Below are 72089 nucleotides of genomic sequence, written 5' to 3'. Positions count from 1 at the left end.
AATTTTCACGAAAAACTGCTCCAAACCTTTTTTTTTGTAAATTAGATCGCATTTCTCACACTTTCAATGGGAAATGTGATCTGGTGGAATGTTCTAATATAAATATGTAAAAAAATACCACAAGGAGCCATGTGATAGCAACGCCATCCTGAAACAGGGCACTCTGGTTCCTGGCTCCATCCTTAATTCTGGCAGTTAGAGCAGAATTTGGGCACCTGTGGTCAGAAATGTGTGTCCAATAAGACCACAGGCTGCTCACCATTGAATTTTTTCCCACTCTTTTTACAGGAGTATGGGTCATAGGGTCGACACAATTAAAGTCGGCAGTCAATAGATTGACCACTATTGGTCGACAGTCAAATGTCGCACACATGAAAAAGGTCAGCATGCCATAGGTCAAAATGGTCAAAAGGTCAACATAAGCAGAGGCTCGACATGAAAAAGGTCAACATGCGGTTTTCAATTTTTTTGGGTGTCTATGTCAACATTGGTCGACATGGACAGTGTATAAGTGTATTGTGTACCCTCGCATTAGTCCCTACGCTTGCCATGCTTTGGGCACGGCGCCTCATTGCGCTCGGCACACTATTATATTCCCCCTCCATGTCCAATGGGATGGTAAAGTATGAAGAAGTCCTTTAAAAAAAAAAAGTGAAAAACTTTTTCGACCTTTTTCATATTTATCTTTTGGTTATGCTGGCCTTTTACTTATGTCTACCTAATGCAATAGCGGTCAACCTTTTGACTGCTGACCTAGAAATCGTCGACCTATTGACTGCATCTGTATTTACAGTAGACATGAAATGATGGGGTCACAGACCTGGAAGCCGGTTAACCAATCACCGGTTAACACTTTGTGGCCATTTTGGCGACATCAGACTGACAAGTACCATCTAGTGGTGAAACTAGGGTACTGCAGCCACGAGGAAAATTATTTTCTTTTAAATCATGATGGCAATGTGACTTGTAAAGGGTTAAGTGCAAGGGAAAGGGGTGTGACTGGTGGCTGGGTACTTGGGGTATTTTTAGGGAAGAAGATATTTATAGGACAGAGCTTTCTTGCACGCTCCCACCCTGAATGTGATAATGGATGCATTCCTGCAATGTATTCAACTATTGCATTGTAGTTTATTTCGTTTTTCATCCCATCTGCATCTGAGATCCGGTTTGTGACAAATCAGCACTAAAGTGAGATGAGATTCAACACAAGCTACAATAACCAGCGGCGTAACTATAGCACCGCAGCCCCCGCCACCGTGGGGGGGCGCTGTGCATGTGGGGGCGCCGGGGGCTGCGGTGCTATAGTTACACACCCCCCCCAATCCCCCGCAGACTTACCTATCTCGCTGGTCCCGGCGGCTCCGTTCTTCTGCTGAGGACCACCACAAAATGGCCACCCCCATATAGCACACCGTTCTCTGAAACTGTCTGCTGTATGGGGGCGGCCATTTTGTGGTGGTCCTCAGCAGAAAAAGAACGGAGCCGCCGGGACCAGCGCTATAGGTAAGGCTGCAGGGGATTGGGGGGGGGGGGGTTTGCATGGGCGGCGGGGGATTTGGGGGGGGGGGTTGCATGGGCGGCGGGGCGGCGGGGGATTGGAGTTTCTTGGCGGGGCAACGGCGGGGGGGCGCCCAAAACTTAGTTACGCCACTGACAATAACCCCTCTGCACCCATGTAAAAATGGTTAACAAAATAAATGTTCTGAACCAACAGAGGCCATCAAAAAATAATAATAACACAGGTTGAGTATCCCTCATCCAAATATCTGTAACTGGTACCACTGGGGACATCTGTAACTGGCACTACTGGGGACATCTGTAACTGGCACTACTGGGAACATCTGTAACTGGCACTACTGGGGACATGATATGTAACTGGCACTACTGAGGACATCTGTAACTGGCACTACTGTTGACATCTGTAACTGGCACTACTGTTGACATCTGTAACTGGCACTACTGGGGACATCTGTAACTGGCACTACTGGGGACATCTGTAACTGGCACTACTGTTGACATCTGTAACTGGCACTACTGGGGACATCTGTAACTGGCACTACTGGGGACATCTGTAACTGGCACTACTGGAGACATGATATGTAACTGGCACTACTGGGGACATCTGTAACTGGCACTACTGGGGACATCTGTAACTTGCACTACTGGGGACATCTGTAACTGGCACTACTGGGGACATCTGTAACTGGCACTTCTGTTGACATCTGTAACTGGCACTACTGGGGACATCTGTAACTGGCACTACTGGGGACATGATATGTAACTGGCACTACTGGGGACATCTGTAACTGGCACTACTGGGGACATCTGTAACTGGCACTACTGGGGACATCTGTAACTGGCACTACTGGGGACATCTGTAACTGGCACTACTGGGGACATCTGTAACTGGCACTACTGGGGACATAGGGCCTTATTTTGGTTCATTCTTTCTGACAAAATCCTTCTTAGATGGGCAAAACCATGTGCACTGCAGGTGGAGCAGATGTAACATGTGCAGAGAGAATTAGATTTGGGTGGGGTTTTACTTCAAAGTGAGATCTATATTGCAGTGTAAAAATAAAGCAGTCAGTATTTTCCCTGCACAGAAACAAAATTACTCACCCAAATCTAATTCTCTCTGCACATGTTACATCTGCCCCCCTGCAGTGCACATGGTTTTGTCCATCTAAGAAGGATTTTGTCAGAAAGAATGAACCAAAATAAGGCCCATAATATGTAACTGCCACCAGTAGCGCACGCAGGGGGGGTTTCTGAGTACCCAGAAACCCCCCTATGAGCCTAAGGGCCCTCATCTGAAAGCTGAGGGGCCCCTCTTTCCATGGGTACAAGAATTGTAAAAATCGGCCCTTGGGAACCGGAGATATCTGACTTCAAAGCCGTGGTCCCCATCCAAGCCTGTTAATTGTTATTCCCAGTCAGATATTTCAGGTTCTGTCTGACTTAGAGTGACTGAGGTTATATCCCAAAAGCTGGGACTCTTCCCCTTTGAGGAACACTAGTAGCTTGTCTCTACTGTTCCCAAAATCAGAGATATCAGCCTTCCAGCAGCTGGTTACTGCTCCAGGTCCACACACCTGGTATGTAGTATTATATACTTGTGGGCAGATTGCTCTGCTTCCTGAACTCTGATCCCCTAGTCCCCAATTGGTAGGTGAGATTCTCTAGTTTTTAATTCCATTAAAATCTAAGAAATCTATTTCCGGGAACTGGAGATATCTGCAGTCAAGCAAGCTGTCCTCCCACCAGAAAATTATGAATAATGAGCCCACTCCACTATACACCCCTCCTCTGCATATTAAACATCCTCTACCACCCTGGAAGTTATGTATCAGGGCCTCTTCATTCAGCCCAATGCCCCCTTCTCCCACTCCATCTCCCACCATCTGTGCAGTAAAGGGGTAATTAGTGGAAATTACTGTTCCAGGCCCTACATGCAGAGCGGTTGATATAATACCCCCTACCACCCGCAGGACATCAAAGCTTCCCCCACCCCTACCGCTGGAGGATCGGTAGGGGCCCCAATACATTGCTATGCCCAGGGGTCTTACACTGCTGTTGACGCCCCTGTATGTATGTATATGTATGTATATACAGTATATATACAGTATATATATATATATATATATCATTTTTTTTTTTTTTTTTTTATTTTATTATTATTATTATTATTAATATACATTTGGTCTATCTATAATACTTTAACTGACCCGGCATATACTGGGTCACCTAAGTGTCCATCTCCGTGCATTGCTCCACCCCTCTGGAAACCCCCTTCTGAAAATCCTGCGTTTGCCACTGACTGCCACTAAATATGTGCAAGGAAATGATTGCTTAGCATTTAGATTCAGTACCTGAGATACTAAACAAACTGTGTTTCATCTTTTGAAACCTTGTTTCATGCACAAATAAAAGATATTTGTGAGTATTTCATGTGTTTGAGGTGTTTGTACAACATAAATGCAAAATATATCAAGATACAGATCATTGAAATATAGAAAATATTCCGAAATACGGAATAATCCATTATCCAAAATGCTTCTGGTTCCGAGCATTTTGGATAAGGGACACACAACCTATAATAATAATAATAATAATAATAATAATACACATAAAAAAAAATAAGCTTTAAAAAAAAAAAATAAGATACTTGTGTATTATAACGGCACCCGGCTAAGCTACGTTATCAGCGTTGCCCAACGGCTGCCTAGCGTAGTCAGTGCAGTGACTCCGCGGAAACCCTGCGTAGTCAGCGTAGTATCCCCGTCAGGCAGCGTAGTTACCGTACTGTCCCCGGGGGCTGCGGCTCTATCCCCGGCGTCCCTGGCAAGCCTAGTGAGCGCCTCTCACACAGCGCCGGCACCCGCATGATCCCCTCTCAGCTGGCTGACGCCCGCGTAGAGGGGATCGTGCGGGCGCCGGGGGAGAGGCGCTCCAGCTGTCTGAGACGCCGGAGCGTCTCAGTAAGTATTGCAGCAGGGTGCAGCAACCCCGCCACCAGGGTTAGGGGTTCGGTAACACGTGCGTCTCCTGCACAATAAAGGATGCATTTGCCAGTGCTCCATGTTACATACTGGCAAATGAATCCATTTCAAACCCACACTATCCACGCCAGACCTGAAGCTGTCCCCTTGACCTTTTCATATCCCCACTATCCATATTGCCGTGGAGTTGATTTTATAAAGTGTGACGAGCGCAGTGAGCCACCGTGCCCGAAGCGTGGCGAGCGCATCGAGCCCCGCGAGGGGACGCGGAGTACATGTAAAGTAATCCGTGTCCCCTCGCAGGGCTCGCTACACTCGCCACGCTTTGGGCACGGTGGCTCGCTGCGCACGTCACACTTTATAAAATCAACTCCACGCGTAACGTCCTTCGGGCTGGCGTGGATAGTGGGGGTGTTTCAGGAACACATTCACACCTGTCATGTCAGCCATGTTAAAATGGTCAATGGTTCCCACACAATGTAATAAGCGCTGACTGACTACGCTAACTGCGTAACGCTGACTGACTACGCTAACTGCGTAACGCTGACTGACTACGCTAACTGCGTATCGCTGACTGACGACGCTAACTGTGTAAGCTACGGCTAGCCGGGAACACTACGCTGATACTGACAGGGACGCTGACACTGCTACCTACGCTGGCCGCGGGAACACTACGCCTATTCTGACAGGGACGCTACGCGAACTGCATAACGGGCGCCGTGATAATACACAAGTACCAAGAATAATAATAAAAAGAAAGTACCGAGTAACCTCTATTGCACGTATACTGGTTGTGGTTGTATGAGCTCTGAGCTAGAAGAATATAGCAGCGATTTCATCTAAGTGTTATTGTACATGTGCAGTATTTAGAATTCTAAGACATCTTCGTCTCATCATCTATAATACATTGTGCATCTCCCTGAACTTTACTCCTCCAAACGATGACTTTTATTTTACAGAAACAAGTTCTCTTACAGTGACACCTCAAGTAGCGCAGCATAATAATGACTTTATCACACCGACGCAGCATAATAATGACTTTATCACACCGACGTGCTCCTCACACTCTGCATATCGCTCATCTTCATTATCATGCTCTGTGACACTCTTCTGCGATGCTTCCACCGCTGCCATCACTGCCTGTTAGTGAGGGGAACTTTGTATATTTATAGGAAGGCTAATAGTTATGTTCCTGCTGTTATATATGGTGAGACCCGTCCTTCCTCTGGGATACACAGACCACAGGTCCTTACAGTGGCTTAACTACTGTAAGGCAGCCCCAGCTGCCGCTTGTGGGAGCAAGCGGCAACTGGGTCTGTGTGGGCGCCGGCACCTGCTCAATGCACTGACATGCTGCTGCCTGCCCTTGCCCACTGACTGAGAACCAGAGGTGAGTAAGCCGCAGCGCGGGTGCGGCCATGGCAGAGACGACAAATCCCCCCACTGATTCAATTGACTGTACACAGAGCCGGCTATTGGCTACTGTGTACAGGATGGGCGTGCTGGGGCGGCATGGGATGTGTCGGAGCCAAGTGTCTGCTGGATTCTCTTCCTCTATTCTGCTTCAGCTTCTCCGTTATGCATGTGATGTCATCACGTCACATGCTGGGAAAACACTCTGGAGACGAGCGCGGGGAGGGCACAAACTTTATGGCGGGGGGGAGCAAAATGTATAGTTACGCCACTGGGTCCTTAATGCATATAGGGGGTGATTCATGATTCATATTTATATATGCTGTGAGGGGATATGCACACTTTCACATCCGCTCGCATGTGCCCGCACAGAGGAGAAAACCACTGTTCGCAGGTTGGCCGGAATTTATTTTTTTGGAAGCATGTTTTTCTCCGAATTGTGGGCGGGCGCTAACATCATGTGATGTCACCTGCCCGCTCCGAGCAGGCAGGGGAACACCTGCGTTGCCTGGCGCCGCATTTCTATGGGCATGGCCATTGTTTTTGTGAGCACGCCCATGAAACTCCGGGTGTCCACCCCGTAATGCCTATTGCTTGTCAATCAGGCAATGCGCGCCCCGGCGAATGAAAATATTGCCGAAGGTGCTCGCTGCGGGGGTATGCACATGGGCATTAGCAGACCCCAACCATTGACAGAGGGGTTGAATTCACTTCTCTATGAGCAGGTGTGCATAGGCCCCATAGAGCAGCCCCACTGCTAAGTGTATATGGGCCATAGTCCTCATCGGGAGCCATACAGCCGCTGACAGGTATCCTGCTCGTCGCAAGCTGCATACTAAATGGCTTATCAGGCCCACGATGATGAATGGGCCGTTACATAAACCATGGTAAAATTTGGTGTGTACAGGATGATCACCAGACAGACACCAGTTGGCAACATGGTCAGTCATCAGGCCGAGGTAAGGCAGGCGGCAGCGTAACAATAGCCCCCGCAGACCCCCGGCGCCCACACTTACTCAGCGCCTCCCCACCACCACGGGGTCTGCGGTGCTATTGTTATGCCACTGTCCAGGCAGAATGAGGCCCTTAATCCGGCCATGCTCCTATGAATTGAGGGTGTGAGATCCTGAGCAGCTGTTACATTGTTGCTAATTGTTGTGAAAGATGAGCTGGAACCAGGGGCTCTCTGCCCTTCACAGCAGCGTGGAGGGACAGTTTGATTACATTTTGGGGGTGTGGTCTAGTGGAAAGGGAGAATTGTCTATACTTGTGCCACTGCCGTGAGGCCACGCCCCATTTTGCCACTGTGGGGGCATGCCCGTGAGCTGCTGGCCATGCCCCCAGCCCCTCTTGCTGCAGGAATAGATGCTGTATGCATGGATGACAGGGGGTGATGACTCTCAACTGAACCCCCCCGCACAGCAGCCTCAAATTCATGTTGTGCCACATTACGTTAGCCTCCAGTTCATATTGTGCCACATTACAGTGCTCCAGTTCACCCCCATAATGGAGAATAGCCCCTGTCAGTCGGGATCCCGACTGTCGGGCATTTAACAGTCGGGATTATGGTATCAGACTAATGGCCTTCGAAATTACCACTGTTGGAGTGTCATCCGGCACTCGTTCATATTGTGCCAAATTACAGTGGCCTCCAGTTCATATTGTGCCACATAACAGTAACGTCCAGTTCATATTGTGCCAAATTACAGTGGCCTCCAGTTCATATTGTGCCACAGTACAGTAGCCTCCAGTTCATATTGTGCCACATAACAGTAATCGCTTACCATTAAATAATCCACTACACATTCCTCTCACTGTAAATGTAATGTCACACAATTGGGAAACAGGTATGTAGTTTTATAACCTGGGTACAGCCCCCAATGCCTCTGGCCTTCATAGCAATGGCGTCTCTTGTACCCACTACGGTTATGTCTAAATGTGGTTCTCTTATTAGGGAGCTGAATACATGCACATTTCAAGCTTCTACAACTTTGTAGAGCAGTATGGCCATTCTTCAAAGCCAGGCACAGAGCCGGAGCGCCCCAGGTGGGGGTGTGTGTGATGGGGTGGTGCTCCGATTCGCTCGCTGTACAGGGGGGTTGCCGGTAATTGCGGTGGCAGGCCGCCGCGGTTTACGGGGGGTTGGCAGGGGGCGTAGTTTGATGCGCCGTGTGATGCATTTCCTAGGAGGGGGGGCAGGTGATGCGGCGACCGCCGCTAAGTATCTTCAGGGGTAGGGAGGGGGATTGGGTGATGCGGCAGTGGCCAGTCAATTCAAGGGGGGGGGGAGTTGCGGCCGCCGTCGGTGCCACTCACCTCCATGGGGGGGGGGAGACCTGCTGCAAACTGGCGCCCTACAGTGGCCGGCCCAGGCCAGGCCAAGGTGCGGTGTGAACCACCAAACCTTATAACCCGGGTCAACCAACCCGGCAATTCGACCCAGGTTCAACCTGGCATTGCGATATGAAAGAGGTAATAGTGTGAAAAGCTTTCATTCAGTTACATGATTTTCTTTCTTTTATCATTGGCCGACACAATTTGATTCTTCCGGTGTTTCGACATAATAAATAACTATTTCAATGACTCATTAGTGACTGACCTTGCAGGGATGGTTATACTTTTAACCTTGATGACATTACACCCACGATTTTATGCCCTGCCATAAAAATGAAATTTGCATCTCAACTCTCAGTATGTATTACCAAATTTGTCTAGCGTTTGAAGTTACCTAATTGTGGCGTATTTTCCTGAGAGTGTAAATGTACGCAGCTTTGTTTTATATTGTATCACCAGAGGGGATTGATCTGAAAGCACTTAGAATGCAGGTACAGTATTAATTTCTCTTAATGTATCATGCGGGATATAAAACCAGTTGAACTCAAGCACTTCGCTGGATGTGGATTTCCATTAGCAAATACAGAAAAAGCAATCAAACATTTACAGGCTCGTGGTCTCAATAATTATAAGGTTAGATGAACGTAGAATTAACCAACGGATACCTCATATTGTTTAATATACAGGAAATCTGGATCCATTTGAAAAGAAATACTCTTCCCTTTGAAGAAGTGAATAATTGTTTAAAGGGTCCTAATGGGGAATTTGAACTATTAAATTCCAGCAGTGTAAATCAATAACTTTCAAGCATCGCAGCTAATGTATATTTTATAACCTGAGTAACAAATATGACTTTTCGGCGAGGAGCTTAGAGGTACAAAATCAAATTTATAAACCGCAGACCGAGACATATGGAATAATCAAACGAGACGTACAATATTTACGCTGGTATAAAGTTTATGTTTGAGATTAGAGGTTGTTTCTTAAAAATTGGGTGGAAGGTGCAGTTGTATGTTGCATTGCATTGATATGAAGGGCAGGAAGTTGCATCACTGGCTTCCACTTGTTATGCAGGAAGTAGCTCTGCGGCTATTATGCGGCATGATGCAGCGAGTAAAGACAAACTTGTGCAGTTCTCCAGAGTCCTGCAGTGATTTGCAGAAATACAGATTTACAAGATTTTAGGGTTTTTCGTGTTTTTTTTCGGTACTTGTGTAGTTTCACGGTGCCGGAAGTGCAGAGGCTCGCGTGCCGCTCTAGCTATGAAACTTGGCAGCCTGCCAGAGGCTCTGATTAACCGTGCGCGTGCCGCTCTAGCTCAGACAGAGTGTGCTCGCGCCGCTCTAGCTGTATTGACAGCTACGTAAACAGCGTATAGCTGTATTGACAGCGTGGCGCCGGGCAGCAGCAGCGCGCTGCCCAGGCGCTGAGAGGTCACTGTCACTGTGGCACTTGTAGTTCCACAGTGAAATAGGCAGCGCCTGGGCATCACTGACAACGGGGGTATGTTAAAGTGGACACCCCGGCACAGCGATGCCGGGGCTTCTAAACTGTACGCGAGATTCAGACGCAACTGCGTCTGAATCTCGAGTCGCATAGATAGCCGCTAAGAAGCCGGAAAGCCTGGATTCAGACGCTAAAGCGTTAGAATACAGGCGCCTTGCAAGCCGCAAAGGTGTTGGGGCTTGTAAACCCAGACGCAAATGCGTCTGGATTTACTTAGGTGAAGGGGTACATCTAAATTTAGACGCAAAAGCATCTAAATTTAGGTGGCCCTAGGGGAACACTATTGAAACCCACCCTCAGTGCCACTAGTGGACGCCACAGCTGTGGACCGTGTAAATCCCACTATCCACGCCCACCCGAAGCTTGGCGAGTGCAGCGAGCCCTGCGAGGGGCGGCGGTACGCGTACTACGACCTTTTCATACCCCCACTATCTACGTTGGCGTGGAGTTGAGAATAGATTAGTGTGGCGAGCGCAGCGAGCCACCGTGCCCGAAGCGCGGCGAGCGGACGCGGATACCTTCACAGCTATCCGCGTCCCCTCGCGGGCTTCACAGGTGTCAGCGTCCGCTCGCCACGCACCGAGCCCGAAGCGTGGCGAGCGCATGCTGACGCTCGCCACACTAATCTATTCTCAACTCCACGCCGACGTGGATAGTGGGGGTATGAAAAGGTCGTAGGATGCGTACCGCCGCCCCTCGCGGGGCTCGCTGCGCTCGCCACGCTTCGGGTGGGCGTGGATAGTGGGGCTGATTCAGGAACACATTCACCTCAGTGTCTCATACAGGGCTACTGCTGACTGACTGACTACGCAAACTGCATAGCTCCCTGATTGACTACGTAACGCTGTCCGCGCGCGTCTAAGCTGAAGTGCCGGGAGTGTGAATTGAGACGCTAAATAAGTTAGCGTCTACATTGGGAACACCAGCGGTGTGCCGGGGTGTGCGATGTGCCCGGTTGTGCGATTTATAAGCCCCGTTTGTCTGTTTTTTACACGATACACTTCATTACATTTGGCGCGCGCAGCGCTACGCTACCTGGCAGGCTGCCAAGTTTCATAGCTAGAGCGGCACGTGAGCCTCTGCACTTCCGGCGCCGTGAAACTACACAAGTACCTTTTTTTCTTAGATACTGCAAATGTTACTGCATTGTTACCATTTTAATTTCAACCTCATGTCTCTTCTATGACAGTTGCATGGTTAAATCAGATGTTATTTATTACTCTTCCTATAGTATTGAGTGAACGATCACTCAAATTTACTGGGGTAAGTTTTGGCATTGAAGCTAAATCTCTTTGCATAGAACTCCACTGGGCATATGAAAAATGGTTTGATGTCAATGTTCTACAATTATTACCATAGATGGGGAACCTCCGAAGTACACATCGATGGTCGAGTTCCGATGAAGTACACCCCCTTTGTGGTGCGATGTTTGCGATGTGAGTTAATGTTTCCTTCCAAAGTGCTAACATGGAAAGAACGCCCTAGTTACTTCATGTATATTATGCAGCTAAGTAATAAATAGCCTTAAGTGTCTACTAGTGACTGGGATATGGGGTGGGATGTTCTAACACCTCCCTCCCTTACCCAGCGCTGCTGCTGCGCCGGGCTCTCCTCCTCCCTGCACCCGGAAGAGGATCATAGTGCAGGGAGGAGGAGGTCACAGGTCCGGGGAGCACTGCACTGTGCTGCCCGGACACAGGTGAAGGGGGTCGATGCGGGGCGGCGGGGGTTGGTGCGGGGCGGCGGTGGGTCGTGTTAGAAGCCCATAGGCTTCTATGGGGCATCGCCAGATATTTCTGGTGATGCCCCCCGTCGCAGTAACCCAGCGGGGGATGCTTAGACCATCCCAAAATGCGGTAAAAACCAGATAACTGGGTTTTTACCACATTTTTAGTTTACGGAATCTCCCCCAAGGTCTGTAACCTCTCAACATTTGCTTATCTCAGTTTTATTGCTTACTTTTTCTAGTGGGAGGGGGGCACTAGGTGGGGTCTCAATCAATGAACTTACAAACAGCTTTTAGAGTCCTACTTATTAGAGTATAGGAAGCTGACCAAAGAAATCTAATTGTAGAAATGTAGTCAGAATCCAAAGTAGGAAGATTACAATTGCATACCTTCAGCCTGGACAGAAACGGAAGGAAACTTAGAACCAACAAAGGTGCAACTCCTTCAAACTACAACCACAGCCGGTATTCCTCCCATGTATGTTCACTTCTATCATGCCACATTACTTCTATTATGCCACATTCCACAATTTGTCTTCAATCATTTTACATCCTATTTGTGATTTACTTAAAACAAACCATGTGTAATTATTCCATTATTTCCTGTCACTGTAAATGCTTGGCTGTGTAATGTCTTCAGTGAAGCCTACTAATTGTAGGTAGACTGAGTTATTGTTACATTAACACACTGCAACTTCGTAACCTCTAATGCTTCTGCCTCACTAGTAACCTGTGTAAATTAGCCAAGCCATACGTTGGATGCTTTCATATCCAGTGTGATCACCTGGTACCACTCTCTCCTACATTTCAACAATCATATTGCTCTGTCTCTCATTCAGCCGCCACTTCTTTTTCCAATTGTTCTTATTTTTTACTTTTTATTTTCACCCTGTTCATTCCACCTACACTATGCAGAAGCTATCAACACCCCCCCCCCAACACTCCTTGTTTACCTAATCCCTTATTCTGCCCCATGTTACCACCTCTGTCCATTTCTCCTAGTCTCCTACATCTTCTTCTCCTCTCGCCTTTCCTGTCTTCCACCCTCTCCTCTACTTCCCTTCCCGCTCTCTCCTGTTACCTCACTGCCTCTCACTGATGCCCCACCACAGGCCTTGCACACCGCTTCCGGTAGAGAAGAACAGGCTGCACACTAGCCTCCTTCTCTACAGACGCCCCTGAATATAGGGTTGAGGATATGTCATAATAAGAAATACCAGTAGGACTAAAGTACTATACTAAATAGATAATGCATAATACTGCACCAGATCACAGGAAACCAGTATAAAAACCGGGCAGTGGTACTAAGCCTACGCACCTTGAAAAGGGGATTTTTTATAGCACGAAACGCGTCGGTGGGAAGAGGCAACACCTGGAAGCTTGTGAACTTTGAGCTGCTAGTCATCTTCAGCTCTTTGGGGGACCCTTCCATCCGGATAGGGAGGTAACCTGAACCACCGCAAACATCAGGTGTCTTTCCCTTTGGACTTTTTAACTTGTTCTTGTTGAATATTGGACTTTGTTTTGGAAAATAAAGCATTTTTATATGGCTAACTGGTGTGGATGACTACTTGCACCGTATGTTGGGGAGCGATCCAGTGAAAGAAACCTTTCAAGGAACATAGGCCTTTGACCCTTGGTGAGTGTTCATTTTAACGGTCACCCGCTGCGGGACCGAGGTTGCTCTATATTTCCGTCTCCTCTCCAGCGTGTTTCCCCAGCGTGAGGTGATGACATCACACACATAACGGAGAAGCTGAAGCACGATAGAGGAAGAGAAACCATCAGACACTGCTGATTCCCTTGGCTCCGACGCATCCCAGGCCACCCCAGCACGCCCATCCTGTACACAGTAGCCAATATCCTGCTCTGTGTACAGTCAATTGAATCAGTGGGGGGGATTTGCCGTCTCTGCCATGGCCGCACCCGCGCTGCGGCTGACTCGCCTCTGGTGCTCAGCCAGTGGGCAGTGGCAGGCAGCAGCATGTCAGTGAGTCCAGCGGGTGCTGGCGCCCACATAGACGCTGCTGTGGCTTGCTCCCCCAAGCGGCAGCTGGGGCTGCCTTACAGTAGTTACGCCACTGGTCGTGGAGTCCGGTTTAAGTGTTGCTAATCTGACCAAGGACTGGTTCCATATAGTGGGGATACAGCGCCTATGATCACCCATTTTTTTATTGCTTTGCTAATTACAGTCTTTTCAATAACACAAGAATACTACATTTCTAGTATAATATATGTCACTATTTTACTCTCCGGGTATAAGGCTGATGTCCCAATAGGTCAGTGGTTCCCAACCTTTTTTCTCTCCCGTACCCCTTGATTAGGCTTTTCATTTATAAGTACCCCTCCTCTCAATTTGAAATTTCCACAGTACTTATGAGTGGAAATGAGCGGTATGCGTGTCCTAATATTAAGGAGTAGCCGTGGACTAGTATATGGTCAGGAATCAGGTCCCTCTTTGTCTGGCCGCTGGCTGTGTATTGTCTCCAGAGTTCCCGCTAACGCCTGTAGGATTAATGCTTCTTCCACCCATGTCAGTGCGGGGCAGATGTTCACAGGTAGCTCTCAGTGGATTGCTGGTTGGGCAAAAGCACGAGGAGATGCCGATTACGCTGCAGATGGAACTGACACAACGTGGCTTGTTTCCATGGCAATGGTAGACTTCTTTTGCCATTGGGAGACTTTTTCTTCCGTCATTACCAATATTATTTCCAAGTACCCCCAACTGGTCTGCAGATTACCCCCAGGGGTACTAGTACCCCAGGTTGGGAACCACTGCAATAGGTAGTTTTACAGGAGAAATCTCAGCTCGGTGCAATTCTCTAACCTTGTACAAATAAGAGCATTTATCACTCGCTTATGTATAAGAACAGGAAACTGACCTACAAAGGAAAAGCGTAGCCAGCTAAAGTGTGCTTACAAGCACAACGCAGAGTAAATATAATATACAGTAATAGCAATCATCACCCACAATATAGCAGATAACCAGAAGATGAGCAATCCTACCACGGCTGCACAACATAAATACCTTAGACGCAACACTTCCAAATAGTGTTTATTAGGCATAAATTAATAATTAGTTAGGATAAAGGTTGTTTCGCTATTCCATCCCCAAATCATTAATCACTTTCCTGTAGGTGTATATCTTATCCAGGGAACAGACTGGGATCATATTCCAACCATTAAAGGGGCAGTCGTCTCTGCCCACATCTGGAAAGTTGGTTGTGGGGAGGTAACCCCATTAGCAACTGCACCGTCTGGAACCACTAGAAGTAGATTCATTAGATTGTAGGGTTCCATGCTCAATTGGAAGATAGCTACAGTTATATTATGGCAACTATAGGTAATGACAGAGAGTTTGCTGGGCTCGAATATGGTGTGACTCGAGATGCCTAACAAGCTACAGATGGACAGGGTTCAAGGGGATGTATTCAGCATCCCGGAAGTCAGGATGTCGACCATACCAACACCAGCATTGCATCTACTGCTGTGGTGCCGGTATTCTTACCATCAGAATCCTGACTGCCAGGATGCCAAGGGTAATTATACCATGGCGGGTTAGTGACAGACTGTGGACGGGTTATGTTTAAGCACTAGGGGAAGGAGAGAGTTAGGCTGTGTGGAGGGGAGAGTTGAGGTTAGGTTGCAGGGAGGGAGGCACTTAGAAGGAGGGTCATGGTTAGGCTGTGATGCAGGGGGATTAGGGAATGCGGGTTAGGCAATGGAGCGTGGAGTATATGCTTAGACTGCAGGAAGGGAAAGTTAGGGTGAGGCTGTAGGGAGGCTTAGTGTTAGAGGGACCAGGGGCTGGGTAAGAATACTTACAGTATCTGACCCCTGTGCGGATTCCCAGTGGTGTGAAATGCAGGGAGCCGGGCATGGGGTGAGATGGCAGGCTTCAGTATCTCCATTTGTGACTGAATGGTTGCAGTTAAAGGTAGGACATTTACTATCCAAATAGATACCTCCCAGCAACCCTTGTGGCCGCTGAAACATTCCACGCATGCGCAGATGGTTTCCAGGGTTATAAACCTAGAACTCCAATGCCCGGCCCTGATCACAAAGGGCAGCTCTTATTGGGAGAGCTGCCCTTTGTGCTACTAACCGCATATGTTTGTACAAACGCAATTACTATCAGTGTGATGTGTGGTGGGATGTACTGCAAGAGGCAAGAGGTCGTTACGTCCCACTCCTGGTATTTGAGAACATGAAGGATCCTCTAAAGAAACTTCTACAGCCACCAAGTATTGGTTTTCACAAAGCTTGCTGCTAATGGGCCAGATGTACTAAGCTTGAAAAGTGATAAAATGTAGAGTGATAAACCACCAGCCAATCAGGTCCTATGTACCATGTCACAGTTGTGTTTACAAAGTGACAGGTAGGCGCTGATTGGTTGGTGGTTTATCACTCTCCATTTTATCACTTTTCAAGGCTTAGTACATCTCTCCCTGAGTGTTTAAACCATTTTGTTAAATGTTACTATGGGGTAGATGTATGAAGCAGTGCTAAGGGAGAAGTGAGCCAGAGGAGAAGTGGCCCATGGCAACCAATCAGCACTCAAATAACATCTATAATTTGAAAAATATCAAATTATACAGAGCAGCTGATTGGTTGCCATGGGCTACTTCTCCTCTGGCTCCTTCCTTATCACTGCTTCATACATCTACCCCTATGGTACAGTATACTGAAGTAGAATTACAGCAAGGGCCAGATTCTCTAAACTTCAAAAGTGATAAAATGGGGAGTGATAAACAGCCAGCCAATCAGCTTCTGCCTGACATTTTTCAAACGCGGTCTGTGACATGGCAGGTAGGAGCTGATTGGCTGGTGGTTTCTCACTCTCCATTTTATCACTTTTGAAGCTTAGAGAATCTGGGCCAAAGGCTTTTATTGACAATTACTGTACATTAAGTTTATGCAAAAGTGTCAATATTTGCAGTGTTGACCCTTTTCTTTCAAGACCTATGCAATTCATACTAGCATGCTGTCAATCAACTTCTGAGCCACATTCTGACTAATCAATGCTTGGAGTTTGTAGGAATTTGTCTGTTTATGTTTGTACACCCGGCCTCTTGAGGATTGACTACAAATTCTCAATGGGTTTTTAAGGTCTGGGGAGTATTCTGACCACGGACCCAAAATGTTGTTGTTTTGTTCCCCCGAGCCTCTTAGTAATTACTTTTTCCTTATGGCAAGGTGCTCCATTATGCTGAAAAAGTTATTGTTTGTCACCAAAAAAAGGCAGGCAGAGTACCCTTCATCAGCGCTTCAAAAAATATATAATAAACAAAGATCAAATACTTCCCCCTTTTTTTCCCCTAATATTTTGGGGAGATTCTCCTCAGAAGTCGAGTGAGGTTATATCCATATCTGGAAGAAGGATATGGTCATAGCATAATACAGTTTTTTTTAATGACACATATATTTTAAAATACACTTTCAAGGCAAATCCACATATATAAAAAATTCATAAAAATACAAACAAGTATTGCACACAAAACATAAAGTGTCTCCGATGGTGAAATAAACAGCGAGAAAACTTTTACCGGAGATGGTGGAACTGAATGGTTAAAAACAGTTCAAATAGAGATTGTCACACAGAATAGCAGCCCGGGCAGCCCGTATCTGGAAGCAATCCCCTGGTAGAGTAATCGGCAGTCTATTCCTCCATCAGGATCACGCCAACGCGTTTCAACCAAGGTCTGGTCTTTATCAAGGCTCCTGAATGGTTTGTGTGCTGTCTCTGGTATGGGTTTAAATACCCGCCGTAGGAGTCCCACTTCCGCTCTGTACGTGGAGCCGCAAGTTTGCGATTACCATAGTTACCATCCTTAAAGCTGTCCGTCCAAAAGACTGTCCTCCCTGTGGCGCCCGACAAGGTGCCTGCTTGATAGAACTTTCCGGAGCGATCGTGCTGGTGCTGAGGGTCCCGGCTGGACTGCCGATCACCCAAAGCCCAGACGCTTCCTACTTCCGCCCTTACTTCGATTCGGTTTGTTTATAGGCTTCCGCCCTTAATGTCCGCAGTTTTATCTTTAAATTATTAAGATGAAAAAAGCAGCAGTCAGTATAAAATGCAAGCAAGGGGAGTACATATTAAAAGACAGGTTAAGACATATAAAAATGACGCATTTATAAAAACCATTTCAATTCGAAGTCGGCGTTCAAACTGTTTACTGATGGTTGGGAGAAGTGTTTGGAAGATGTTTTGGTACCATTCTTTATTCATATCTATGTTCTTAAGCAAAATTGTGAATGAGCCCAGTCCCTTTGCTGAGAAGCAACCCCACACATGAATGGTTTCAGGATGTTTCACTGTTGGCATGACAAAGGACTGATGGTAGCGCTCACCTTTTCTTCTCCGGACACTCATTTTTCCAGTTGCACCAGATGAAATGGGATTCGTCAGAAAAAAATACTTTACCCATGTCCTCAGCAGTTGAACCCCTGTACATTTTGTAGAATATATTGTCTGTCTCTGATACTTTTCCTGGAGACAAATGGCCATTTTCCTTCACCTACTGTAACTGTACATGCAGATGCACCTGCCTGCCTTGCTGCCATTCCTGAGCAAGCTCCGCACTGGTGATGACCCAATCCGAATCAACTTTCGGAGATGGTCCTGGTGTCCTTGAGCACCTTGAAGCCTTGTTCACAACCATTGAACTTCTCTCCTTGAAGTTGTTGATGATCCAATAAATGGTTGGTTGAGGTGCAATCTTACTAGCAGCAATATCCTTGCCTGTGTAGCCTTTTTTGTGCAAAGCAATGATGACTGCACTTGTTTCCTTGCAGGTGACCAGTGTGTTAACTGCAGCACTGCATGGTTTTGCCCAGTTGCCTGCTTTTTTTGCCCAAACATGAATCAGTATCTTCAAAATGTCTGTAGTACATGTGCTTCAATACATCATACTGAAGAACATATATCTCTGGGTCTTTGTGGCCAACATATATGCAGAGTAAGGAAGCAGAGCACAGCTCTCCACGGGATCATGGGGATGCAATAACATTATTAAGCTGACCGTATCGCTTTCTCCACTTGGGAATCGGGCTGCGGCAAGCGCAATGTGTGGGAATGAACTACGCTGCCTGATATCATAGGGATCCACCCAGAATTCTGATCACCCATATTCTGTGACAGTACACATCAAAGGGAAAACAGAAGTAAAGATGCGCTAAGCTTCAAAAAGTCATAAAAAAGAAGAGTGATAAAAACCAGCCAATCAGCTCCTACCCTAACAGGCTGTGTTTTAAAAATGTTAGGTACTGTAGGAGCTGATTGGTTGGTTGATTATCACTCTCCATTTTATTTTTGAAGCTAAGTGCATCTGGTCCCCAGTCTGGTGGAAATGCTGTAGAATTCTATAAACTTTTCCAAGCAATCACCTGCCTGTTCTCCCTCTAAGGCCTTCTGTCCAGGACTCTAAATTCCAATAATGACACAAACATTACAAATGAGCTACGTTTATATGAATTGCTTTAACCACACACTTAATATATCTCCGACATTTACTATTTGCAGCGCTAAAAAGAAAAACTAAATAGACTTCGCAGACTGCTGCTGGCCCAGGAAGCCCGTATTTTATTTTAAGGCAGAATAGGCCGAATTAAGAGAACAACAGGAGTTAAATGCGCTGCCATTCTCTCCCCGGCAAAGTCATTTATCACCACGTGAAAACCTTTGCTTCTGAAAAGAACGTTCCCAACCAAAAATACAGGGCCCGGAATTATATATTACCTGGTAAATAAAGGCTCCCGCTTCTTCAAGGTGAAAGCAAACGTTGAAGAAATTCAACAAAAGGAAAAAAGCTCTGAAAATATTTTTTGCGTTTAAAATTATTGAAAACTTTTTTGAAAGTAATAGAGGCGTAGGAGGGTGACCTTAGCTTCTGTGCCTTCTATGGGGAACCGCCGCTTCTAACACCCGCTGCTCTCCCTTCTCTCAGTTTCGTGTTTAACTCCCTTGGGTGTAGTTGTAAATTGTTCCTCTGTATTCCTCTGATTCCCAAACAAGAAAATAATCACTTTCCTGCGTCCCGTAGGGCCGGCGTCTTGGCTTTCTGTTACGTCACCCTGGGGAGCATTGGTAAAGTTCTTTGTGCATCATATAGATATGGGTTTGTTGTTTGCATCTAGTGGCCAGCAGCTGGGGTACTATAGACCTCATTCAGCTTTGTTCACAAAGCAAAAATCACACAACTGAGAAAAAACATGCTGCGCTGCAGGTGGGGCAGATGTAACATGTGCAGAGAGAGTTATGGCCCCCAAACACTACTGCAAGGTTTCGCATTTATAGCTCTCATGCGTTATCCCATCAGCTACCTGCAGGGGAGCCGCTGGCTCCCTGGCGGCAGGATCACATCCGATAAACCATACGTCTTCCTTTTGATGCCATTGACTGCCATAGGATCCAACAAATCCTTGTGGCGGCCATAGCAATCTCTGGATCTGATTCGATGCGCACGGGATTACAATTGGATCGGATCGCAAATACCCCTGCAAATTTTTCATTTGCCAGGGCACTCGCTGCCTGAGTGACAGGCAGGGGGCGTTCCGACGTGGCCGACCAGCATTTTCATGGGTGTGCCCACAAAAATGGTTGGCTCGCCCATAGAAATGCTGAGCGGGCCCGTCAGAATGCAGACGTGAGCTTGCCTGCTCATGACGTCAGAGCCCGCCCCCATTTCATCCATCTCCGTCCAGGGTACAAGTAAGTGTAGAAGTACTTTTATCTGCGACGGGAGGGAAAATCATTCGATAGCAAGTGATCATTGTGCGTGCACGTTCTACATCATTCGATGGTTGCCGATGTTCACCCACAGGCTGCGAATTTGCAGCCTCGCGAATAACCACAATAACCCCCGATGTGCGATCGCACACCACCACCATCGGAGACGGGCCGAATCGGGAACTGTTTGAACAGGTCTGAATGGGCCCCTGGTTATGTGAACCTTTAGGATTATCACTTCAGCTTAGTGGATAATTAGATTCGGGAGTATGATCAAGAATGAAACCAAAAGCCGGAACCTTCACTACCAACGTCTGGTCTTTGCAACCAGCCGAGGAGACTGCTACAACCGGCTGATCTTTGCAACATTGAAATTGGTTGGTTTTTCGGGAGTATGATCAAGAATGAAACCTTAAGCCGGAACCTTCACTACCAACGTCTGGTCTTTGCAACCAGCCGAGGAGACTGCTACAGCCGGCTGATCTTTGCAACATTGAAATTGGTTGGTTTTTTAACTAGTTGATATAAGTTTATTTTTAAGTATTAGGATAATGAGGACACCGGTATTTTCCTGCCCCAGCCCCATATGTTACGTCTGATTGCAACCTTGGAAGAGTAAACATTTCTATTGTGCTAAGTCCCAGGAGCAGATATAGGATTGGCTCTAGATCAGGAATGTTGTGTGTGAGAACGGCCTGCTGCTTGTCAGGTACAGATGCCAATCCCGGGGCATTTTTTAAATCCTGGGAATTAGGATGTACAGACACCGGAGGAAGTTACTGATGGCACGTGGGAGCAACATACAGTAGGGTATACACATAGACTAGACCGTATGAAGGATTTGTCGGAACCGTAAAATCGCTGAAAATATCATCTAGCGTGTTCCCAGGTTTAGAGACCCTAAGGAGCACTCAACGGGTGTGCGTCGCAAAAGGGGTATGGCCTCATGGAGGTGGCATGGCGGTGCGATCTAAATGCCGGTTTGTCTGAGAGGTGTCGGCTGCCCCCGGGGAGCGTTATGGCTGCAGTGCTAGCTTGTACACAGTTACAGGGCAGTACCCTGAGCAGGAGCTGGCACTTTGGTGTCAACCCTTGTTGGGTGACACCTGGATGCACCCCCCCTCCCCCCTTGTGAATGTTTATATAGATAGGATAAGGGGCTCCACCACCTGTAGTGGCAGAAGGAGCGAGTTTCCACCTCCACCACAGCCATGCACAGTAATCCCAACAGAAAGGCCTGTCCCACCACCTACTTCAATAGGGGTTGGCATCGTTTGGTCTACAGCAAGTTGGTTGACAAGCATTGGGTCGACACCATTAGGTTGACATGGTTCTAGGTCGACATGGTTCTAGGGTCGACATGGGTCAAGGTCGACATGGGTTTAGGTTGACAGGTCAATAGTTCAACACACGTAATGGGTAGACAGGGTCTAGATTGACAGTGAAAAGGTTGACATGGGGTTTTTCACTGGTTTTTTTTTTACCCGAATGTCAACACAGTCGACATGGACACAGTTTCCAGTGCAACGCATCCCTCGCATCATTTGCTTCACTTGCTATGCTTCAGGCACGGTGCCTTGTTATGCTCAAAACACTATTTTATTCTCCCACCAGGCCCTAGTGGATGGTAGGGCATGGAAAAACCGCCTGTCGGCACATGTCGGTTTAAAAAACAGTGAAAAACCCCATGTCGACCTTTTGACTGTGGACCTAGACCCTGTCGACCTAATGCTTGTGTTGACCTTATGACCGGTCGACCTAAACCCATGTCGAGCTTTCCCATGTCGACCTAATGGTGTCCACCCAATGCTTGTCGACAAACTTGCTGTAGACCCAATGACTGTATCCTTCAATAGATGATGTAGGTGGCGCTAGTGTGACTTAGAGCTGCAGCCAATTCCACTTCCTCAGGTCCTGGCGACTGTATCTCAGTGATTGATTTCAGTAGGTTTCTGATTAGACAACAAGGAGGTTGGAAAACCTTTTACCAGACCAGAAGATGACCTCCTAGTATTACTAGTATTTCAGAATCATGAGCTACCAAGGAGTGTTATGTGGACTTACAGACAGAGCAGCTCCCATCGGAGAAGCTCCTGGCGGTCAAATCGCCATTCGCCAGCCGCAGCCAGCCCCTGCTAGCCGATGGTAGGTAGCGCGCATGCACAAGGCGCGCCTCGTTACATCTGAGCCCTCCATTGCCCTTCACCGCCTCCCCGCTGCTCCCCCATCACCGCCCTCAGCCCCTACTTACCATGCCCGTCTCCCTGAAGCAGAGACGAACAGGGAGACCACTCCCCACCACCTTGCTGACAGGGACGTGTAGGCTTTTGAGATCAGATGCCTGAACGCCAGCCTGCGCCAGCTCAGGGGATCTGGCAATTCCACAGGCTGGCTGGAAGGCTCTCCATCTGTAGATTCCAAGCCATGCATGGAACTATAGCATAAGAGGCTGGGGGGGGGGGGGGGGGGGGGGTGTGGGCTTACATAGCAGCTGATTGGCTGCCATGGGTGATTTATGGCGATGGGGATGAATGTGAACAATCCAGTAAGACTGCATTGTGAAGGTTATGTGGAGGGTAATCAAACACGGTGCCCCTTTCCAAAGTCAACATCCAGAGCTAAACCACCACCATTTAAATTAGTAGACATGGACGTGTGTAGACCAATGGAGGTGGAACTGTTACATCATGGCATTCATCGATGGTGGCACAAGGATGACGCACGCACTGTATACTTCCTGAAAACTAATAGTGAAGTTGCAGAGATCCAGCGGCTGTGTGGTCAGCGGCTGTGTGGTCAGCGTACATTTCATTAAACAGGTTCTAGTTTTTAAAACAATTACCATTTTACTTTATTACTTTAATATGCTTTTTTCTTTCTCTTTTGTATATATCCTTCTCGGGTTGACAGATTTAGCTGGTGATTCAATCATTAATTAACGGAGTGACATTTCAAGGATGGAGTCAAGACAGTGATATCTAATAATATAATATAACACAATATCTGCACTCTCACATCTCGCGCCCGATGTCATACAGTAAGGTGCCATTTAGAAGTGTGAAATGTTGCAATGAAGTGAAAATTAGAAGGCAAAAATCACATGAAATAAGGCAAATATCTGAATCGGGAAAGATGAAAAGGGTTTAACGGGAATACTCCTGTGTCTAACATTAAAGTCTGCTCAGGTTCAAAGATAGCCAGGCTACGGAGATGTTAGAGATCCTTAGAAGGAGATCTTAGAATATCTCCCTTCTTGTTCAAAGACAGTTGGGACGTACGATGAGATAACAATAATAACTGAACATGTGGAAACAAATGCATTTACCCTTCGGTGACTTCCCAAGGTTACATACATCGGGGACGTTTATCAGCAACTCCCGGCATAGTCTCCTGCTCCTAACAGAGAGGTGGATGTGTAAACCCGATGTTTTCCCAGTTAAATGATTATGAGTTGTCTGTTCAATGGCATTGCAGCGACACATGACATGAGGGTTTATCCAGGGCCTACTTAACAGGCAAAGAATTCATTTTGACCCATTGATGGGGAAAATTAAATCCTAACTCCCCCCCCCCCCCCCCCCCCCCCCTGTGGTCCCACGCCATCTCTCCAGGTAGCATTCTCTACTGCCTCCCATGATGCTCAGAAGGTAGAAGTGCCTGCCCCGACGGTGTGCATGGGGAAACGCAGCACCGCCTTAGACGGCAGCACGGAACTTCGGCGGGGCCGGGCCGCCCCCTTTAGTGATGGCGGTGGCCGGGCCCGCCCCTTTACATGACGTTGCGGCCCGGGCACGCCCCTTTTGTGACATTGGCGGCCCGGGACCGCCCACAACTGTGACGTTGGCTGACCCGGTCTGCCCCCCTTGCGCTACCCCCGTGCAGTGGCGCCCTGCCCGCCCGCATTTTGAGAAGGAATAATAGAAGCCCTTGACCCAATCAGCCACAGACTCCTACAATTAGGAGGCCCTTTGGCAGATGCCCATTGAGCCCATACGTTAAGATGGCAGTAGCTTTGTCTGCCAATTGACAGTCAGGGAGTATTTGGGGAGGTAACAAAACTGCCGGGACATCGCAGCTGTTTTTCTGGGCATCAGCCTACAGTATGTCTGCGTTCTCGCATGCAGTAACAGTGGCTTTGACGTCTCATTTCTTGCGGACATAGGCCCTCATTCAGTATGGATTATATATGCTAAGCTGCTCTTAGCAGTTTAGCACATGCAATCCTTAAGCAATACAAATGCAGAAGGTGCATATCAGGCCCTCTGCATTTGTGATCGCAGTTTAAGAGGAACTTCAAGACCATTGGTTGTGGTGTCCCTCTGCGACTGCAGCCAGAGTAAGTCTAACTGGCCCTCATGGACCGATCCAGTAAATGTGCAGGACAGGTTCTATGCATGCGGATAACTGCCCAATTTGGGGAACTGCGAGTTACACTTCGTCTTCGTATGTAGCCACCAGATCTTGCAAAGCTAACGGCGGGCACCTCTATCCAAATCCAGGCTGCTGCAGCCTTTGCCTATATCTGTGTCTAGGATGCAGTTAGCATCCTGGCGGTTGGGATGGCAGCAGTCAAGTGAGTTGGGGATTCCAACACTGTGGCACATCAGTCTGGCTAATGCAGTCATTCTTCCATCATTTTGAAAATCTAGTTATAATATGCAGGACATACAGTATAAAAATTTGCGGAGATAATACAGTAGCCATAAAATATCATAGTATAATGTTAAAAGGGACATTTCTAAACTTAAACATTTCCATTGTACAAGGACAAATGGGTACTCTTTACTTAGAAGGGCGCCCATCTCGGCCATCTCGGGCATTGAATGCACTAAAAAATCGGGTGCGATGCGACAGACGAGATGCCCGAGATTTCCCAATCTCAAATTTCCCAATTGACCCGATTTTCCTGTTCAATGCCTCAATTGACCCAATTTTTCCATAGGAAACAATGTTAAATGGGCCACAGAGGCCAAATAGGCACCCTGAAGTGAATAATGGCCACCCGAATTGTTAACGCCACCCCACGATCAACGTTAACCCGAAGCGTGGCGAGCGCAGCGAGCCCGCGAGGGGCGGCGGTACGCGTCCTCCGACCTTTTCATACCCCCACTATCCACGTCGGCGTGGAGCTGAGAATAGAAAGTGTGGCGAGCGCAGCGAGCCACCGAGCCTGAAGCGTGGCGAGCGCAGCGAGCCCCGCGAGGGGACGCGGATACCTTCACAGGTATCCGCGTCCCCTCGCGGGCTTCACAGCTGTCCGCGTACCCTCGCTGGGCTCGCTGCGCTCGCCACGCTTCGGGCTCGGTGGCTCGCTGCGCTCGCCACACTTTCTATTCTCAACTCCACGCCGACGTGGATAGTGGGGGTATGAAAAGGTCGTAGGACGCGTACCGCCGCCCCTCGCGGGCTCGCTGCGCTCGCCACGCATCGGGTTGACGTTGATTGTGGGGTGGCGTTAACAATTCGGGTGGCCATTATACACTTCAGGGTGCCTATTTGGCCTCTGTGGCCCATTTAACATTGTTTCCTATGGAAAAATCGGGTCAATTGAGGCATTGAACAGGAAAATTGGGTCAATTGAGACATTTAACATTGTTTCCTATGGAAAATCTCGTCGGTTGATCGCACCCGATTTTTTAGTGCATTCAATGCCCGAGATGCCCGAGATTTTTTACTAACGATGCCCACGATCAAAATCGTGGGCGCCCTTCTAAGTAAAGAGTACCACGATCAAAATCGTGGGCGCCCTTCTAAGTAAAGAGTACCGACAAATGAAATGGAATACTACAGTACATGTTACACGGCTACAAAAGAACCTTCTACAATGCAGCATTGAAGCGGAAGCTATTTAATAACATCTCCCCGAGGACCTGGCTGTCCAGGACTGACGGTCAGGGCTTTTAAGAACAAATAATGAGCACAGGTAGCCTGCGGACTTGCCATCTTCAGAGCAGGCACATCCCCGTGGGCACAGCATATAATGAGAGGGCATCTGACAGATATGTATTAGAGAAGCCGGTAAGAAGTACGTTGGTTTGTAGTATCCATATCATGTACAATTCTAAGTATTGTAGAACTACTTTTATATCGCTAGTTTAATCTGTTATCTGTATGTAATGTTTGTACCTTTATGCATTCAGTTCTTTTCTGTCTACTGAGAGATGCCTCATTGTGTACTTCTCAGATCTAGGGGAGATGTATAAATCCAGGTCAACATATTGAAACCGCTCTAGATGAAGGGCAACTGTCAGAGCCACAGTTATTACCAGTGGCGGCTCCAGGGGGAAGGGGGCTATGGCACAGTTCAAAATTCAAACAGAGGAGTCACACCCACTGCCAGTAAGTCAGTTTGGAATGGCAGATGGTACTAGCACCACCTCTGGAGTGGTTGCCATTGCAGCCTCCATCTTTGTCCCAAAAATGGAAAAGATTCCCTGAATTGGTCACCCTGTATTATTCCCTGTAAACCACTTGTCTGGCATTTATTCATCAGATGTGACAACACCAGGCTGGTCCCTAAACAGTGGGGAATTTCTCATTAGGCACAAGAGGCACTTGCCTAGGGGCCAACTTGCTGGGGGCCGCCCCTGGACAGGGGCACCATCAGTTCTGCCAGGACCCGGTAAAATGAGTGGGCATGGCCATGCCCCTGTAAATATTTTGCAGCTGCCTCTCTCCCCACCTTAGCACAAAGCACTGAGCAGCATGTGCTGAGCTGGGGAGAGAGGCTGTGCTGCGACGGGAGCCTGTCCTCTCTCTCCCACTGCCTGGCTCTCTGCAACAAGGAAGGGGGTAGCGAGCAACATCTCCCCCATCCTACAGCAACATACATTATCAGCAGCCCCTTGAGGCAAGCCCAGTGACAGGGGGGGCTGGGGGTTGTCTAGGGGTACAACTGACAATTGTGAAGGGCCCCAGGGGCAGAGCATGAAAGTGGGATGTGGTGGTAGTGATGTACGCTATATACACTGCTAGCAGCCAATCTGGCTGTACTATCTGTGTGGTCCTGCTGCCATCTGCTCTGCTGTCTACAGGCTGTGCTGCCAAGTGGCCACTGCCTGTACTGCGCATGTGCCCTGGCCAACAGCTCAGCTGTGTGTATTGCAGCACAGCGACACAGCACAGCCTGTAGATGGCCAAGCAGATGGCCATGGTGGCTGGCTAAACTCCCCCTGGCAATGAGCATGTAAACTCCTCCTGGCAATGAGCATGCAGTCCCCCATGGGCAACAAGCATGTAATCCCCCCTGGACAATGAGCATTTAACCCCCCCCCCAGGCAACGAGCATGTAAACTCTCTCTGGCAATGAGCATGTAATTCCCCCTGGGCAAACAGCATGTAATCCCCTATGGCAACAAGCATGTAAACTCACCCTGGCAATGAGCATGTAATTCCCACTTGAGCAATGAGCATGTAAGGTGTGTGGTATTATGTGTAATAGGCATTACGGCATGTGGTATAAAATGTGATGGACATTACGGCGTGTGCTATAATATGTGATGGGCATTACAGTGTGTGGTATAATGTGTAGTAGGCATTACTATGTATGGCATAATATGTAGTAGGCATTATGCGTAATTTTTTGCCACTCGCCTGAGGCTCGCACTCTTCCTAATTTTAGTATGTGTGTCACAGTGGATGGTGGTTTTGCAGTGGTACTGTTAATCCACATAGTGGGGTGGGCTTTAAGGGGGTACTCTTATTCACTTGGAAGGGTATAATGATGAAGGGGTAAGTTCTCTCACTCACCTAGGTGGGGGGGAGTTTTATTGAAGGGGCTACCCTCACTGAAATTAATAATTGGTTGTAGCTGTTAGTTCAGAGGAAAGGCTGTCTGCGCTGGGGTCACCCTTCTTCCCTGCTTAACACCACTGCTTGTGCTTGAGGGGGGGGGGGAGGGCAGAAATATTAGTGTATGTGTGTATGGGGCCCCAATACTTCTGTTGCCAGCACTGCCTGGAGGCTAGAGAGAAGCTGCTGGAAAATGTGTTATGGTTTCAATATTTTGACCATCAATAGACGAATGTTCCACCCAACAATGTTTGTTCTGATGTTTCAAAAAATATATAATTTTTTTATTATTTTATTATATTTCATTTATTATATTTATATATTTATATACAGTATGTATATATATATAATATATATATATATATATATATATATATATATCTTATATATTTGGCTACATCTGTCACTCAAAGTGTGCCTGAAGCTGTAACGCTGGGTGGAGCCTCTGACTCACATGACTGACTCACACGACAGAGAACCAGCCCAGTGAGCCCACAGTGCCAGACTGCCAGGGTCTGCCTCTCCATGTTACACAGTAAAGACACAGCTACTCACCAGACACACCAGGTGAGCGCCCCACACCTCCATACCTCCATACCTCCATACCTCCCAACATGACCCTCTCCAGGAGGGACAGAATGCTCTGTTTGTGGACTTCCATCTTAATTTATGATTGTCATCACCTGTTTTAAACAGGGTAATTGATAAGAAAGGTGTTTAAGCACAGGTGATGGTAATCCATAAATTAAGAAGAAAGTCCAGAAACAGAGCAATGTGTCCCTCCCCCCCCCCCCCCCATTCACGGCAACCCCACGATTAAATGGCACATGCAAAACACTGACATGGCTATGGTCGACAATGAAAAAGGTTGACATGAGTTTTTGAAGATTTATTTTTCACTTTTTCAATGTTTTCATATTCATTCTCATGTGTCGACATGGACACCAATGAAGTGCCACACTTATGTCAACATTTACATTTGTTGGCCTTTCTGTGTTGATTTTTTCTTGTGGCGATTCGCGGCACCCCCCGGCGACCCCCCTCCCGCGATTCACAGCACACCCCCACCCCGTGACACACCCCCTCCTGCGATTCTTGGCACCCTGCGACCCCCCCTCCCACGATTTGTGCCAACCCCCTAGGCCCCCCCTTCCTCGCGGTACCCCCCACCCCCCGCGACCCCCCCTACTGCGATTCCCCCCCCCTGTCATTGCAGCAACCCCCCGACCCTGTGACCCACCCTCCCACGATTCACTGCAACCCCCCTCCCACGATTCGCGGCACCCACACCCCCCGCGACCCCCCCTCCCGCAATTCACGGCATCCACCCACGACCCCTCCCCCCGTGATTCACGGACACACCTCACCTCCCCCCCCCCCACCCCCGCTCGCGATTCACGGCAACCCCAGGATTAAATGGCACATGCAAAACACTGACACGGCTATGGTCGACAATGAAAAAGGTTGACATGAGTTTTTGAAGATTTATTTTTCTTTTTTGAATGTTTTCATATTCATTTTCATGTGTCGACATGGACACCAAAGAAGTGCCACACTTATGTCAACATTTACATGTGTTGACCTTTCTGTGTCGATTTTTTCTTGTAGCAATTTTTTTACAGTGACAACTATGTGCACGTCAACCTACACATCATCAACCAATTCTTTGTATAATACATAACACCTGTTCTGTTTTACTGTAGGTGTTTTAAGTCAGATCTTTTACTACTACTATTACTGTTTATGTAAATGCATTCTGAATGACAGCAACATCCTACCATCCTTCTACAAGAATATATAACCAACTAGGTGATTTATCGCGCCCCGTGCCCCCCCCTCCCGCAATTCACGGACCCCCCGCGCACGCCCCCCACGATTCACGCCCCCTCCCACGATTCACGTCACCCCCCGCACACACCCCCCTCCCGCAATTCGCAACCACCCCCCCTCCCGCAATTCACGCCCCCTCCCATGCTTTGCGGACCCCCGCCCTCTCCCGCGATCCGCGGACACCTGCGCCCCCTCCCTCCCTTGATTTACGGCACCCACCACGCCCCTCCCACAATTCACGGCACCCCTAAGCCCCTCTTTAGTCCCCCGTATACTCACACACCCTATCACTACCCAGCTTCCTGCTCTCCTGAACCGTAACTTCCATCACTGGGGAGTCGCTGACTTTGTTTTGCCCACATGCCCCTATCATGCCTCATAGCCCAGCCTCCTGCTCTCATGCACCCTAACTCCCCACCCAGTAGGAGGAGACACTGACTCAGGGCCATCATCCTGTACTCATGTACTGCCACACTGGACCCTCACCCACTGGCAGAAGCTGCACAGTATCTCCCACCCTCCTCTTTAGTCCCCCTTATTCCCACACACCCCTATCACTACCCAGCCTCCTGTTTTCCTGTGTTGTGACCTCCGCCAGTGGGGAGCTGCTGACTCAAAAACACCCTACTATACTATTGCACACACACACACACCTAAACAACATGCACACACAGCCCCCCCCCCCCCCACACCCACAAATGTCACTGTACTATCCACACTATCAATGTACATCTTACTCTGTAACCGCTTTTTAATTAAACAAAACAATACACACCCCCTTCCACATCATATGCTCTCTATTTAACACATTTCACTATAACTCAAGTTGCAATACAGGGCATCTTTCATACAATTCTAACCATCTTTCTCATGTACAAATGTTCACAAATTAAGGGGGCGCAGCCCCTTACGACGGTGTGAAGAGCGCCCGTAGGGCGCGATGAATCACCTAGTATATATTATAAGGGCACGGTAGTGCCCTTATATTAAGGCTGAATCCAACGAACGGATTTTTCCCATAGGGAACTTTTCGGATGGGGGCATGGTGTTTGAGGGACTGCACCTCAAAAGTGACTGGGCGTACTGAGCTGAAATTTGGCAGGTACGCGTAGAATCGTCAACCGGTGCTGCGTGCCAAATTTCAGGGCGAAATATTAAAAAATGACCAATTGGGAGCGATCTAAACTTCCAACTGCCAGTTTTTTTCTGACACCTCAGAAATGACACTTTGTCACCCATGTTAGTCTATGAGGTTTTTTTTGGGAAGGCATAACTCAGGGTAGGGGAACAATTGAGACTTGGGTTTGTTTTATTAGGTAGATATTGTCCCAGTGGAGTGCCTTTTGGGGTTGAGGATTTTCAGATAGGTACAGTTTTTTTTTAATTTAGTGAAACGTCCCCCATTATAAAGATAGGAGTCTCCAACTTGTTGCGCATGCGCAGTGTGTGGCCAGCAGGGGGAGTACAGACAGGCCTCACTTGGGAGTACCAAGATGGCCGACGGAGATGCGAGGGGCTAGAACTTTAGACCTGCTGCCTACAGGGTCCCGTTGCTGCAGCCCCGCAATCCCTCCAAGGGGAGAGGACCGTCGGCGCACCACAGACAGGAGCTAAAAGGTTCCAAACGTATTTTTGCAGTCAGCCACCCGGCACGCGATTGCTATGGGCGGCTGACACTTAACACCCACCCACCAACCCACAAGAATAATAGCGCCGCAGATTTGGGAGGGGAAGCTTTCTTGGTTTGCCTGTTTAAAACCCACAGCTCCCGGCCGCCGCGCGCATACACACACTGACATGAGCCCGTGCTGCTGCGGCGCTCAGGTCAGTGTGTGTATGCGCGCGGCGGCCGGGAGCTGTGTGTTTACACTGGCAAACAAAACTAAGGAAGCTTCCCGTGCCGTGTCTGCAGCGCCGCGGCTGCAAGTATTTTTGTGGGTGGGTGGGGTGTGATTTGTGTCAGCAAGGCTGGGGTTGGTGGTGGGGGGACCCAGCGCTGTATGTGCCAGTGATGCAGCGGCGGCATGAGAGCCGCAGCTGCTGCATGTCAGTGCATGGCCCCCCCTCACTGTCCTCGTGTGTCCCCCGCCCCCCCCTCACTGCATATACTGTGTATACGCTGTGCCCCCCCCGTATGTATGCTGTGCCCCCCCCCGTGTGTATGCTGTGCCCCCCGTGTGTATGCTGTGCCCCCCCGTGTGTATGCTGTGCCCCCCGTGTGTATGCTGTGCCCCCCGTGTGTATGCTGTGCCACACCGTGTGTATGCTGTGCCCCACCGTGTGTATGCTGTGCCCCACCGTGTGTATGCTGTGCCCCACCGTGTGTACGCTGTGCCCCCTCCTCCGTGTGTACGCTGTGCCCCCCTCCTCCCTGCCCCCATGTGTATGCTGCCCCCCCCAGTGCCCCCGTGTGTACGCTGTTCCCTGCCCCCCAGTGTCCCGTGTGTACGCTGTTCCCTGCCCCCAGTGCCCCCGTGTGTACGCTGTTCCCTGCCCCCCGTGTGTACGCTGCCCCCCCAGTGCCCCCGTGTGTACGCTGTTCCCTGCCCCCAGTGCCCCCGTGTGTATGCTGTTCCGTGCCCCCGTGTGTACGCTGTTCCCTGCCCCACAGTGCCCCCCTGTGTATGCTGTTTCCTGCCTCCCAGTGCCCCCGTGTGTACACTGTACCCTGCCCCCCAGTGCCCCCGTGTGTACGCTGTTCCCTGCCCCCCTCCTCCGTGTGTACGCTGCGCCCCCCTCCTCCGTGTGTACGCTGCGCCCCCCTCCTCCGTGTGTACGCTGCGCCCCCCTCCTCCGTGTGTACGCTGCGCCCCCCTCCTCCGTGTGTACGCTGTGCCCCCCTCCTCCGTGTGTACGCTGTGCCCTTTAATATTATTATTTATTATATTTCCTGCCCAGACGCTGACCTCCCCATGCCACCGCCAGGACTGAGGACCTACCACAGCCTGCGGACCAGATTCAGGCGCTTCCTTGAGTTGCCTCCGCCACCGAGAAGGCAGAAAGAAGCCACCCGGACCATCAGAGGAGCAGCTGCATCCAGGTAAATCCATCCCCCCACTGTCCCTGTGTGTACCCGGCCCCCACCCCACTGTCCGCGTGTGTACCCAGTGCCCCCATGTGTACGCTGTCCTCTTCCCAGTGCCCCCATGTGTACGCTGTCCTCTTCCCAGTGCCCCCATGTGTACGCTGTCCCCTTCCCAGTGCCCCCATGTGTACGCTGTCCCCTTCCCAGTGCCCCCATGTGTAAGCTGTCCCCTTCCCAGTGCCCCCATGTGTACGCTGTCCCCTTCCCAGTGCCCCCATGTGTACGCTGTCCCCTTCCCAGTGCCCCCGTGTGTATGCTGCCCCCATCCCAGTGCCCCCTTGTTTACGCTGTTCCCTGACCCCGTGTGTACGCTGTCCCCTTCCCAGTGCCCCCGTGTGTATGCTGCCCCCATCCAAGTGCCCCCTTGTTTACGCTGTTCCCTGACCCCGTGTGTACGCTGTCCCCTTCCCAGTGCCCCCGTGTGTACGCTGTCCCCTTCCCAGTGCCCCCGTGTGTAAGCTGTCCCCTTCCCAGTGCCCCCATGTGTACGCTGTCCCCTTCCCAGTGCCCCCATGTGTACGCTGTCCCCTTCCCAGTGCCCCAATGTGTACGCTGTCCCCTTCCCAGTGCCCCCGTGTGTACGCTGTCCCCTTCCCAGTGCCCCCGTGTGTACGCTGTCCCCTTCCCAGTGCCCCCGTGTGTGTACGCTGTCCCCTTCCCAGTGCCCCCGTGTGTGTACGCTGTCCCCTTCCCAGTGCCCCCGTGTGTGTACGCTGTCCCCTTCCCAGTGCCCCCGTGTGTGTACGCTGTCCCCTTCCCAGTGCCCCGTGTGTGTACGCTGTCCCCTTCCCAGTGCCCCCGTGTGTGTACGCTGTCCCCCCCAGTGCCCCAGTGTGTGCACTGTCCCCCCCAGTGCCCCCGTGTGTGCACTGTCCCCCCCCACAGTGCTACCGTGTGTACGCTGTTCCCTGCCCCCCAGTGCCCCTGTGTGTACGCTGTTCCCTGCCCCCATGTGTATGCTGCCCCCCCCAGTGCCCCCGTGTGTACGCTGTTCCCTGCCCCCCAGTGTCCCGTGTGTACGCTGTTCCCTGCCCCCAGTGCCCCGTGTGTACGCTGCCCCCCCCAGTGCCCCCGTGTGTACGCTGTTCCCTGCCTCCCAGTGCCCCCATGTGTATGCTGTTCGCTGCCCCCCAGTGCCCCCGTGTGTACGCTGTTCCCTGCCCCACAGTGCCCCCCTGTGTATGCTGTTTCCTGCCTCCCAGTGCCCCCGTGTGTACACTGTACCCTGCCCCCCAGTGCCCCCGTGTGTATGCTGTTCCCTGCCCCATGTGTATGCTGCCCCCCCCAGTGCCCCCGTGTGTACGCTGTTCCCTGCCCCCCAGTGTCCCGTGTGTACGCTGTTCCCTGCCCCCAGTGCCCCCGTGTGTACGCTGTTCCCTGCCCCCGTGTGTACGCTGCCCCCCCCAGTGCCCCCGTGTGTACGCTGTTCCCTGCCCCCCAGTGCCCCCATGTGTACGCTGTTCCCTGCCCCCAGTGCCCCCGTGTGTATGCTGTTCCGTGCCCCCGTGTGTACGCTGTTCCCTGCCCCACAGTGCCCCCCTGTGTATGCTGTTTCCTGCCTCCCAGTGCCCCCGTGTGTACACTGTACCCTGCCCCCCAGTGCCCCCGTGTGTACGCTGTTCCCTGCCCCCTCCTCCGTGTGTACGCTGCGCCCCCCTCCTCCGTGTGTACGCTGCGCCCCCCTCCTCCGTGTGTACGCTGTGCCCCCCTCCTCCGTGTGTACGCTGTGCCCTTTAATATTATTATTTATTATATTTCCTGCCCAGACGCTGACCTCCCCATGCCACCGCCAGGACTGAGGACCTACCACAGCCTGCGGACCAGATTCAGGCGCTTCCTTGAGTTGCCTCCGCCACCGAGAAGGCAGAAAGAAGCCACCCGGACCATCAGAGGAGCAGCTGCATCCAGGTAAATCCATCCCCCCACTGTCCCTGTGTGTACCCGGCCCCCACCCCACTGTCCGCGTGTGTACCCAGTGCCCCCATGTGTACGCTGTCCTCTTCCCAGTGCCCCCATGTGTACGCTGTCCTCTTCCCAGTGCCCCCATGTGTACGCTGTCCCATTCCCAGTGCCCCCATGTGTACGCTGTCCCCTTCCCAGTGCCCCCATGTGTAAGCTGTCCCCTTCCCAGTGCCCCCATGTGTACGCTGTCCCCTTCCCAGTGCCCCCATGTGTACGCTGTCCCCTTCCCAGTGCCCCCGTGTGTATGCTGCCCCCATCCCAGTGCCCCCTTGTTTACGCTGTTCCCTGACCCCGTGTGTACGCTGTCCCCTTCCCAGTGCCCCCGTGTGTACGCTGTCCCCTTCCCAGTGCCCCCGTGTGTACGCTGTCCCCTTCCCAGTGCCCCCATGTGTACGCTGTCCCCTTCCCAGTGCCCCCATGTGTACGCTGTCCCCTTCCCAGTGCCCCAATGTGTACGCTGTCCCCTTCCCAGTGCCCCCGTGTGTACGCTGTCCCCTTCCCAGTGCCCCCGTGTGTACGCTGTCCCCTTCCCAGTGCCCCCGTGTGTACGCTGTCCCCTTCCCAGTGCCCCCGTGTGTACGCTGTCCCCTTCCCAGTGCCCCCGTGTGTATGCTGTCCCCTTCCCAGTGCCCCCATGTGTACGCTGTCCCCTTCCCAGTGCCCCCATGTGTACGCTGTCCCCTTCCCAGTGCCCCAATGTGTACGCTGTCCCCTTCCCAGTGCCCCCGTGTGTACGCTGTCCCCTTCCCAGTGCCCCCGTGTGTACGCTGTCCCCTTCCCAGTGCCCCCCGTGTGTGTACGCTGTCCCCTTCCCAGTGCCCCCGTGTGTGTACGCTGTCCCCTTCCCAGTGCCCCCGTGTGTGTACGCTGTCCCCTTCCCAGTGCCCCCGTGTGTGTACGCTGTCCCCTTCCCAGTGCCCCGTGTGTGTACGCTGTCCCCTTCCCAGTGCCCCCGTGTGTGTACGCTGTCCCCCCCAGTGCCCCAGTGTGTGCACTGTCCCCCCCAGTGCCCCCGTGTGTGCTCTGTCCCCCCCCCACAGTGCTACCGTGTGTACGCTGTTCCCTGCCCCCCAGTGCCCTTGTGTGTACGCTGTTCCCTGCCCCCATGTGTATGCTGCCCCCCCCAGTGCCCCCGTGTGTACGCTGTTCCCTGCCCCCCAGTGTCCCGTGTGTACGCTGTTCCCTGCCCCCAGTGCCCCGTGTGTACGCTGCCCCCCCCAGTGCCCCCGTGTGTACGCTGTTCCCTGCCTCCCAGTGCCCCCATGTGTATGCTGTTCGCTGCCCCCCAGTGCCCCCGTGTGTACGCTGTTCCCTGCCTCACAGTGCCCCCCTGTGTATGCTGTTTCCTGCCTCCCAGTGCCCCCGTGTGTACACTGTACCCTGCCCCCCAGTGCCCCCGTGTGTATGCTGTTCCCTGCCCCCATGTGTATGCTGCCCCCCCCCAGTGCCCCCGTGTGTACGCTGTTCCCTGCCCCCCAGTGTCCCGTGTGTACGCTGTTCCCTGCCCCCAGTGCCCCCGTGTGTACGCTGTTCCCTGCCCCCCGTGTGTACGCTGCCCCCCCAGTGCCCCCGTGTGTACGCTGTTCCCTGCCCCCCAGTGCCCCCATGTGTACGCTGTTCCCTGCCCCCAGTGCCCCCGTGTGTATGCTGTTCCGTGCCCCCGTGTGTACGCTGTTCCCTGCCCCACAGTGCCCCCCTGTGTATGCTGTTTCCTGCCTCCCAGTGCCCCCGTGTGTACACTGTACCCTGCCCCCCAGTGCCCCCGTGTGTACGCTGTTCCCTGCCCCCCTCCTCCGTGTGTACGCTTCGCCCCCCTCCTCTGTGTGTACGCTGCGCCCCCCTCCTCCGTGTGTACGCTGTGCCCCCCTCCTCCGTGTGTACGCTGTGCCCTTTAATATTATTATTTATTATATTTCCTGCCCAGACGCTGACCTCCCCATGCCACCGCCAGGACTGAGGACCTACCACAGCCTGCGGACCAGATTCAGGCGCTTCCTTGAGTTGCCTCCGCCACCGAGAAGGCAGAAAGAAGCCACCCGGACCATCAGAGGACCAGCTGCATCCAGGTAAATCCATCCCCCCACTGTCCCTGTGTGTACCCGGCCCCCACCCCACTGTCCGCGTGTGTACCCAGTGCCCCCATGTGTACGCTGTCCTCTTCCCAGTGCCCCCATGTGTACGCTGTCCTCTTCCCAGTGCCCCCATGTGTACGCTGTCCCCTTCCCAGTGCCCCCATGTGTACGCTGTCCCCTTCCCAGTGCCCCCATGTGTACGCTGTCCTCATCCCAGTGCCCCCTTGTTTACGCTGTTCCCTGACCCCGTGTGTACGCTGTCCCCTTCCCAGTGCCCCCGTGTGTACGCTGTCCCCTTCCCAGTGCCCCCATGTGTACGCTGTCCCCTTCCCAGTGCCCCCATGTGTACGCTGTCCCCTTCCCAGTGCCCCCGTGTGTACGCTGTCCCCTTCCCAGTGCCCCCGTGTGTATGCTGTCCCCTTCCCAGTGCCCCCGTGTGTACGCTGTCCCCTTCCCAGTGCCCCCGTGTGTACGCTGTCCCCTTCCCAGTGCCCCCGTGTGTGTACGCTGTCCCCTTCCCAGTGCCCCCGTGTGTGTACGCTGTCCCCTTCCCAGTGCCCCCGTGTGTGTACGCTGTCCCCTTCCCAGTGCCCCCGTGTGTGTACGCTGTCCCCTTCCCAGTGCCCCGTGTGTGTACGCTGTCCCCTTCCCAGTGCCCCCGTGTGTGTACGCTGTCCCCCCCAGTGCCCCAGTGTGTGCACTGTCCCCCCCAGTGCCCCCGTGTGTGTTCTGTCCCCCCCCCACAGTGCTACCGTGTGTACGCTGTTCCCTGCCCCCCAGTGCCCCTGTGTGTACGCTGTTCCCTGCCCCCATGTGTATGCTGCCCCCCCCCAGTGCCCCCGTGTGTACGCTGTTCCCTGCCCCCAGTGTCCCGTGTGTACGCTGTTCCCTGCCCCCAGTGCCCCGTGTGTACGCTGCCCCCCCCCAGTGCCCCCGTGTGTACGCTGTTCCCTGCCTCCCAGTGCCCCCATGTGTATGCTGTTCGCTGCCCCCCAGTGCCCCCGTGTGTACGCTGTTCCCTGCCCCACAGTGCCCCCCTGTGTATGCTGTTTCCTGCCTCCCAGTGCCCCCGTGTGTACACTGTACCCTGCCCCCCAGTGCCCCCGTGTGTATGCGGTTCCCTGCCTCCATGTGTATGCTGCCCCCCCCAGTGCCCCCGTGTGTACGCTGTTCCCTGCCCCCCAGTGTCCCGTGTGTACGCTGTTCCCTGCCCCCAGTGCCCCCGTGTGTACGCTGTTCCCTGCCCCCCGTGTGTACGCTGCCCCCCCAGTGCCCCCGTGTGTACGCTGTTCCCTGCCCCCCAGTGCCCCCATGTGTACGCTGTTCCGTGCCCCCGTGTGTATGCTGTTCCGTGCCCCCGTGTGTACGCTGTTCCCTGCCCCACAGTGCCCCCCTGTGTATGCTGTTTCCTGCCTCCCAGTGCCCCCGTGTGTACACTGTACCCTGCCCCCCAGTGCCCCCGTGTGTACGCTGTTCCCTGCCCCCGTGTGTACGCTGTTCCCTGCCCCCCAGTTCCCCCGTGTGTACGCTGTTCCTTGCCCCCCAGTGCCCCCGTGTGTACGCTATTCCCTGTTTCCCCGTGTGTACGCTGTTCCCTGCCCCCCCAGTGCCCCCGTGTGTACGCTGTTCCCTGCCCCCCCAGTGCCCCCGTGTGTACGCTATTCCCTGCCCCAGTGCCCCCGTGTGTACGCTGTTCCCTGCCCCAGTGCCCCCGTGTGTACGCTGTTCCCTGCCCCCCAGTGCCCCCGTGTGTACGCTGTTCCCTGCCCCTGTGCCCCGTGTGCACGCTGTTCCCTGCCCCAGTGCCCCCGTGTGTACACTGTACCGTGCCCCCTAGTGACCCCGTGTGTACGCTGTTCCCTGCTCCCCAGTGCCCCCGTGTGTACGCTGTTCCCTGTGCCCCCGTGTGTACGCTGTTCCCTGCCCCCCGTGTGTACGCTGCCCCCCCAGTGCCCCCGTGTGTACGCTGTTCCCTGCCCCCCAGTGCCCCCATGTGTACGCTGTTCCCTGCCCCCAGTGCCCCCGTGTGTATGCTGTTCCGTGCCCCCGTGTGTACGCTGTTCCCTACCCCACAGTGCCCCCCTGTGTATGCTGTTTCCTGCCTCCCAGTGCCCCCGTGTGTACACTGTACCCTGCCCCCCAGTGCCCCCGTGTGTACGCTGTTCCCTGCCCCCGTGTGTACGCTGTTCCCTGCCCCCCAGTTCCCCCATGTGTACGCTGTTCCTTGCCCCCCAGTGCCCCCGTGTGTACGCTATTCCCTGTGCCCCCGTGTGTACGCTGTTCCCTGCCCCCCCAGTGCCCCCGTGTGTACGCTGTTCCCTGCCCCCCCAGTGCCCCCGTGTGTACGCTATTCCCTGCCCCCAGTGCCCCCGTGTGTACGCTGTTCCCTGCCCCAGTGCCCCCGTGTGTACGCTGTTCCCTGCCCCCCAGTGCCCCCGTGTGTACGCTGTTCCCTGCCCCTGTGCCCCGTGTGCACGCTGTTCCCTGCCCCAGTGCCCCCGTGTGTACGCTGTTCCCTGCCCCCGTGTGTACGCTGTTCCCTGCCCCCTAGTGACCCCGTGTGTACGCTGTTCCCTGCTCCCCAGTGCCCCCGTGTGTACGCTGTTCCCTGTGCCCCCGTGTGTACGCTGTTCCCTGCTCCCCAGTGCCCCCGTGTGTACGCTGTTCCCAGTGTCCCCGTGTGAACGCTGTTCCCTGCCCCCCAGTACCCCCCGTGTGAACGCTGTTCCCTGCCCCCCAGTGCCCCCGTGTGTACGCTGTTCCCTGCCTCCCAGTGCCCCCGTGTGTACGCTGTTCCCTGCCCCCCCCGTGTGTACGCTGTTCCCTGCCCCAGTGCCCCCTTGTGTACACTGTGCCCCCCCCCCCCGTGTGTACGCTGAGCCCTTTAATATTATTATTTATTATATTTCCTGCCCAGACGCTGACCTCCCCATGCCACCGCCAGGACTGAGGAGCTACCACAGCCTGCGGACCAGATTCAGGCGCTTCCTTGAGTTGCCTCTGCCACCGAGAAGGCAGAAAGAAGCCACCCGGACCGTCAGAGGAGCAGCTGCATCCAGGTAAAACTGTCCCCCCACTGTCCGCGTGTGTACCCAGTGCCCCCATGTGTACGCTGTCCTCTTCCCAGTGCCCCCATGTGTACACTGTCCTCTTCCCAGTGCCCCCATGTGTACGCTGTCCCCTTCCCAGTGCCCCCATGTGTACGCTGTCCCCTTCCCAGTGCCCCCGTGTGTACGCTGTCCCCTTCCCAGTGCCCCCGTGTGTGCGCTGTCCCCTTCCCAGTGCCCCCGTGTGTGCTCTGTCCCCTTCCCAGTGCCCCCGTGTGTGCTCTGTCCCCTTCCCAGTGCCCCCGTGTGTGCTCTGTCCCCTTCCCAGTGCCCCCATGTGTACGCTGCCCCCCCCAGTGCCCCCGTGTGTACGCTGTTCCCTGCCCCCCAGTGCCCCCATGTGTATGCTGCTCGCTGCCCCCAGTGCCCCCGTGTGTATGCTGTTCCGTGCCCCCGTGTGTACGCTGTTCCCTGCCCCACAGTGCCCCCCTGTGTATGCTGTTTCCTGCCTCCCAGTGCCCCCGTGTGTACACTGTACCCTGCCCCCCAGTGCCCCCGTGTGTATGCTGTTCCCTGCCCCCATGTGTATGCTGCCCCCCCCCCAGTGCCCCCGTGTGTACGCTGTTGCCTGCCCCCGAGTGTCCCGTGTGTACGCTGTTCCCTGCCCCCAGTGCCCCCGTGTGTACGCTGTTCCCTGCCCCCCGTGTGTACGCTGCCCCCCCAGTGCCCCCGTGTGTACGCTGTTCCCTGCCCCCCAGTGCCCCCATTTGTACGCTGTTCCCTGCCCCCAGTGCCCCCGTGTGTATGCTGTTCCGTGCCCCCGTGTGTACGCTGTTCCCTGCCCCCCAGTGCCCCCGTGTGTACGCTGTTCCCTGCCCCCAGTGCCCCCGTGTGTACGCTGTTCCCTGTGCGCTGTTCCCTGCCCCCTCAGTGCCCCCATGTGTACGCTATTCCCTGCCCCCAGTGCCCCCGTGTGTACGCTGTTCCCTGCCCCCATGTGCCCCTGTGTGTAAGCTGTTCCCTGCCCCCCAGTACCCCCGTGTGTACGCTGTTCCCTGCCCCCCAGTGTCCCCGTGTGAACGCTGTTCCCTGCCCCCCAGTACCCCCGTGTGAACGCTGTTCCCTGCCCCCCAGTGCCCCGTGTGTACGCTGTTCCCTTCCCCCCAGTGCCCCCGTGTGTACGCTGTTCCCTGCCTCCCCCCATGTGTACGCTGTTCCCTGCCCCAGTGCCCCCGTGTGTACACTGTACCCTGCCCCCCAGTGCCCCCGTGTGTACGCTGTTCCCTGCCCCCCAGTGCCCCCGTGTGTACGCTGTTCCCTGCCCCCCAGTGCCCCCGTCTGTACGCTGTTCCCTGCCCCCCAGTGCCCCCGTGTGTACGCTGTTCCCTGTGCCCCCGTGTGTACGCTGTTCCCTGCCCCCCCAGTGCCCCCGTGTGTACGCTATTCCCTGCTCCCAGTGCCCCCGTGTGTACGCTGTTCCCTGCCCCCATGTGCCCCCGTGTGTACGCTGTTCCCTGCCCCCATGTGCCCCCGTGTGTACGCTGTTCCCTGCCCCCCGTGTCCCCGTGTGAACGCTGTTCCCTGCCCCCCAGTACCCCCGTGTGAACGCTGTTCCCTGCCCCCCAGTGCCCCCGTGTGTACGCTGTTCCCTGCCCCAGTGCCCCCGTGTGTACGCTGTTCCCTGCCCCTGTGCCCCCGTGTGCGTGCTGTCCCCCCCCAGTGCCCCGTGTGTACGCTGCCCCCCCAGTGCCCCCGTGTGTACGCTGTCCCCCTCCCAGTGCCCCCGTGTGTACGCTGTTCCCCATCCCAGTGCCCCCGTGTGTACGCTGTCCCCTTCCCAGTGCCCCCGTGTGTACGCTGTCCCCTTCCCAGTGCCCACGTGTGTACGCTGTCCCCTTCCCAGTGCCCCCGTGTGTACGCTGTCCCCTTCCCAGTGCCCCCGTGTGTACGCTGTCCCCTTCCCAGTGCCCCCGTGTGTACGCTGTCCCCTTCCCAGTGCCCCCGTGTGTATGCTGTCCCCTTCCCAGTGCCCCCGTGTGTACGCTGTCCCCTTCCCATTGCCCCCGTGTGTACGCTGTCCCCTTCCCAGTGCCCCCGTGTGTACGCTGTCCTCTTCCCAGTGCCACCGTGTGTACGCTGTCCCCTTCCCAGTGCCCCCGTGTGTACGCTGTCCCCTTCCCAGTGCCCCCGTGTGTATGCTGTCCCCTTCCCAGTGCCCCCGTGTGTATGCTGTCCCTTCCCAGTGCCCCGTGTGTATGCTGTGCCCCCGTGTGTATGCTGTCCCCCCCAGTGCCCCCATGTGTATGCTGTCCCCCCGTGTGTGCGCTGTCCCCCCCAGTGCCCCCGTGTGTATGCTGCCTCCCCCCAGTGCTTCCGTGTGTATAGTTCACCCCGTGTGTATGCTGTGCCCCTCCCCGTGTGTATGCCGTGCCCCTCCCCGTGTGTATGCTGTGCCCCCCAGTGTGTATGCTGTGCCCCCCCCAGTGTGTATGCTGTGCCCCCCCAAGTGTGTATGCTGTGCCCCCCCCCAGTGTGTATGCTGTGCCCCCCCCGTGTGTATGCTGTACCCCCCCCCCCGTGTGTATGCTGTGCCCCCCCGTTTGTATGCTGTGCCCCTCGTGTGTATGCTGTGCCCCCCGTGTGTATGCTGTGCCCCCCGTGTGTATGCTGTGCCCCCCGTGTGTATGCTGTGCCCCCTCCGTGAGTATGCTGTGCCCCCCGTGTGTATGCTGTTCCCTGGCCCCCCAGTGCCCCCGTGTGTACACTGTTCCGTGCCCCCCTGTGTACGCTGTTCCCTGCCCCCCAGTGCCCCAGTGTGTACGCTGTTCCCTGCCCCACAGTGCCCCCGTGTGTATGCTGTTCCCTGCCCCCCAGTGCCCCCGTGTGTACGCTTTTCCCTGCCCCTGTGTGTATGCTGTCTCCCCCAAGTGCCCAAGTGTGTACGCTGTCCCCCCCAGTGCCCCCGTGTGTACGCTGTCCCCCCCAGTGCCCCCGTGTGTGCGCTGTCCCCCCAAGTGCCCCAGTGTGTATGCTGCCTCCCCCCAGTGCTTCGGTGTGTATAGTTCACCCCGTGTGTATGCTGTGCCCCTCCCCGTGTGTATGCTGTGCCCCCCCCCCCCCCCCCGGTGTGTATGCTGTGCCCCCCCCCCGTGTGTATGCTGTGCCCTTCCCCCCCGTGTGTATGCTGTGCCCCCCCCTTGTGTATGCTGTGCCCCCTTTGTGTGTATGCTGTGCCCCCCCTCCGTGTGTACGCTGTTCCTTGCCCCCCTGTGTATGCTGTTCCCTGCCCCCCAGTGCCCCCGTGTGTACACTGTTCCCTGCCCCCCAGTACCCCCGTGTGTATGCTGTTCCCTGCCCCGTGTGTACGCTGTTCCCTGCCCCCCAGTGCCCCCGTGTGTACGCTGCCCCCACCAGTGCCCCCGTGTGTCCGCTGTTCCCTGCCCCCCCAGTGCCCCCGTGTGTACGCTGCCCCCACAGTGCCCCCGTGTGTATGCTGTTCCCTGCCCCCAGTGTGTGTATGCTGTGCCCCCCCGGTGTGTATGCTGTGCCCCCCCGGTGTGTATGCTGTGCCCCCCCGGTGTGTATGCTGTGCCCCCCGGTGTGTATGCTGTGCCCCCCGGTGTGTATGCTGTGCCCCCCCGGTGTGTATGCTGTGCCCCCCGGTGTGTATGCTGTGCCCCCCGGTGTGTATGCTGTGCCCCCCCCCCGTATGCTGTGCCCCCCTCTGTGTGCGCTGTGCCCCCCTCTGTGTGCGCTGTGCCCCCCTCTGTGTGTGCGCTGTGCCCCCCTCTGTGTGTGCGCTGTGCCCCCCTCTGTGTGTGCGCTGTGCCTCCCTCTGTGTGTGCGCTGTGCCCCCCTCTGTGTGTGCGCTGTGCCCCCCTCCGTGCGTGCGCTGTGGCCCCCCTCCGTGCGTCCGCTGTGGCCCCCCTCCGTGCGTCCGCTGTGGCCCCCCTCCGTGCGTCCGCTGTGGCCCCCCTCCGTGCGTCCGCTGTGGCCCCCCTCCGTGCGTCCGCTGTGGCCCCCCTCCGTGCGTCCGCTGTGGCCCCCCTCCGTGTGTACGCTGTCCCCACCCCCTCCCTGTGTACGCTGTCCCCCCCCCCCCCCTCCGTGTGTACGCTGTGCCCCCTATATAATTATTATTATATTTCCTGCCCAGACGCAGACCTCCCCATGCTACCGCCGGGACTCAGTCGCTTCCACAGGCTGCGGACCAGATTCAGGCGCTTCATTGAGTTGCCTCTGCCACCGGGAAGGCAGAAAGAAGCCACTCGGCCATCAGAGGAGCAGCTGCACCCAGGTAAATTCGTCCCCCCACTGTCCCTGTGTGTACCCTGGCCCCCACCCCACTGTCCCTGCTTGTACGCTGGGCCCCACCCCACTGTCCCTGCGTGTACCCTGGCCCCCACCCCACTGTCCCTGCGTGTACCATGGCCCCCACCCCACTGTCCCTGCGTGTACCCTGGCCCCCACCCCACTGTCCCTGCGTGTACCCTGGCCCCCACCCCACTGTCCATGTGTGTACCCTGGCCCCCACCCCACTGTCCCTGTGTGTACCCCCCCAGTGCCCCCGTGTGTACGCTGTCCACCCCAGTGCCCCCGTGTGTACGCTGTTCCCCCCCCCTCCCAGTGCCCCCTAGTGTACGCTGTTCCCCCCTCCCAGTGCCCCCCGTGTGTACGCTGTTCCCCCCCCAGTGCCCCCGTGTGTACGCTGTTCCCCTCCCCCCCCAAATGCCCCCGTGTGCGCGCTGTCCCCCCAAATGCCCCCGTGTGCGTGCTGTCCCCCCCCCAGTGCCCCCGTGTGTGCTCTGTCCCCCCCCAGTGCCCTCGTGTGCGCGCTGTCTCCCCCACAGTGCCCTCGTGTGCGCGCTGTCTCCCCCACAGTGCCCCCGTTTGTGCGCCTTCCCCCACAGTGCCCCTGTGTGTGCGCTGTCTCCCCCACAGTGCCCCCGTTTGTGCGCCTTCCCCCACAGTGCCCCTGTGTGTGCGCTGTCCCCCCAATGCCCCCGTGTGTACGCTGTCCCCCCTCCCCCTTCCCAGTGCCCCCATGGGTACGCTGCCCCCCCCCTCAGTGCCCCCATGGGTATGCTGCCCCCCCTCAGTGCCCCCATGGGTACACTGCCCCCCCCCCCCTCAGTGCCCCAGTGTGTATGCTGCCCCCCTCAGTGCCCCCCATAGTGTAATAGGCAATACAGTGTTTGCTATAAAGTGTAATGGGCAGTACGGTGTTTGCTATAAAGTGTAATGGGCAGTACGGTGTTTGCTATAAAGTGTAATGGGCAGTACGGTGTTTGCTATAAAGTGTAATGGGCAGTATGGTGTTTGCTATATAGTGTAATGGGCAGTACAGTGTTTGCCATAAAGTGTAATGGGCAGTACGGTGTTTGCTTTAAAGTGAAATGGGCATTACGGTGTTTGCTATAAAGTGTAATGGGCAGTACGGTGTTTGCTATAAAGTGTAATGGGCAGTACGGTGTTTGCTATAAAGTATAATGGGCAGTATGGTGTTTGCAATAAAGTGTAATGGGCAGTACAGTGTTTGTTATAAAGTGTAATGGGCAGTACGGTGTTTGCTATAAAGTGTAATGGGCATTAGGGTATTTGCTATAAAGTGTAATGGGCAGTACGGTGTTTGCTATAAAGTGTAATGGGCAGTACGGTGTTTGCTATAAAGTGTAATGGGCATTACGGTGTTTGCTATAATGCGTAATGGGCATCACGGTGTGTGGCATAGCTTAATGGTCATTATGGCATGTGGCCTTTTACTATATTGGATCATCTCATCGTGATCCCAAAATAAAACTTTATTGATTTATTAACAACAGTATAAATGATGTTAGAGATTTTTTTTTCAAAATTTAAAAAAACTTTCCTTTTTGAAAAATGTAAAATTTTGATTTTGACCATTTTTATTGAAATATATCCACATCTGAAGAAGGAACCAGATTCCGAAACATGTTATGAGGATGCCAACACTCTGACGGGAGGACTCTGCTGTAACACCATTGTATCCCCATCCAAAGCCTGTGCGGTGGTGCTTTCATTCCTGCTACCCGGGACCCACCATCTATAGCACTCAGCCCACCGCACCTCCCTGGAATGGTGAGATAAAAGTATCACCGCACCTCCCTGGAATGGTGAGATAAAAGTATCAGATTGCCCCGTCGTGTTCATTGTACATGCACCTTGAAACACCTATGCATTGTCACTTTGGAATTGAAAAATTGTACTGCTGCTGCACTTGCACTTTGTGTACCCTTTTGCATTTGCACTTTTTAAACTGTGATTTGTATGTTAAATAAATCTTTGTTCTGGTAAAATATTCCCCATTGTGGGTCCAGATTATTCACATATCCACTCCGGAATATTTGCGCCTAACCTGTTGACCTAACCTTCCATTGAGATATACTGCTGTTTATAACTCATATGAAAGCCCATAAATTAAACCTTGTCCAACTCTTTACCTCAATTTCATCTTTGAAGGCATATTAACTTCACAAACCAATGTACGTTAGCCTAAGAATTTGAAGTTCTCTCACATCCAAGCCATCAATAAATATACCAAATGCAATTGCAACATGGAATAGTCAGTTTAACGCCCAGCGGGGAATGTAATAGGGTGTGAGAATCCAAAACTGAGAGATTTTAGGAGAGTTTATGCCCTACAGTAAAGCTTCTACACGCTGGGTGTCATGCTCATTGCCAGGGGTTTCATGGGCTGGATGTCTTGCCTGTTGACAGGGGTTTCATGCACTGGGACGGGTGTCATACTCATTGCCAGGGGTTTGTAATGCTCACTGCCAGGGGTTTGAAATTCTAGTGGCCAGGGTTAATGCTTGTTGCCAGGGTGTGTTATCGTTAAACATTTAAATAAATCCAATGTTTATTCTTTGTGAAATTTTAGATTTCTGAATTAAAAAAATAAATTGAAAAAAAGCTATGAAATTCCATTGACAAAAAACCTTACGGTTTCACATGTCCCATTAAGGCTTCTTACACATGATCTGGCATTTCTGAAACCTGTTGTAACTCTTCCACTCAAACGCCAAAAAGCAATGAAATTACGATCATTAAGGCTGACGCCTTAATGGACGTGTTCCTTGCGCAATACAGATATGGTACGCCATCACAGCCTGTGGGTAAGTGCAGATTCAGCACTCTCACAGAGTGAGATTGCTGTCACTCACACAATGGTGGAGCTGCTAATTCACAGATTTGTGTGCTCATTGGAATACACACATGCAGTCTATGCAACTGAAGGTCTGAGCAGTTATGTGGCGCACTCATCCTAATAAGTACCTGCAATCATCTAAAACTGTCTATACCTCTGAATTACTATAGTGTTCATTCTAGCACCCACCATCTTTGAAAACCCATGCAGTTCCTCTTCCTTGCCTGGGGTGTAGCGGTCTGCTGTAGTAATTCTAGCACAGTGTGGTCTGTATATCAGCACAGCAAACCAGACCTGTGCTAGAAACACTACAGCAGACAGCAACACCCCAGACAGGGTAGAGGAACTGCATGGGTTTTCAAAGATGGCAGGTGCTAGAATAAACATTATAACTAGAACTATCCCACTGAGGGTCCAACATCTATCACACTCACTACATATATCCATTTCATTTAGTATTCACATGCAGTTACCAGAAACATCTTTCATAATTGCAAAAACTATAACACTCCCAACTACTATGCATCTACACTTTCTTCTCCTATACGCCTTCAGGCTGCTATGTCTTCCCCAATCCCTACTGCTGTGTGTATTCCCTCATCCGCACCAATGTGTCTTTTCCCATCTGCGCTGCCCTGTTTTTCCACACCGATGCCACTCTGTTTCTTTCTTTCTGTGCCAATGCATCCCCATCTTTTAGTGATACTCTGTCCCCCCCTCCATCCATGCTGCTCTGTCCTTCTCATCCATGCCACAGTTTCCTTACATCTGTACTGCTCTCTCTCTCCTATCTGGTCCACTCTGTCTTTTCTCCAACTGCTTTACTGTTTCCCACCCAATCGCATCACTCTGTCTTACCTCCCCCAATCTGTGCCATGGTTTTCCACCCATCCGCATTTGTTAGTCTCCCATCAGTGCTGCTTAGCCTTTCCACAATCTACGCATTTCTATTCCTCCTCATCTGCACCACACTGTCTCCTCCCCCAATCAACACCACTTTTAGCCCATCCGCTCAACTCTCTTTTGCTCAGACCTTCAGTTGCATAGACTGCATGTGTGTATTCCAATGAGCACACAAATCTGTGAATTAGCAGCTCCACCATTGTGTGAGTGACAGCAATCTCACTCTGTGAGAGTGCTGAATCTGCACTTACCCACAGGCTGTGATGGCGTACCATATCTGTATTGCGCAAGGAACACGTCCATTAAGGCGTCAGCCTTAATGATCGTAATTTCATTGCTTTTTGGCGTTTGAGTGGAAGAGTTACAACAGGTTTCAGAAATGCCAGATCATGTGTAAGAAGCCTTAATGGGACATGTGAAACCGTAAGGTTTTTTGTCAATGGAATATATATATATATATATATATATATATATATATATATATATATATATATATATATATATATATATATATAAATAAAATCGTATTGGATATTTTTTAAACAAAATTATAACTTCTGAGCAATTTGGAAAAAATATTAGTTAAGTGGTTAATTTAGAAAGAAGAAAAGGCACTCAGTGCATTTTTTAACTACATTTTCTGTAGGTTCTAGGAAAAATGTCTTATTCTCTAAATGGTCCTTGTTACAAAATATTTGTTAGACAAATAATTGTGTTGACCTCAGATATATTTATACATATTTATCTCTTTACTACTAAGGATTATGGAGACTCGTCCTCAGCAAATTCCTCTTAATGCTTAGAATAACATTTTGTATCATCATACATGTTTGTTTATGTAATATTCAGCCAAAACAGCAAGACGTAGTGATCTAAAAAGTAACACAGCACAGATCAGCCATGTATCATTTCTCAAAGTGATTTGAAAATTCAGTAAAAACATTTTAAAAATCACCAGAATTTGTTTATCAGTTAAGAAATTCTGCTGAATTTTCAAATTCAACTTTGAGAAAGTCAGTTTTGATCTCGTGCTTAAGCAGCAATGTTCCATTGTAAGCATTCTTGATCACAAACGGCATATGAGAACTTTGGATACTATAATGCTCGCAGATCAAATTAGAACTTTTTTTTTCAGTGAAATTATTGTAATATACTGTAGAATTTAAAAGGAGAACTATTAAAAAACACCTCAAGTGCAAAATCTTAAATTATTGTTCATAACCCGTAAAAATGTTTTGCTCATCATTCATTAAAAAAAAAAAAATAATAATTTTCTTTTTTTTTACTCCTAAATAAAATATTTTTGTTTTTATTGAGCACAATTTAGAAAGAAAAGCTATTATCCTAAGCATATTTTCTCAATAAACTAGACTATAAAAATACCCTTAGCTTTGTTCACAGTTCAGCAGACCATGAAATTAGAGTGACACCTATCACATACATGGCCTGGCTACTGATGAAACTAAAAGTTATTATAATTTCATGGTCCACAATTTTAGCTTCCAGAATTTGCTAATTTGCTGACATCTCAGGGAAGTAACGCTGACTCTAGTATTTTGATGTCAAGTTGATTAAGTTGGATAGTCCTTGAGATGAGAAGTCATGTGTTAGGATTACTATAATAACCATATATGAATACTGTATATTTTATGAGCAAGGCTTAACATATATTGCAGCAAAAAATAAACAAATAAATATAAAAAATGAATGGAAAGCATTCTCGGCAGCTTAAACAACCAATAAAATTAGAAACCTAATTTTGATTTGATGGGATTAGAATTTCATGGAATAGTTACAGCTCCGTTGAAAAATTCTATTTACAAAAAATCCACCTGCAGTGTCTGGAGGGTTATTAAGGGGTGACCTGTAAAATATATGCATACAATTTAGGAAAACTGTCCTTAAATATAATTTCTAATCCAGTTTAGCTTTTTTAAAGCCCATGACTTCGTCTGTCTCCCACCCACCTTTGTCATGAACTACAAGGATCAATCACTCCCCAAGTCTGCTCCTTGCCTGCGTTCTACATTGTCTCTTCTTTGAGGACTACCATCACGTAGTCATCTTCTTAAAACTGTCCCCCTCTACTGACCTCTTACCTTCCATCTTACCCTACTGCCATGGCTTCCCAAGCCAACAGTGAAGACCCATCACTCCATTGAGAATAGGCATATGTGCCTGGGATATTCTCTTGGCTAAGGCAAAGGGTAGGGTGACTTCTCAATGCGTACTTCTTCTTTGCTGTCTCTCCACTGATACCTTTTACTACCTTGGCCTTTGCTGTACCCTATTTTCCTGATTTACTACCTAAACCTGTTTTCAACACTTCTTCCTTTGGTGCCTCCTCCCCTCGTCCCCTCTGTCAGCCCTCCAAATCATATTGTTTATCTCTTATTGCATCTTCTCTCTTGGTGGCCAAATCATTTGGTTGGCTTTGCCTTTTAAATAATTGCTACTGTAAATCAGACTCAGTGGGAACCCGCTGCAATCCGCATGCATTTTTACCACCATTTCCATTTCCTTTCCAGTTTGTCCTAAAACCTTTCCCTCTGTTGATCAACCTGCATCAGCCACTTAAGTAAAAAGACACCTACTGGCATCTTCTGTGATCCTTGTGGCATCTGAAGATGCAGCTTCTGTTACTTCTATGTAAAGAACAGACATCTGAGTAACCTTCAGGTTTATCAAGATGTCAAGTGCAATCACATTACCAGAGCCATTCATGTTGCATTCAAGGATCCAGTCACTGGCCTCAGCATGCTCAGAACTGGGACTGACGCCCCACTTTTCTATAACGTTGCCTGTCACAGCCCCAAATGCCAGCAGCATGTCCATTCTTCTGCAACTATTAGGGCACAGTGAGCAACATCGTAAAACCAGATCTATAAATTGTAAACTTGCCTATAGTTTGTAAACTTGCGAGCAGGGCCCTCCTATCATTTGACTGTCTGTAACTACCTAGTTTTTTAAATTCTTATTTCTAATTGTAAAGCGCAACCAAACCTGCTGCGCTGTATAAGAAACTGTTAATAAATAAATTCACAAAAAAAGCACATAAATATCGAATCGAGTTGAACTTGCGACTGGCACCCACAATTCCTCCCACCAATTATTTAATAAACATGCCCGATTTTAATCAGTATTTGTGCCACAGCGCTAATGATCAATCGCCCATTTTTTTTTTTAAAGTACAAAATAGAATTTTGTTCAAATATATTAAGTGGGGGATACAAAAATAATCCGAAAAGAACCTGTGAATTTTCTAAGACTGTAGAAAAATGTTTATTTCATATTTTATCCCCAAAAACAAACTACTTATTTCCACCAAATTTATATTGGATACAAGAGGAAAACAAAGTACTTAAGAAAATTGCTACCTGCGCTATTTGTGTGGGTTTAAGAGCCCTGAACAAAATCAATAAAGCCAAAAGTAATCCTTAGAGTCTGGAAGTGTGTAGTAGTCATCTAGAAGGGCGGAACTATATAAACACTGGCTTTAAATAGGAACAAGGCCACATAAGAGAGAGATTAGTTATTGTCAGCCCGTGATTTACCGTCAGCTATTTCCTGATTTGTTGATGCACTTACCTAAAGAAATAGCCATATAAAATCTCATGCAAGAGAAAGTGTTTTGTAGGCAGTAAATACTCCAACACTACTCTCAGCCTGGCGGATGCTAAGATGATTTTGGCTTTGTTTTTTTTTTCTTTTTGTTGGTTTTCTGGAATTAGAAGCAATAAATAAAATATATAATAAAAATAATAATAATAATAATAACAATAACATTTATATCGCTAATAAGAGAAACTATGGAGTGGATTTACTTCCGGTTATGTAGTGATTGTCACGGTTGCCATAGATACCAGTGTGTGTGTGCCCTTTCTATAGGGCTATGTGTAAATGTTTGTCAGTCTGCAGTTGCCTTCGGAGGATACTGGTTGCCATGCTGAAGGTCCACTGCTGGACAGAAACATTGGCTGTACCATGCTCTCTTCAATAAAGACCGAACCCTGTCTACGGCAACCTATTGCCACCAACAAAAGTCCCGGATGGCTCAATCGGGGGTTGGATGGCTACACAATAATTAAATAGTACAATACTAGTTAGAAATGCTTATTATGATCCCAGTTAATCAAAGCTCTGCACCAGTTTACAGGGCAATAACGTCATCTTCGGAAGGTCTTAGCTCACTACCGACAATAGGGCAGCCCTGCCGGAGAGGTATCTTGTGATGATTCTACATTTAATAAAGCTTCTAAAAATAAAAGGAGATATTGGTCATAGAAACCAATAAGATTCTGTCTATCATTTCATTATTGCATCCAAGAAAATGTTAGACAGAATCTGATTGGTTGATATAGGCAACATCACCTTTTTTCAGTTTAAGGTTTAGTAAATTTACTCTTCAGTCCCCGAGCGCAACGGGAAAGTTAAACATACGCAAAAGCCCAGGCGGAGTCCATTCCTGAAGTAAGGTGATTGCCGGGACAGGATTTTCCCAGAGCCCCGGTGATATCAATGAATACACAAGAAAACATAAACCTTATTGTCCCAATATTTGGATATAAGGATTCTTAATTTTTAGGAGCTATCTGCAAATTATAATAATTATGTCTTATCAATTGTTTATAATGTATATTTATTCTGTTTTTTTTTTCTTTAAATAAAATTAGATCGTTAGCAAAATTTACATTTATGTAATTTTTTTTTCTAGAGGTCAATTACGGTATGTTGCGAACTCTGACACCGCTTTCCGGTTAGTCTTCACAAACTACTTTGGGGGTGATTCAAGTTTGATCGGACGGGGCAGAAATCGGCCACGTTACGAGGGTGATGGGTTGGCACATGTACACATTTGCACATGTGCCGACCCACTGTGTGAACGCCTTCGGTGAGTATCACACTTGCCAAGATGTTCGCACGGGTAGGGGAGGGAGGGGGTCAGTTAGGAATTGGTATCAGGATAATTCCCAGTGTACGGGAGAGTCCCCATAAAACGAAAGGCATTCCCATGGGAGCACAGGGGGGCTGATGCCTGCTGGGGGCGTGTTGCTGACGCCGCATGATGTCAGCATCCACCCCCTTTTCGGCGAAATGCAGAGGAAATAAAAGTTAGTTTTTACAGACTTTTAAAAGGGATAAGAAATCATTCAATGGTTGGTGAGTGGGTCTGAATTAGGCCCTTTGCCACAAAACTCTGCCACTCATAGAAAATTTACATTTTCTTTAATATTTTACTCATCTTTAATTATTATTGTTATTATTATTCATCCCACAGGCGGGAGGTTTCCAGCACATACGAAACCAAGGACATCTCTGTGGATAAATATAATCATTATATGTTGCTCTTTGCAGAGTTTAATTAACTTACAGTGTTATGGCTTATTAATATGGAGCGGGTAGCAAACGTGATGCAATCTGTAATGCCAAGCAGACGTTCCTGATCATTAATGAAGACAAACGTTCACTTACAGGAGTCAAACCCCTGTTATGTTCCCATCAGTAATTCCCGTTATGTAGGATGAACGTACTTTCTACTGGAATCTATTAAGGGAGCATAGGCCAACCGTCCAGCGCCTCCACTGTCAGTGCCCTTACTGACAATCTCCCTGTGTGAACGGCGCCCTTAGTAACTAACCTTCTGCAGGAAATAAAAATGGAACACTACTGGGTATATTTACGGGGTATATTTAATGCCAAATTGTGAGTTATGACGGGGAGCAGTGCCGATAGCTCGCCGTCATAGCTCACGGGTCAGTATCCAACTGAGCCTCTTCGCTCACCATTTCCACCTCGTTAAAACGGCGAGGCTCGCCACTATATGCAGCAGGCTCGCTGCATTTGCAGAGAACCTCGCATTTCTTGGGAATCCTTGCCATCCTGTGAACATACAGTAGATTACGGAACATAGAATCTCGCCAAAAACAAGCCATCCTCGCAATACAAACCCCCTTGCCGGCCGCAATGAATATACCGCTGTATTGTTTGCCAATTCAATAAGACCAAGGAACTCTTCTAAAATTCCAGTGGTAAAAGGGAAGATAGGTTGACCTCCCCATATCTACCGTACCTCCTCACAACAACTGCGGAGCTGCCGGATGGCCATGCACCTTATCTCTATTAGGTTACCATTTCGCACCTCTGACCCCAATTGTCCATTAAACATATCTGTCCCTTTAATGGATGTATGACAGCAAAAGTCTAGAATTTACTGAGGCTTTAAAGGCATATTTGTCTACCATCCTGCATTCTGCAGGAGACTCCCTGACATAGCAGCAATCTTCCCCTCTCCCTCATTAGTCTAGCAATCTCCCTCATGTCACCTAGCCCACATTACACTGTTACATCATAGTTACCTACCCTCCTGCATTCTACAGGAGACTCCCTGAAATAACAGCAATCTCCCTCTCTCCCTCATTAGTCTAGCAATCTCCCTCATGTCACCTAGCCCACATTACACTGTTACATCATAGTTACCTCCCCTCCTGCATTCTGCAGGATACTCCCTGACATAGCAGCAATCTCCCCCTCTCCCTCGTTAGTCTAGTAATCTCCCTCATGTCACCTAGCTCACATTACACTGTTACACCATAGTTACCTCCCCTCCTGCATTCTGCAGGAGACTCCCTGACATAGCAGCAATCTCCCCCTCTCCCTCATTAGTCTAGCAATCTCCCTCATGTCACCTAGCCCACATTACACTGTAACATCATAGTTACCTCCCCTCCTGCATTCTACAGGAGACTCCCTGAAATAACAGCAATCTCCCTCTCTCCCTCATTAGTCTAGCAATCTCCCTCATGTCACCTAGCCCACATTACACTCAGGGCTATTTTTGTGCAGGCTACAGCAGGAACTGTGGCCCTTATTCTAGTTTACTCTTTCTGACAAAATATTTCTAAGATGGACAAAACCATGTGCACTGCAGGTGAGGCTGGTGTTACTTGTGCAGAGATAATTAGATTTGGGTGGGGTTTTACACCTGCCTCACCTGCAGTGCACATGGTTTTGTCCATCTAAGAAATATTTTGTCAGAGTGAACTAGAATAAGGGCCACAGTTCCTGCTGGAGCCTGCACAAAAATAGCCCTGATTACACTGTTACATCATAGTTACCTCCCCTCCAGTATTCTGCAGGAGACTCCCTAACATAGCAGCAATCTCCCTCTCTCCCTCATTAGTCTAGCAATCTCCCTCATGTCACCTAGCCCACATTACACTGTTACATCATAGTTACCTCCCCTTCTGCATTCTGCAGGAGACTCCCTGACATAGCAGCAATCTCCCTCTTTCCCTCATTAGTCTAGAAATCTCCCTCATGTCACCTATCCCACATTACACTGTTACATCATAGTTACCTCCCCTCTTGCATTTTGCAGGAGACTCCCTGAAATAGCAGCAATCTCCCTCTCTCCCTCAGTAGTCTAGCAATCTCCCTCATGTCACCTAGCCCAAATTACACTGTTACATCATACTTACCTCCCCTCCTGCATTTTGCAGGAGATTCCCTGAAATAGCAGCAATCTCCCTCTCTCCCTCAGTAGTCTAGTAATCTCCCTCATGTCACCTAGCCCACATTACTTTGTTACATCATAGTTACCCCCTCTCCTGCATTCTGCAGGAGACTCCCTGACATAGCAGCAATCTCCCTCATTTCCCTCTCTCCTCCTATCTCCATGATCCCTCATGTCACCTAGCCCACATTACACTGTTACATTTTTGGGGAAAAAGGAATGAGAGACAGATACATTTACATTGAGTCATCAGCACCATTTCCCAGCACTTTACCAAGTACAGTAGCTCTTACTAACTGCTTTGGGGCTCATCTACATTCGAATATAAGTCATATTAAAAAGATTCCTCTCAGTTGTAGCAGTACACACCTACGCTTCGAGGTGTCATGTTCACAATCTCTCCATATATGGAACTAGACACGCCCTTTGGCTGGAGCATGACACGCCCCCTCAATGGGGAACAGTTGAAAATTCTATTACCAACTATAATCTCCCTGAAACTAGTTTTCAAAAGTAGGCAAGCACTGTATGCTTAAAGGCCCAAGCTATCCCTTCACCAAGGAATGCTGTCACTTGGAAACCCACAAGAACCAGCCTGCCCTGTTAGACCATGCCCGCTGGCACCTGTAAAATATAAAATGAATCAAAAAATAGACACACTGCAGAGAAAAAAGACTTGTAAAGTTTTCTAGCGTTGTCTGGAGGCTGCGACGTCCTTATGAAGGTCACTTGGGGCATATTTAGGGTTGCTACCTCAGTCATTGGTGATTCCTGGAGATACACCCCCCCCCCCTGTTAATAATGCGCGCTCTCGGGAAAGTGAGTGTGGCCTCAAAAATGGGTGTGGCTTTTACAAAAGTGGGCGTGGTCTCAGAGACCTTAAAAAAAATATATATATATATATATATATATATATATATATATGAGCGGGTTTATCACTCACCAAAAGCGCTGAACACAGCGGTGTGTAATGCTGCTGTGCTGCCGGCCCTGCAGGTCTGCCTAATGGTCCCGGGCTATCCCTGCCGCCGCTGGCTGCCTACTTCCGGAATCGGATGCACTATTCCCTCGCAGCCTGTCACACACAGACAGACTTGCGAGATGATGACATCATCATCTCGCGAGTCTCTCTGTCTACAGGCTGCGGGGGAATAGTGCATCCGATTCCGGAAGGCAGCGTCGGCACACGGGTAGATAGAGAGTGGAGGGCTGAACAGGAGGCTTTTTCAGACACCCGAATTCCGGGAGAATCCCGGAATCCGGGAAACTGAAAAAGCTTCCTTGAGGATTGCCACCGATTCCTGGAGATTCCCAGAAATCCGGGAGAGGCATATTGCTAATATCATTTTATTTTTGGTGTGATTTATTAGACAACCAGACACTCTTTTGTGTTACACTCAATCTGACAATAAGACACAATGGGGCAGATGTATGAAAGATCGTTATGGGGGAGAGAGTTAAATTTGTGTGAGTTATTTTGTTTCTGTGCAGGATAAATTCTGGCTGCTTTATTTTTACACTGCAATTTAGATTTCAGTTTCAACACACCCCACCCATATCTAACTCACTCTGCACATGTTACATCTGCTTCCCCTGCAGTGCAGCATTTTTTTGCCCATTTTGAGAACAAATTTTTACTGCGATCAGGTTTGAATAAGGGCCAAAAGGCAGTGACACAACAGTTCACAGAAAAGGCTCATTACCTTTTCACTAGTAATGATGCTGACCGTTCATACATTCGGCCTGCTATCATCAGGGGAGCCGAGAGAGGGGGGGAGCAGGTACTAATTACCCGGGCCCAGGCTTGCTGAAGGGGCCCCGCAGGGGCCCTGGTTCGACCCCTCCCTTTCCCCTCCGACCCTCCCGGGTATCACCAGTAGCACACACTTCTACAGCATGTGCTGTTCTGACAGCAGGCTCAGCATGAGTGTCTCACTGACAGCGTGAGAGGTCATGCTGAGCCTCCTGTCAGCACAGTAAATGCTGTAGGTGTGTGCTGCATCTGAAATTACAGTTTTTAGAGTTTTCTTTTACCCACCTCTAAACATTTTGGGGGTGTGGCCTAAGTGTGGGAGGTGCCCACACCACACAGACTTAGGCCACACCCCCAAAATTTTACCGGGGCCCGGCATTCCTCTCGGCTGCCCTGGCTATCATTTAGATAGCAGCACCGATATGGACAGGGGCGCATAGCGTGCAGATACCCCTTCTCCCCATAACGATCTTTCATACATCTGCCCCATTGTGTCTTATCAATAAGAGTGTCTGGTTGTCAGATCTTGCTAATAAGAAATAACTGTTGCAGTCTGTTATTGAAAAACAGTAACTGTCACAATAAGTGTTACAAGTAATGGTGTGTACACACGGTGAGATGTGCCTTGAGATGCGATCCCCGATATGATCAGATCGGATCAGGATCGGATCGCAAGGCACATCCGATTTGCATACAATCTTGATTATATAGTGCAGATCTGGCTTGCGATACGTGAACACGCACCAGGATCGGGATCGCAAGGGTTAAAACCCTTGCAATCTGCATCCGATGCCGATCCGATGCCGATCCGATGTTGACTATATCGTCAACATCGAAAGGCAAATTGTCCCATGTGTACACACTATAACAGTGTAAACTGTTTAGTGTATCATTTTAAATATCACTAAACATTAGATGTATTTGTTTAATACATCATAATACACTTCAACGTATTTAACTGTTAATATATTGGCTTATCTTTGGCATAACTATATGCCGTAATGCAGCTCTTTCATGTTCCCAGCATAGGGGATGCAACACTGTTTTTCAGACTGTTTTTCAAACAAATAAACTGCCACAAGTAAAGACAATAAACAGAAGTGTTTTAAATCCTGCACCTAAAGAACAGAGTGTAATGCATTGTTACTGAACTTACCGGAGCATTCAGTAAAGAGTTTGTTGGACATTAGAAGACACAGAGGTGCACTATTATATTAAAGGCAAACAAAGGGGTTTTACCCTGTTTTTTTACACCAAGTTTATTTTCTTGATCACATCAATTACAGAGCATCCCCCCCCCCCCCCCAAAAAAAAAAAGAAACATGTTTCGGAGAAAACACCATATTCACAATTGAAACCATGAAAATGGGTCATTTATCAGGGATTTTTTCTCTCGCCAAAGTCAATCACTTTGCACTAGGACAGGGGTCGGGAACCAATGGCTCGCGAGCCAGGTGTGGCTCTTTTGATGATTGCGTATGGCTCGCAGGGGCGTGACCTGACTGGGGAAGCAGCAGGACGTGTATTTGCTGAGCTCCTGCTGCTGATCCCCCTTAACGAGAACAAGCCGGAAGGGGGGAGACGGCGGGCACCACACACCGGGCGCCGGACACCCTCTTCTCCCCACACTAACCTAGAGGACGCTGTGCCGCTCCCGATCCCGGGGCTGAGCCGCGACACACCGCCGACCAAACGCCTGGCGCCATCTTGGAGGCTGCGGCCCCACTAACCCCGCCAGCCTTGCACCGGGACCTGACGCCGCAGAGGAGAACCGGGGGACACAGAATACTCCTACCCGCTCTTGCCTCCTCACACCAGACTGACAGACGCTGCGCTGCGCTGCTCCCGGAGACGGAGCTGAGACGCAACAAACCACAGACCGGACGCCATCTTGGGAGTTGCACCCCCACACACCCAGGCAGCCCCGCACAGTACCCTCAGCCCGACACCGCCGGGAAGGTAAGCGGGAAACCCACACCATACCCGCCCGACGCCACCCACCCCCACCCCATATGCCACCTTTAAACGCCGGATCCAGCAATAAAATAAAACGTTTGGAGGGAGACATCTTACTAGCTGCATTCCCACCTGCTCTGCTGGACCCTGCAGAGGAGAGAGCCCAGCACCTGAGATACACTGCTGTGTTCCTGGGACCTGCTTAACCTCACCAAGTACCAACCAGACTACAAAGACATCAGCAAATCCATGCAGCACCAGAAGTCGCATTAATGGTGAGTATTATAACAACATTATTTAAAAGAATAAATTCAGAGGCGTTTTATACTGACATTTAGTTGAATTCACTTTTAAAATATATTATATGGCTCTCACTGAAATAAATTTCCAAATATTTTGCTTTCATGGCTCTCTTAGTCAAAAAGGTTCCTGACCCCTGCACTAGGACAAGCTCGTACTCTCTTTTACTAAGCTAAAGTATATTAATAAACCACTCTAAGACATCCTGACATAATTTTAACTAGATCGGAGCATCTTCACAGTTTTCGTCATTTTCACCAAAAAAGTGAAACTTCAGGCCTCTTGCCAGAACAGAAGATGTTGACTCAGATCAAAAAGCTTTTGCACGTTTCTTATTCAGGTCAAAAAAAAGTTTTATTGTTCCTCAGTGAGAAAAACAAAATAGCAATCTAGCAAATATGATACCTTTTAATGGCTAACAAAAATAAATGTTGTTAAAATGCAAGCTTTCGAGACTACTTAGGTCTCTTCCTCAGGCATGGTATAACAAGGTGTGTGAAGAAACACATATATATACACAGCAGAGTAGGAACAAGATGTGATAGATGGACATTCTTAAGATCAAAACAAAACAAACTAACAGAATGAGCTTGTAAATTGAGTCCTTAATTAGTTTGTAGATAAGTAGTGTGAAAGTTTTATTGTCTCTAAGTTGATGACAGACCAGAGTTAGAGCTCCGATGCCCTCACTCTCTCTGGGCCAGATTCCTCAGATGTTGTAGTGGGCCATAAATCCCTCGGATAGATTCAGTCCTGTGTTAAGGGTGTCAAACGTTGTCATTAATTTGTATTCCCAGACCCTCCTGTCCCTTTGTGATTTGAAATTTCCTTTTAGTATAATCACTTTCATATGATCCTGATTGTGTCCTGGGCTGCAGAAATGTTTGGCCACAGGAAAGTGTGTCTTTTTTTCCTTTATTGTGTGGCGATGGGACCTCATCCTTGCCTTAAGTTTTTGTCCTGTTTCTCCAACATAGAGACCACTACAACATCTGAGGAATCTGGCCCAGAGATAGTGAGGGCATCGGAGCTCTAACTCTGGTCTGTCATCAACTTAGAGACAATAAAACTTTCACACTACTTATCTACAAACTAATTAAGGACTCAATTTACAAGCTCATTCTGTTAGTTTGTTTTGATCTTAACCCCTTCCTGACAGAGCCAGTTTTTGCGTTCCTGACAGAGCCCTTTTTTTCAAATCTGACATGTATCACTTAAGTGGGGATAACTTTTTTTTGCTTTTACTTATCCCAGTGATTTTGAGATTGATTTTTCGTGACACATTGTACTTCAAATTAGTGGTAAATTTGGGTCAATACAGTCTGTGTTTTTTTGTGAAAAATACCAAAATGTCGTGAAAAAATGGAAAATTTTGCAATTTGCAAAATGTTAAATTTTCTGCTTGTGAGACAAATAATCATACCACTCAAAATAGTTAATAACTAACATAGACCATATGTCTACTTTATGTTTCCATCATTATTTCAACTTCCTTTTAATTTTTTTGGACACTAGGAGGCTTACAATATGAATAGCAAATTCTCAAATTTTCAAGAAAATTTCAAACACTGATTTTTTTAGGGACCAGTTCAGTTCTGATGTGACTTTGAGGGACTTGTATGTGAAACACCCCCATAAATGATACCATTTCAAAAACTGCACCCCTCACAGTATTCAAAACAGCATTTTGGAAGTTTGTTAACCCTTTAGGTGTTTCACAGGAATTAAAACAAAGTGTAGGTGAAATTTCAAAATTTCATTTTTTTTGCAGATTTGCAATTTTAATACATTTTTCTAAGGAACACAGTACATTTTACTAGAGAAATGTGACTAAAAATTGATTCCCCCAATTCTTTTGTTTTCATAAATATCCTATATGTGGCCCTAGTGTGCACGTTGACCAAACCACAGGCTTCATAATAGAAGGAGCACCTACTTGATTTTGGAGCCTCCTTTTTATGAGATTATTTTTTAGGCACCATGTAGGTTTCTAGGCACCATAAGATGCTAAAAAGTTAGGAACCCCCCCACAAGTGACCCCATTTTGCAAACTACACCCCTCAGGGAATTCATCTAGGGGTATAGTGTACATTTCAAACCCCCAGGGGTTTCACCAATTGTGGTACAACTGGGCAGTGAAAATGAAAAATTAAATTTTTTACACAAAAATGCAGTTCTGGCTCAAAATTTTTCATTTTCAGAAGGTATGAAGGAGAAAAAGCACCCCAAAATCTGTGCCCCAATTTCTCCCGAGTACGGCAATGCCTCACATGTGACCAAAAAATACCATTTGGGTGCATGGCAGGACTCAGAAAGGAAGGAGTGATTTTTGGATTTTGCAGCTCAGATTCTGGTGGAATGTTGGTGGGTGCTATGTCGCATTAGCAAGACCCCCGAAGCACCAATACAGTGGAACCCCCCCACAAGTGACCCCATTTTGCAAACTACACCCCTCAGGGAATTCATCTAGGGGTATAGTGTACATTTCAAACCCCCAGGGGTTTCACCAATTTTGATACAACTGGGCAGTGAAAATGAAAAAATTACATTTTTTACACAAAAATGCAGTTCTGGCTCAAAATTTTTCATTTTCACAAGGAATGAAGGAGACAAAGCACCCCAAAATCTGTGCCCCAATTTCTCCCGAGTACGGCAATGCCTCACATGTGACCAAAAAATACCAGTTGGGTGCATGGCAGGACTCAGAAGGGAAGGAGTGATTTTTGGTGGTGGAATGTTGGTGGGTGCTATGTCGCATTAGCAAGACCCCCAAAGCACCAATACAGTGGAACCCCCCCACAAGTGACCCCATTTTGCAAACTACACCCCTCAGGGAATTCATCTAGGGGTATAGTGTACATTTCAAACCCCCAGGGGTTTCACCAATTTTGATACAACTGGGCTGTGCAAATGCAAAATTACATTTTTTACACAAAAATGCAGTTCTGGCTCAAAATTTTTCATTTTCACAAGGAATGAAGGAGACAAAGCACCCCAAAGTCTGTGCCCCAATTTCTCCCGAGTACGGCAATGCCTCACATGTGACCAAAAAATACCATTTGGGTGCATGGCAGGACTCAGAAAGGAAGGAGTGATTTTTGGATTTTGCAGCTCAGATTCTGGTGGAATGTTGGTGGGTGCTATGTTGCATTAGCAAGACCCCCCAAGCACCAATACAGTGGAACCCCCCCACAAGTGACCCCATTTTGCAAACTACACCCCTCAGGGAATTCATCTAGGGGTATAGTGTACATTTCAAACCCCCAGGGGTTTCACCAATTTTGATACAACTGGGCAGTGAAAATGAAAAATTACATTTTTTTACACAAAAATGCAGTTCTGGCTCAAAATTTTTCATTTTCACAAGGAATGAAGGAGACAAAGCACCCCAAAATCTGTGCCCCAATTTCTCCCGAGTATGGCAATGCCTCATATGTGACCAAAAAATACCAGTTGGGTGCATGGCAGGACTCAGAAGGGAAGGAGTGATTTTTGGTGGTGGAATGTTGGTGGGTGCTATGTCGCATTAGCAAGACCCCCAAAGCACCAATACAGTGGAACCCCCCCACAAGTGACCCCATTTTGCAAACTACACCCCTCAGGGAATTCATCTAGGGGTATAGTGTACATTTCAAACCCCCAGGGGTTTCACCAATTTTGATACAACTGGGCAGTGAAAATGAAAAATTACATTTTTTTACACAAAAATGCAGTTCTGGCTCAAAATTTTTCATTTTCAGAAGGTATGAAGGAGAAAAAGCACCCCAAAATCTGTGCCCCAATTTCTCCCGAGTACGGCAATGCCTCACATGTGACCAAAAAATACCATTTGGGCGCATGGCAGGACTCAGAAGGGAAGGAGTGATTTTTGGATTTTGCAGCTCAGATTCTGGTGGAATTTTGGTGGGTGCTATGTCGCATTAGCAAGACCCCCCAAGCACCAATACAGTGGAACCCCCCCACAAGTGACCCCATTTTGCAAACTACACCCCTCAGGGAATTCATCTAGGGGTATAGTGTACATTTCAAACCCCCAGGGGTTTCACTAATTTTGATACAACTGGGCTGTGCAAATGCAAAATTAAATTTTTTACACAAAAATGCAGTTCTGGCTCAAAATTTTTCATTTTCACAAGGAATGAAGGAGACAAAGCACCCCAAAATCTGTGCCCCAATTTCTCCCGAGTACGGCAATGCCTCACATGTGACCAAAAAATACCATTTGGGTGCATGGCAGGACTCAGAAAGGAAGGAGTGATTTTTGGATTTTGCAGCTCAGATTCTGGTGGAATGTTGGTGGGTGCTATGTTGCATTAGCAAGACCCCCCAAGCACCAATACAGTGGAACCCCCCCACAAGTGACCCCATTTTGCAAACTACACCCCTCAGGGAATTCATCTAGGGGTATAGTGTACATTTCAAACCCCCAGGGGTTTCACCAATTTTGATACAACTGGGCAGTGAAAATGAAAAATTACATTTTTTTACACAAAAATGCAGTTCTGGCTCAAAATTTTTCATTTTCACAAGGAATGAAGGAGACAAAGCACCCCAAAATCTGTGCCCCAATTTCTCCCGAGTATGGCAATGCCTCATATGTGACCAAAAAATACCAGTTGGGTGCATGGCAGGACTCAGAAGGGAAGGAGTGATTTTTGGTGGTGGAATGTTGGTGGGTGCTATGTCGCATTAGCAAGACCCCCAAAGCACCAATACAGTGGAACCCCCCCACAAGTGACCCCATTTTGCAAACTACACCCCTCAGGGAATTCATCTAGGGGTATAGTGTACATTTCAAACCCCCAGGGGTTTCACCAATTTTGATACAACTGGGCAGTGAAAATGAAAAATTACATTTTTTTACACAAAAATGCAGTTCTGGCTCAAAATTTTTCATTTTCAGAAGGTATGAAGGAGAAAAAGCACCCCAAAATCTGTGCCCCAATTTCTCCCGAGTACGGCAATGCCTCACATGTGACCAAAAAATACCATTTGGGCGCATGGCAGGACTCAGAAGGGAAGGAGTGATTTTTGGATTTTGCAGCTCAGATTCTGGTGGAATTTTGGTGGGTGCTATGTCGCATTAGCAAGACCCCCCAAGCACCAATACAGTGGAACCCCCCCACAAGTGACCCCATTTTGCAAACTACACCCCTCAGGGAATTCATCTAGGGGTATAGTGTACATTTCAAACCCCCAGGGGTTTCACCAATTTTGATACAACTGGGCTGTGCAAATGCAAAATTACATTTTTTACACAAAAATGCAGTTCTGGCTCAAAATTTTTCATTTTCACAAGGAATGAAGGAGACAAAGCACCCCAAAATCTGTGCCCCAATTTCTCCCGAGTACGGCAATGCCTCATGTGTGCCCAAAAAGTGGCAGGACTCAGAAGGGAAGGAGTGATATTTGGATTTTGCAGCACAAATTCTGGTGGAATGTTGGTGGGTGCTATGTCGCATTAGCAAGACCCCCAAAGCACCAATACAGTGGAACCCCCCCACAAGTGACCCCATTTTGCAAACTACACCCCTCAGGGAATTCATCTAGGGGTATAGTGTACATTTCAAACCCCCAGGGGTTTCACCAATTTTGATACAACTGGGCAGTGAAAATGAAAAATTACATTTTTTTACACAAAAATGCAGTTCTGGCTCAAAATTTTTCATTTTCAGAAGGTATGAAGGAGAAAAAGCACCCCAAAATCTGTGCCCCAATTTCTCCCGAGTACGGCAATGCCTCACATGTGACCAAAAAATACCAGTTGGGTGCATGGCAGGACTCAGAAGGGAAGGAGTGATTTTTGGATTTTGCGGCTCAGATTCTGGTGGAATGAATGGTGGGTGCTATGTGGCATTAGCAAGACCCCCGAAGCACGGTGAAATGATGAACCTAAAAATCCGTAGATGTGTGGTATATTTTAAAACACTCCTTTATACATACAGTAGGCCGGGTTTGTCGGGGCAAGTGTCACACTGGAAAATAGTTTGCTTTCTTATTCCCTTTTTATAGCAAACTTTGCACCTTTTTTGTGTCCTGCCCTTTTTTCCAGTGGAGGGGATTTCATCAGGAAAATGCTGCCCTGGTACAATACGGGGGCCAGTACTAGAAGTACTGGGGCCCTCTGCCTGCTGGTTCCCAAATACTAGGCCCTTTATGACTTCCTCTTGAAAGTGCATAAATGTCCCCCTCTGGCCGGTAGAACGGAATAGCACGTAAGCGTTATACAGTGCCATCTGGATGATATACACGGCCAGCTTCTTGTACCAGATTTTTGTTTTCCGCAGGGCACTGTACGGCTTCAGTACCTGATCTGAAAGATCCACTCCGCCCATGTACCTATTGTAATCCAGGATACAATTAGGTTTGGAGGTGTGGGTACTGGTACCTCGTACAGGGACGGAGGTGGTACTGTCTCCGTGAATTGTTGTCAGTATAAGGACATCCCTCTTGTCCTTATATTTGACCAACAACATATTTTCGGTGCATATTCCCCTGCTTTCACCCCTTCTCATTACTTGGGCAATGTGTGTTTTTGGGAGGCCTCTTTGGCTCTTGCGCACAGTACCGCAAGCTGCTGTACCTCTTGAACCAAGGGCCTTAAACAGGGGGATGCTGGTGTAAAAGTTATCCACATAGAGGTGATAACCTTTATCCAGGAAGGGGTGCACTAAATCCCAGACAATTTTTCCACTAACACCTACGAGGGAGGGGGGGCATTCTGGCGGTTCAATTCTTGAATCCTTCCCTTCATATACCCTAAACCTGTGGGTGTACCCTGAGGTGCTTTCACACAGCTTATACATTTTTATGCCATACCTTGCCCTCTTACTGGGAAGGTACTGGCGGAATTTAACCCTTCCTTTAAAATGTATAAGGGACTCGTCTATGCAAATGAATTTATCTGGGATGTACATCTCTTCAAATTTGGCACTGAAATGATCAATGACCGGCCTGACTTTGAATAGCCGGTCAAAGGTGGGATCATCTCTGGGTGGGCACTGTGCATTATCGTTGTAATGCAAAAATTTAAGGATCGTCTCAAATCGAGCCCGGGGCATGGCCATACGGTAAAATGGGGTGCTGTACAGAACATCTGTACTCCAATATTGCCTAATTTCTGGCTTTTTTACTATGCCCATATGAAACACCAGACCCCAAAACGTCATCATCTCTACTGCATCTACAGGGGTCCACCTAGCAAATGATGATGTGGGGTTTTGAGCAATAAACTGCTGGGCATATAAATTAGTTTGGTCCACAATTAAATTTATAAAATCATCAGAGAAAAATAATTTGAAAAAGTCAATTTCTCTGAGACCTGTGGAATCAAATTGGATTCCTGGCATGGCCAAAAACTCAGGAACCTGGGGCTCAAAATTGTCTGGTGGTGGGGTCCATACGAGATCAATTATTGGGGGGGGGGTCTCAGCTGCTCTACGGGGGCGTCTTTGAGGGGGTCCCTCATCACTAGAGGAGGAAGAGGAGCTTAAGATGAATCCTTCAAATTCCCCGCTTGCCTCACTGGCTGTGTCAGAATCAGAGGCAAGCATGGCATATGCCTCCTCCGCTGAATACATTCTTCTGGATGACTGGGATGACATTTGGGATGACATTTGGGATGACATTTGGGATGCCATTTTTATTTTTGTGTTACTGGTAGTGAAATGTTTCAACACGTGTATAGTGTAGGGGGGGGGTACAAACTTTATTTCAACCCGGGGGGTATGTAGTGTGTAGTGTGTATGTAGTGCAGAAAAAAAAATACTTTATACAGGAATTTGATCCCAATTAAAAAAAAAAAAATTGAAGGGGTTAAAAAAAAAAAAAAAAAGCTCCTGCGCCAAAAATTGAGCACAGATGTTGGTCAGTAACGTCCGTCACTGAACAGCGCTCAAAGGCAACAGGAATTTGATCAAAAAAAAAAAAAAATAGATCAACCCTGTGCCGAAAAAGCTGATCAGTGATGTACGTCACTGATCAGCGCACAGTGGCCACAGGACACCCACAAAATCACAGTGTGTGTAAAAAAAAAATTAAAAAAAGACCCCACAGCAGCCTCAAAAAAAAAAAAGGTGATCAGTGATGCAACACTGATTACCAGTGAGGGGCAGCAGGTGCACAACCTTTGGTGCAACTGACAGTGCAACTGGCAGCAACTGACAGGTATATATATAAAAAAAAAAACCCTGCGCCCCCAAAAAGTTGCTGATCAGCACAGATATACTGATCAGCACAAAAGGTGGGGTAGCAGACACAAAATATACACTCTCTATCACTCTCTGTCACTATCTCTCTCTATCTCTCACTATCTATCACTATCTATCACTATCTATCACTATCTATCACTATCTATCACTCTAGGACACTGCAGCAGCAGCACTGACAGTTATATGTATAAAAAAAAACCTGCACCCCCAAAAAGGGGGGGTAGCAGACACAAAATATACACTCTCTATCACTCTCTGTCACTATCTCTCTCTATCTCTCTATCTCTCACTATCTATCACTATCTATCACTCTATGACACTGCAGCAGCAGCACTGACAGTTATATATATAAAAAAAAACCTTCACCCCCAAAAAGGGGGGGTAGCAGACACAAATCTCTCTATCTCTCACTATCTATCACTATCTATCACTATCTATCACTCTATGACACTGCAGCAGCAGCACTGACAGTTATTTATATATAAAAAACCCCTGCACCCCCAAAAAGGGGGGGTAGCAGACACAAAATATAGCTCTCTCTGTCACTATCTCTCTATCTCTCTCTATCTCTCTCTCTATCTCTCTATCACACTGCAGCAGCAGCAGGAAGTCCCAAGAAGTCAGATCCAGGAAGCGTCCAGCACGCTACAAGCAGTGATCAGGTAATCAGGTAAGGTATTTGCAAGGATCAGGTAAGTATTAGCAAGGATCAGGTCAGTATCACGGCAGATAGGCACGGTGACCGTTCTGCACGCTATTCCAGACCGGAATGGCGTCTGCAGCGCAGTCACCGTTAGTTTAAATGTCGCGCCTTGGCTGTGATTGGTCCGTGGGTCCCACGGACCAATCACAGCCTTGGGGGCAGGTGGGGTGAGGGTGGGGTGAGGTGTCATCGTCACCGATGACCCCCTCATGCCCCCTGACGCCCGGCGGTGATTGACACCTGTGTTACCGAGCGTCTGATTCGCTGGTAACACAGGAAAACGCTGTGAATGGCTGTTCACACTGAACAGCCAATCACAGCGATCGCCGACGGGGGGGCGACATCGCAGCCCCCCCTGGGCATGCAGGGACATGTCTGCTGTCAGGGACAGCAGACATCGTCCCTCTGTCACTGCGTCTCGAGACGCAGTGACAGTTTAAAGTCATGACGTACATTTATGCCATGTGTCGGGAAGTACATCCCGGCCATGACGTAAATGTACGTCAAATGTCGGGAAGGGGTTAAAAATGTCCATCTAACACATCTTGTTCCTACTCTGCTGTGTATATATATGTGTTTCTTCACACACCTTGTTATACCATGCCTGAGGAAGAGACCTAAGTAGTCTCGAAAGCTTGCATTTTAACAACATTTATGTTTGTTAGCCATTAAAAGGTATCATATTTGCTAGATTGCTATTTTGTTTTTCTCACTGAGGAACAATAAAACTTTTCTTATCAACTGGCTAACACGGTACCAAACCTTTTTTTTTTTTTTTTTTTTATTCAGGTCAAGTTCACTCCGCCCTACTGTACATATTGCTCATTGTCCATGCTGCATTAGAAACTCCAACAATTTATTTTCTACCTATTTGTATTCTTTCCCCAGCAGCCTATACAGTATACAGTAGTTTATTCTATCTATTAGCATCTTAATTTTTCCTATACGCAGCTGCCGGTCCTGCGGGTGATCAGGGAAAACATTTGCTGACACAGAATTGGTGAGACAAGAAGACATTTTTTTTTCAATCCTTTCTTTTTCTTTCAAAGCTTAGAACCATCGTCGTGGGGTACAACTAAAAAGCTGGGGTTGAAAGTCTCGCACTTTCCTTTAATTTCACAGAGTCCCGCTGCTGATCAAAATATCTCCCACTGGATTCCGCTGCATTGGCCCATAAAATATTCCCTTTCATCATAATCTCTAGATAGGATTTTGCCTTTTCACTACAGCAGCCATGGCGAAGACATTATACTACAATAAGGAGCGTAAGAAAAGTCTCTCTCTCTCTCTCTCTTTCCCTCTGTTTTTTTTTATTGGTCTCTCTATTTCTTTCCCTCTCTCTATTTCTTTCTCTTTGTCTAAACTATAAGCCCATTTCTGCTTGCTAATTAGCTTAAGTATTTTACACACTGTATTATTTACTTTCTATTTAATCCCGATCGAATCTCACGCCACATTGTACACATTTGATTTAGACTGTATCGTACTGTCCATGGGACAGTGCAAGGGCATACCGGGGCGCATGTCACTGTGCTTCCTGAGTCTGTGTCATTGTGCAGCAGCAGCAGCTCAGTCCTCTCTCCAGAGTCCAGTGAGTCTCGAGACAGGCGCCACGCGGTGGGGGCTTCCTGCTGGAGTGAACTCAGAGCCACCACGATCCGCCACCCTGCCATGGCACTTTGGGGGAGATTCTCTAAGCTAAAAATGCGGTAAAAAACCCCGTTATCGGGTTTATACCGCATTTTGGGATGCACTAAGCATCCCCCGCTGGGTTACCGCGGCGGGGGGCATCGCCAGAAAAATCTGGCGATGCCCCATAGAAGCCTATGGGCTTCTACCACATCCCACCGCCGCCCTGCAACGACCCCCGCCACCCCACACGGACCCCCACCGCCCCGCATCGCCCCCTCACCTGTGTCCGGGCAGCACAGAGCATTGCTGCCCGGACCTGTGACCTCCTCCCTGCACTGATCCTCTTCCGGGTGCAGGAAGGAGGAGAGCACGGCGCATCAGCAGCGCCGGGTAAGGGAGGGAGGGGGGAGCCGCCGTGACCTGGTGGGACCCGGCGACTCTCACCGCAAAGGACAGCTCTTAACGCAAGAGCTGTCCTTTGCCATAATTATCGCTTGTTAGTGCATATGCGATAATTATGTGAAGAGAGGCGAAGGGGGGCGGAGCTGAGCGGCAAATATTAGAGAATCTCGTCCTTTGTATTTTATAGTATGTGCGGACGGCAGGCTGCATAAAATAACCGCGGCCCGCCACCGATATTGAATGAGCGGGCGGGTGTGTGGTGGGAGTGCGGTGGGAGTGCGGTACAGCGGCACTGCCACTGTCTGCAGTGTCGTCAACAAGTGAAGGTGACTTGGGGGTGCTGGGGATAGAGCTGCCCGGGCCCTACCCTCTGTCAGGACAGTTGAGCCATAGCACCCCCCTGTCGGCGGCCCTGATCTGTTCTATACAGTCTCGCCTGCACAGTCTAGTTTTCAATTCGATTTTGATGCCATGGGCCATGCATCGGGATCAAGTCAAAATTGAATGCACTTAATTTCCCATTCAATTTTAAATCAATTTTGTTTATATGCCTTTACCCCGTTCATATGCGGTTTATCGATAAGTGCCTGCCGCACAATTTATGGCCAAGCTATCAGGTCTGAATTACCCCCATGAATTGTGTACATTGTATCGTCCTTCTTTGTTGTATTGCATTATCTTTATTATAAGCTGGATGCAGCAATAGAATAAATGGGACCAAACCACTGAGATGCCGTTTTCTGCATTCCCCATATGCACCAAGCTCCAACAAACGGAACTATGAGGAGGTTGGACTCCATCGCCACCAGCGCAGTGGAGCATTGCCCAGATGTACGGTGTTGGATTCCCAAGGGTCTGCTAAGTCTATTGCACAGAAACACACAAGAGGAATGATTAAAGATGAAATGTACACATTAGCAGATCCATAGGATATTGGAGCTGCACAAGATTTGCGTTTACCCCCGAATCAGGCCCTCTGTCCTCTCAAATCGGTTAGCAAGGCCTTTATGGTGGCTGGCCATACCCCTGTGGCAGCTGGAAATACTCTTGGGGAGCATAACACTGCTATCCCCATGTAACCAGTGTCAATGAGCAAGTAACCCCTGTCAGTGCGCATGAAACCCCTGTCAGTGAGAATGAAACCCCTGGCAATGAGCATGAAACCTCCGGCAACTGGCATGAAACCCCTGTAAACTAGCATGAACCCCTAGCAACGAGCATGTAACTCCTGTCAATAAACATAAAACCCCTGTCAATGAGCATGAAACCCCTGTCGATGATCATGAAACCCTTCTGAACGAGCATGAAACACTTGTCAATGAGCATGGATCCCTAGCAACAAGCATGAAACCTCTGTCAATGAGCATGAAACCCCTGGCAACAAGCATGTAACTCCTGTCAATGAGCATGAAACCCTGGCAATGAGCATGAAAACCCTGTCACTGAGCAGGAACCCCTAGCAAAACCCATGGCAGCAAACATGAAATCCCTGTCAACGAGCATGAAACCCTGGCAACGAGTTTGAAACGCCTGTCAACAAGCATGAACCCCTA

The 72089-nt window shown here is 49.6% G+C and overlaps 1 long non-coding RNA gene across 1 annotated transcript; it reads left to right on the top strand.

The window, feature by feature from the left end:
* Positions 1–39987: 39987 nt before the first annotated feature.
* Positions 39988–46315, top strand: LOC146059241 (uncharacterized). The gene is made up of 3 exons (XR_014470204.1): positions 39988–40008; positions 44153–44293; positions 45929–46315. It is a non-coding gene; the product is annotated as an uncharacterized LOC146059241 (long non-coding RNA).
* Positions 46316–72089: the final 25774 nt, after the last annotated feature.

Source organism: Crinia signifera, chromosome 2, assembly GCF_055691185.1.
Source record: "Crinia signifera chromosome 2, ASM5569118v1, whole genome shotgun sequence".
Taxonomy (NCBI): Eukaryota; Metazoa; Chordata; class Amphibia; order Anura; family Myobatrachidae; genus Crinia; species Crinia signifera.
The sequence above is the reverse complement of the archived record's forward strand: the minus strand, read 5'-3'. Positions and strand labels throughout refer to the sequence as shown.